At 37.1% G+C, this 72,089-nt stretch overlaps 14 non-coding genes across 14 annotated transcripts; all 14 read left to right on the top strand.

The window, feature by feature from the left end:
* The first annotated feature begins 23,443 nt into the window (after positions 1-23,443).
* On the top strand, positions 23,444-23,515 carry trnaa-cgc. The gene has a single exon. It is a non-coding gene; the product is annotated as a tRNA-Ala (tRNA).
* An 11,024-nt stretch (positions 23,516-34,539) lies between these two features.
* On the top strand, positions 34,540-34,611 carry trnaa-ugc. Its single transcript has one exon. It is a non-coding gene; the product is annotated as a tRNA-Ala (tRNA).
* Positions 34,612-35,365: 754 nt separating this feature from the next.
* On the top strand, positions 35,366-35,437 carry trnaa-cgc. Its single transcript has one exon. It is a non-coding gene; the product is annotated as a tRNA-Ala (tRNA).
* Positions 35,438-35,764: 327 nt separating this feature from the next.
* On the top strand, positions 35,765-35,836 carry trnaa-ugc. The gene has a single exon. It is a non-coding gene; the product is annotated as a tRNA-Ala (tRNA).
* A 753-nt stretch (positions 35,837-36,589) lies between these two features.
* trnaa-cgc lies at positions 36,590-36,661 on the top strand. Its single transcript has one exon. It is a non-coding gene; the product is annotated as a tRNA-Ala (tRNA).
* A 326-nt stretch (positions 36,662-36,987) lies between these two features.
* On the top strand, positions 36,988-37,059 carry trnaa-ugc. Its single transcript has one exon. It is a non-coding gene; the product is annotated as a tRNA-Ala (tRNA).
* Positions 37,060-38,209: 1,150 nt separating this feature from the next.
* Positions 38,210-38,281, top strand: trnaa-ugc. Its single transcript has one exon. It is a non-coding gene; the product is annotated as a tRNA-Ala (tRNA).
* A 1,150-nt stretch (positions 38,282-39,431) lies between these two features.
* Positions 39,432-39,503, top strand: trnaa-ugc. Its single transcript has one exon. It is a non-coding gene; the product is annotated as a tRNA-Ala (tRNA).
* A 755-nt stretch (positions 39,504-40,258) lies between these two features.
* On the top strand, positions 40,259-40,330 carry trnaa-cgc. Its single transcript has one exon. It is a non-coding gene; the product is annotated as a tRNA-Ala (tRNA).
* Positions 40,331-41,170: 840 nt separating this feature from the next.
* trnaa-ugc lies at positions 41,171-41,242 on the top strand. Its single transcript has one exon. It is a non-coding gene; the product is annotated as a tRNA-Ala (tRNA).
* Positions 41,243-42,390: 1,148 nt separating this feature from the next.
* Positions 42,391-42,462, top strand: trnaa-cgc. Its single transcript has one exon. It is a non-coding gene; the product is annotated as a tRNA-Ala (tRNA).
* Positions 42,463-42,791: 329 nt separating this feature from the next.
* trnaa-ugc lies at positions 42,792-42,863 on the top strand. The gene has a single exon. It is a non-coding gene; the product is annotated as a tRNA-Ala (tRNA).
* Positions 42,864-43,100: 237 nt separating this feature from the next.
* Positions 43,101-43,172, top strand: trnaa-ugc. The gene has a single exon. It is a non-coding gene; the product is annotated as a tRNA-Ala (tRNA).
* Positions 43,173-43,928: 756 nt separating this feature from the next.
* Positions 43,929-43,999, top strand: trnaa-ugc. Its single transcript has one exon. It is a non-coding gene; the product is annotated as a tRNA-Ala (tRNA).
* Positions 44,000-72,089: the final 28,090 nt, after the last annotated feature.

The following is a 72,089-nucleotide window of genomic DNA, read 5'->3' on the forward strand; positions in this document are numbered from 1 at the left end:
TGAATTGAAAACAAGCAAACTGGGGCCCACTATCGGTGATTACTCTGTCAGGTTGACCATACTGGGAAAACTGTGCCTTACAATATTTGATCAGGTAAGAGCTCTATCTCCCAAAAGTCTGAATAGTGGTCAACCAGCATCAGAAAATCTTTACCATCGTGCTGGAAGAAATCAATGCTGATGATTTGCCAGGGTCTGGTAGGAAGTTCCTGAGACATCATTGTCTCTTTTTGCTGCTCTATAGTGTACTCATTGCAGACTGTACATTTGCTCACAAAGTCTTCAATCTCGCTCTGCATGCTGGGACAGTATAAGGTGTCATGTGCCTGTCTGTAACAGGCTTCTCCACCAATGTGACTTGCATGTATCAATCTTAACATTTCTGGGTGCATTGATTTGGGATAATCACTCTCTGACCTTTATAAAGCATGCTGTTTTGCACTGAGAACAAATGCGCACGCCGGTGTGGTTCCCTATTTACCTGATTAAGTAAGAAGGAGGTATCAGGGCAGCAGAGCCGGTGCTAAGATAAAAGCCAAGCGTCTAGCAAGAAAGTGGCACTACAAACCTTCTGTGCCTTCTGTGATCCTGGGAAATGTGAACTCACTACCAAGTAAGATCGACGAACTGGCTGCACTGGTGAAAAATGTCCGGATCTACAGAGAATGCAGTTTGCTGTGTTTTAGTGAAACATGGTTAACAACTAACATCCCAGACGCTAACGTTGAGGTACCCGGGTTTAGTACGTTTAGAGCGGACAGAGACGCAAGTACCTGCAGCAAGCAGAAAGGAGGGGGTGTCGCTCTATACGTCAATACAAGATGGTGCAATTCTGGACATGTAAACGTTAAAATCTCCACTTGCTGCAGGGACATAGAACTGTTGGCCATAAATTTGCATCCCTATTACTTGCCCAGAGAGTTTGGACACGTGATTGTTGTTATTGTTTACATTCCCCCTCGAGCGAACGTGGAGATAGCGAGTGACGTCAGCCATTCCACAGTTGCTAAGTTACAAACACAGCACCCTGAGGCGCTTGTGCTAATCACTGGAAACTTTAACCATGTAACGCTGGACAAAACATTACCTACCTTCTCTCAGTATGTGGATTGTAACACCTGGGGAAATAGGACTATCGACCTGCAAACGTTAAAGGCGCATACAGTACCACCTCGCTGCCTGCGCTTAGGAAAGCAGATCATAACCTGGTTCTGCTTCAGCCTCACTACAAACCAAGAGTGAGGGAGCTACCTACAACCACATTCAAGAAGTGGTCCCCTGAGGCAGAGCAGGCTCTGAGAGACTGCTTTGGAACTACGGACTGGGATATCTTGTAGGGATCACATATTGAAAACATTGAGGAGGTTGTTGACTGTACTACTGATTACATCAACTTCTGTATGGACATTGTAGTTCCAGTAACAACAGTACACTGCTATGCTAATAACAAGCCATGAATTACAAGTGACATCAAGGGCCTTTTGAACCAGAAGAAAAGGGCTTTTAAAGGTGGTGATCAGCATGAGCTCAAGCACATGCAGAAGGAACTCTGAGTCCAGCTCAGGGCTGTGAAGGAGCAGTACAGGAGAAAGCTGGAGCAGAAGTTGCAGAAAAAACAGCATGAAGGAAGTGTGGGATGGGATGAAGATCATCACTGGCTGCAGCTTGAACCGGGGTGCCACCATCGAGAGAGACGTAGAGAGAGCAAACCAAATGAACAACTTCTTTAACAGGTTTGACCACCCTAACCCACTCTCACTTCGAAGTACTGCATCCTCCAACCATCCTTCTGCGATACCAGCATAGGAGAGACATCCCCACTCACAATTACAGCAGCGCAGGTGAGCAGAGAGCTGAGGAGACTTCGTGCCAGCAAAGCAGCGGTTTCAGATGGAGTATCGCCACGACTGCTGAAGGCCTGTGCGCTGGAACTGGGGAGTCCTCTACAGCGCATCTTCAACCTGAGCCTGGAACACGGGAGAGTCTCAAGGCTTTGGAAAACATCTTGTATCACCCCACTCCCAAAGGTATCACGTCCTAGTGAGCTGAATGACTTCCGGCCTGTCACTCTGACGTTGCATGTGATGAAGACCATGGAGCGGCTGCTGCTTCACCACCTGAGGCCACAGGTCCGCCGCGCCCTCTACCCTCTGCAGTTCGCATATCAGGAGAAGGTGGGAGCAGAGGATGCCATCATCTATATGCTACACTGATCCCTCTCCCACTTGGACAGAGGCAGTGGTGCTGTAAGAATTATGTTTTTGGACTTCTCTAGTGCCTTTAACACCATCCAACCTCTGCTCTTTCGGGACAAGCTGACAGAGATGGGAGTAGATTCATACCTGGTAGCATGGATTGTAGACTATCTTACAGATAGACTTCAGTATGTGCGTCTCGGGAACTGCAGGTCTAACATTGTGGTCAGCAACACAGAAGCGCCGCAGGGGACTGTACTTTCTTTGGTCCTGTTCAGCTTATATACACCAGACTTACAATACAATTTGGAGTCCTGCCAAGTGCAAAAGTTCACTGACAACACTGCTATTGTGGGCTGAATCAGAAGTGGGCAGGAGGAGGAGTATAGGAAGCTAATCAAGGACTTTGTTAAATGGTGCGACTCAAACCACTTACACCTGAACACCATCAAGTGGATTTTAGGAGGCCAAGGACCCTCATGGACCCCGTGATCATTAGAGGAGACTGTATGCAGAGGGTACAGACTTTTAAATACATGGGAGTGCAGCTGGATGATAAATTGGACTGGACTGCAAATACTGATGCTCTGTGTAAGAAAAGTCAGAGCCGACTATACTTCCTTCAAAGGTTGGTGTCCTTCAACATCTGCAATAAGATGCTGCAGATGTTTTACCAGACAGTTGTGGTGAGTGCCCTCTTCTACACGGTGGTGTGCTGGGGAGGCAGTATAAAGAAGGACGTCTCATGCCTGGACAAACTGGTGAGGAAGGCAGGCTCTATTGTAGGCACGGAGCTGGACAGGTTGATATCCGTGGCAGAGCGATGGGCGCTGAGCAGGCTCCTGTCAATTATGGAGAATCCACTGCATCCACTGAACAGTGTCATCCCCAGGCAGAGGAGCAGCTTCAGCGACAGACTGCTGTCACTTTCCTGCTCCACTGACAGACTGAGGAGATCGTTCCTCCCCCACACTATGCGACTCTTCAATTCTACCCAGGGAGGTAAACGTTAACATCATTCAAAGTTATTGTCTGTTTTTTAATATTGGTTTTTGTATCAGTATGCTGCTGCTGGATTATGTAAATTTCCCCTTGGGATTAATAAAGTTATCTATCTATCTATCTATCTATCTATCTATCTATCTATCTATCTATCTATCTATCTATCTATCTATCTATCTATCTATCAATCATCTGGCAAATATCATCCCATTATATAAAAAAGGTGACAGTGCTGATCCAAGGAACTATAGGCTAGTAAGCTTAACATGTATCACAGGAAAATTAATGGAAGGAATTATTAAGGATAAGATTGACAACATTTGTCACACTTGACAAGAACAGGAGTTTCTTAGAACAGTCAGCATGGGTTCAGAAAAGGGAGGTTGTGTTTTACTAACATGGTGGAATTCTATAAGGAGGCAACAAAAGGATATGATCACAGTAGAGCATATATTATTTATTTTGACTTTCAGAAAACATTTGATAAGGTGTCTCATAAGAGGTTGGGCATCAAGCTAAAAGAAGTGGGAGTTTAGGGTGATGTTTTTAAATGGATGCAGAATTGGCTCAGACACAGGAAGCAGAGGGTGATGATGTGAGGAACCTTATCAGAATAGGCCGATGTTAAGAGTGGTGTTCCACAGGGGTCAGTGCTAAGGCTGCTGCTATTTTTAATATATATAAATGATTTAGATATGAATATAAGTAACAAGCTGGTGTGAATGCTAGGGGTTGCTGTTGCCCGTTTAACCCCAAAAGTCAGACACTCAGGACAAAAAGTAAAACACCAAGAATATATTTAATTATTTTCTTCTCAAAAATAGTGCTCAAAGTATCACAGCAATAATATCACAGGCAAGTGAAATATCAAGCACCAAATAAACACAAATCCCTATCTAACTTTTCCTCCACACCTACCAGCAAGCTTTTTCCTCCTCCACCTAACTCTGGCTTGCATGCTGGGTCTTCAGCAGTCCTTTAAATAGTCCTTGACCCAGAAATGCTTCTGCTCTTCCATCCATGTGACTTGTCAGCACTTCTGGTTCAGACATCGAATTAAAATTCTTTAATCAGCCCGGAAGTACTTTGGGGCTCCCGTCCTCATGACATCCAGGCTATATGTGAAGCACGACTCCCCCGGTCCTTCCACAGCACCCTCTGGCGGCACCCACGGTACCATACAGGGCTGAGATAGCAAACTCCAAGTCCCAGGATGCCCTCTGGGAATCCGGGGCACCACTATACTCCAGGGGAGCTTTGATCTAGCATCTTGGGGGAGGCACTGTCCTACAAAAGCTGCCTTCCCCCGGTCCTTTCATCTCAGGAGCATCCCGGCTGGGTTGAGCTGCTGGCTGTCTCTTACATTGCCCCTCCCTCAGCTGAGTACCGTAGGGTGTAGTGGCCAGTCCTGCGAGGATTGTCCTTCTCTGGGGCTCTCTGCAGTAACTGGACCGTGGTTTGACCTGAAGAACAAGAACAGGAGAACTGCAGGGAGATATTGTGCCACTGCTTGCTTTTAACAATCTCCTTGGTTCTCCATGGACATTTTCTCTACACATCGCCTGGCTGGCAGCATTCATAGTACAGTCGCCTCATTCCTGACGTTTCTTCTCAGCGGGTTTAGAAGAAGGCTGGGAACACTTTCTCCGCCACTCGGCTTGCTGAGGATGGACCGTCTCCCTGTCCCCGTGGAAAGTGTCCTTCCAACACACATGAGCTCACAGCTCTACGCGCTGTAATATCAGGAGATCCCTACTTTTCTCCAGGGTCCTCCTTTTTTATCTGGGGTGTATTGCCAGTCTGGGTCTCTCTATGAGAAACAGAGAGACTCTTTATTGTTTGCACCCCCTTTGATTTGTTTGTGACTGTCACTGATGTCATAAGGGTCGCAACAATCCACGCAACTGCTTTTCCGACCCTTCTACAGGGCATACGGTCATCATTCCCCTCTCAACTGTAGAGCTCAAGGTTACTTGGCACCTGCTACTGAGTAATCGCGGGGTCAAATGCATTTTTTGGGGAAGCTCCTCCCCCAGTTGCTTCAGATGCTCTTCCACCTGTCTTATCAGCACCTCGGCCATCGCTTCCAGCTCCTCCATTATTTTCTTCATGGAAGACACCACCTGTATAAACTTCTGTACTGGCTGGATCAACCTCTCCAGCTCCTACACATCAACAACATTATATTGATTGACTGGAGATAGGCTTGTGCAAACATCAGCCTCACCTCCTTGCCGTGAACCGACGAACATGCCCATCTCAGGTGCATGCGCCGTTGGGTCTTGCATTGACACCTGGGAATTGGGGTTCCGGGAATTGGCTACTAGCCAACTGTAATCCACCTGTTTCAGTTTGTCAGCGGATCGTTCAGTCACGTCCTGGACATCTTTACCTTTGTGTGTGGTGGGTAGGGCCTCACTCACCTCCCCCTTTCCCTTCTGGGAGATCAAATCCATCGGGTTATTGACGACCTCACAGATGGGACTACGTTGACTTTCTCTGTCCCACAATCCTTCGGGGTAGGTCATATGTCCCTCCTCGGCAAGCCACTGTTAGAGTAACCACCATCATCTTCAGGATTTTTCAGATCTTCTTGCCAGACCTCCAGACAATCTTCCTCTATGAGGTGCGAGCACGGGACAAAGTTTATTAACTCATAAAATCGGCCGGGTCCCTCCCTGTCACGTACCTCATCTTGGACATTAGTATCTGGAGTGTTTTTATCCCAATGTCGGTGGTCAGATTATCTCAAGGCATAATGTGAGCTACCACAGCTATGCTGATGACCCTAACTGTATTTATCAAGAACGCCTGATGACACTGACTCTCTTGGTTCACTGACCCAATGTCTTACTTGTGTTTCTGAGTGGATGATTAGGAAATTTTTCAAACTAAATAAGGAGAAAACAGAAATCTTAGTGATTAGCAAAAATTGATATAATGAGGATATTAGAAATAAACTTGGTCTATTTGACTCTGACCTAAATAATAAATTACATACTTATCAGATCACTAGGACAGCCTTTTTCACTTAAGAAATATAGCAAAAATTAGATCCCTTGTAGTTTTGCAAGATGCTGAAAAATTAATTCATGCTTTTGTTTTCAGTCAACTAGATTACTGTAATGCACTCCTCTCAGAACTACCCAAAAAATACCTCAATCAATTGCAACTAGTGCAGAATACAGCTGCCAGAATCTCTCCATTTTTGATGTTAGTACACTGGTTACCTGTGCAATTTAGAATTGACTTTACTCCTTATGGTTTTCAAAACCTTAAATAATCTCGCTTCATCCTATATTTCAGAATGCCTCTCACCTTACACTCCAAATCATACCCTTAGATCTTCAAATGAGCGTCTGCTTATAATTCTAATAGCTAAATTTAAAAGAAGTGGAGAGGAATCCTTCTGCTATCATGCACATACAATTTGGAATAGTTTACCAATAGAAATTCACCAGGCTAATACAGTGAAGCACTTTAAAAAACTGCTAAAAATCCATTATTTTACTATGGCTTTCCTATAGCTTCATTTTATTGTAATCCTGAAAGTCTGTATATGCATTTAATTATCATATTTATCATGGTTCCACAATCTGTACTAACCCCTACTTTCTCAGCTTTCCTTTTTTCAGTTTTCTGTCCTGGCGATCCACCACAGAATGAAGGCACCATGCACTCCCTACATTAATGGATTGGAGATCAGATGTCCACATGACCATCATCATCTAATTCTTCCATGTGAATCCTGAAAACCATGAGGACTGATGTAGATCATTTATGTTAGGAAGAATGCCCAGTGGGGGCTGGGCAGTCTGGTGGCCTCGGTACTCCTGCAGATTTTGTTTGTTTTTTTTTCTCCTGTCCTCTGGAGTTTTTTTTTTTGTTGTTGTTTATTCTGTCCTTCTGGCCACTGGAACTTACTTTATTTTTTGTTATTTAGTATTGCCTAATCTTATTTTTATATTTTTCTTTTTTTCTTCATCCTGTAAAGCACTTTGAGCTACATCAATTGTATGAAAATCTGCTATACAGTATAAATAAATGTTGTTTTTTCTGTTGTTGAAGGGCATTTATAAAAATGTGAGTGAATTTGAGAATATGTTTGGTTAAGACAACATGTGAAAATAAGTGGTGTTGTTTAAAATAATACAGCAATTAATAAAGGTGTACATAAATGGATATGTTTTAAATTTAAACTCAAGTAAATATTAGATCCAATAAAAGTTTTCTGATTTAGAATAAAACTGTATGTCATTTCACTTTGAGTACTGTCCATACTCACATGGAAGGAAGTTCATTTAGTAAGTTTAAAGTAAATTTAAAGTAAAAGCAGACAATCTGGTGATGAGCTCTGGCTCCAGTTTAGGTAGTGTCCATACTAAGATATGCTGTACACAAGGTGGAGTTAACTAACAAAAAGGTAAGACTGTGCTTTCCTCAACAGAATCAACACTCTGGAAAACATGCAAGAAGCATCTCAGAGGATATCAACAAAAAAGTGTGCATGAACAACTAACCTTAACAGGAAGCTTGTGTAAAAGAAATCAGTGTTACTAAGCATAGCCAGATTTTATATATCACAATATTTTATTTAAAAATACAAATAGATTTTCAATTATAAGGCAACTGATACAATGTTTGTTAATTAATTTATTTTTTTAATTTTTTTTAACAAACAAATTTCTTTTTTAGAATAATCATCTGAAATTTTCTTAATTTCTACAGAAAGCTCCACAGAACATGGCTCTTTAACTAATGACCTCCACACAACTCTGCTTTGTCTTTTCCTTTGTTACTGCCTTTTCATCTTTAGATGTATTTGTATAATCTGTATAATTATAACATTTGGCTGTTACCAAGTTGTCATATTAATGTGGTCAGTTTCAAGGTTCTTACTGACCGATACCATCTTGCTCCACATTTTCTCTAAACATAAAATAACAGAAAAATTGACACAAGTGTTAATAAGGGAGGGAGTTTATGATGTTTTATAGTAAATTAATTTTAGTTTTCAAAGTCATATTTAATAACAGCAAAGGTTATGTGCCAACAATTTGAATATTGTGAGACAAATTGAATGCCTTTTTCACTTGGTATATATATATATTAAAATTGACTTTATTTTATATAGTGATGATTTACTTTTTATGATGAAAATGCTTTTAATTCAGTGGTGTTCATCACAATAGTCAAACTAGATAAACTATAGAGGAAAAAGTTTTTATCGAGGGATCTATTTTTAACATAATTGATACAATGAATGGAAAGTTGTGCTTAACACCTGTATAATTTATTTTTGGCTAATAAAAAACAATTGATCAAGATACAAGCAGAGACTGGATAAAATGACAATCTGTTTTACTGCAAGTGTTATTACAATAAGGGTTACTCTCAACGAAACAGGCCTAACACCTCATGAAACACTATTTTAGGGATCAATAAGTGAAATTCACAAAATTACAAATTAAGTATTGCAATACTGACAAATCTAAATCTCTTAAGTCTGTACATATATAGGTAAAAGCTGCTTTTCCTAGCATAATGGAAATAACAGCACTTGAATTTGAACCTGGAGATCGAGCTGCATCAATGGTCTATAAATGAAACTCACTTGACTCCAAGGAGAAACAAGCCATGCCAGAAAGGGGATCAAGCCGTGGACCAGGCCATCTGGGCAACGTACTCAAATTCCAGTCCAAGGGAGCACAGGTTCCTACTGCTAGAAACTCAAATGTGCTGGTGACAGTTGATGCATTTTGTATTCCTCTTGTCAATAATTTAGATTATTTTCAGGCCACCACAGGAAACAAAGAAGATCAGTATCTTCATCTGGAAATTTTACATTGATTTAATATTTGTCATTATTGCAGCTGGCTGCTCTCTGAATCTTGTAAGAACTTCAATGAGGGTATTAGAGACAGTTGATGACGAAACATTGTCATTACTCCAGAATCCTAGAGGACAGTCTGCAGGGCATCCAGACCAGACCCTCATTTATCAGATTAAGAGTTCCAAAAATTGATAACCTTTGCTTTGGGGTAATGGACCCTAAGACTTGATTCATACCTTTACTCTGCAGGGTTCTTTACCAGACCCCACTTTAACTGTCCTTGATTTGTTTTAGAATTCATTCACTGGTTTGCAATTTTATGACAGTTGTTGACCAAATACTTGAATTCTTCTTGCCTCCGGAATCAGAACCACACCCTATGATTTCTTTTTTCTCCAGCAAGATCTTTCAAGGAAGATTTGAACCATGGTGTTATGAAAGGTATAGGAGGAAAAGTTAATTATCTTCAAGCACAGCAAGGCAAATGATCTCTTTTCATAAACAATATGGACTTACTGAATATTTGTAACCATTGTTTTTATTGATGAAAATAATGCATGATTATTCTGAGTTTAGTTTGATTTGGGATTAACCTGTATAGCAATTATGATAATATAATTGAACAGTTAGAAAACTGAGATTAGCATAACAAGGTCAGCACTTAAAAGCAAAGCAAAGTAAAAGCAATGTATTGGAATAGATATTTTTGGATAGATGTTTTTAATAAGCTTAGTCACTTTTATGGGTTAATGTTTATGTGTAATTTTGACTATTAATCAGAATTTAACATGTGACTCCTAGCACTTATGAAATTATAAGTGTAAGAGTAATTATCATATTAGCATTTGCAGCATTACCAGTTAAAAATCAGTCAAATTTAAGCTTTCTTGGTTATTGATTTTAATAATAGATTGAATAATATAGAGTTTAACATAAAGGGAAACCTGTTAACTGAAAAGATTGGTTGTACATTTAAGGGATGGTAAATACCAAGTGTTTTGGGAATAGTGGAATTAAGGACAAAATGTTTAAATCAATTAATATAAAGTGAAAATATAGCTTCAATTAGAAGACTCTGGCATCAAGCAAAACATACCATTTGTTTGATGACTTTTGTCGTTCATGATGAATGTGAATTTTATGTGTGTAACAATAACTGATACAAAACGATGGTACAAATGTCAAAATTAATGTATTAGGAACTTTCCACTAGGATTAGACACAATTTTAGGATGCAAGTTGTTTTATACTGGGTGGTAGAATTAAATGTGCTAAATTAAGACACAGGGTATAGTACAAACCTTTTAATGTGTAAATACTATATGTTCTATATTTGTCATGCCCTTTCCCTTTAGGTTTATTTCTTGCAAGATTGTGGCCAATTAGAAAAACTCACACATTAAACCTACATGGGATATGTGTAACAAATCTAAAAGTAAACCTTAAAGAATACTCACCATATAACTATAATATATACTCTTTGTAAGATATTTATATGATTTTTAGTACGTAATTAACATCTCCATATTAGCATTAAAGTATGTAAACTATGTTGTAAGAACATGATTAATTCATGTCATATTGTGTATGCAAGGTGTTAAAGCACTTCTAATTATCTCCTATGAACCTGAAATCCCAGTGTACCAGTTCCAGACTTTTTACCAGGTCCCTTCCTTCAACCAATTACAGCCTATGTTTTTTTCTAAATTAACATCAACAAGACTGGATCTCCAAGAACAGATGTCTGAAATACCTTAAAAGTCTGAAATCCTTTAAAAAGTACAGCTCAAAAATATCAATGAAAAAATAAATTTCCCATATTTATTTTCTTCATACAGTAAAGTGTAGCCACAACTGCCTTAAATACATACACAAGCAGAAAGAAACTGGAAGGTATTTATTGTTTAACAGATGCATCAGACAAAAGTGAAGAACACCACTGTACCCTAAGCACTGCTACAAAACAATGGTGAAACAAAGTCTCCAAAAAGCATCAGGGTGTTCTCTTTTCTGTGATCTTGGAGACTTTTTTTTCTCTCTGAGTGCTAGAAACTTGCCATTTATTGTTGTTTCAATCACGGATGGCATAACATGAGGTAATTTTTCCAGTGATGCATCTGAAAAAAGTTAAAGGATGGAATACAGAAGAATTATGTCTAATTTAATTTGTTTTACTGTACATGGTCACAGTAATGATATCACTAGAAATTGGCACATAAGAAAAAGGGATCAGTAATCACCTGCCAGAACACCTGAACTGCTTCTTAAATATATAACTCCACAGTACTTTAAGAGGTTTTAAATTTTATCAAGCAATCAAATAATAATAAAAAAACCTAATTTCGTATAGTACAGTACAGGTTGAGAAACATGACAAATTAGTCGTTAACACTTCTTGACTTTGCGGCTGATTTTGCCGACAGTTGTAAGAGAGCAGACATATCCAAATGGTTTTTATCTTGTGTAATAATTAGTTTAACGCGACACAACACTACTCTGTTCAGCAGAATGGTTAATATTTATTACTATTATATTAATCAATACAGAAGTTTTAATTAACCACAGGTGAACATACCTGCTTTTCAGCATATTGTTAGCAGAAAATTCCAAGATGAAGCTTCAAACTTTCTGGACAAAGAACTTCTGGTCACTGTGCGGCTTCTTTTTGTAAACTTCTGCACCACCGTTAACATCGACCACTTGTGCACCACTTCAGAATGCAGTTCACAATCATCAGGAAGTCAGTGTTGTATTGTTTTGCTAGGTTTGTAGCAGCTAGCTTCTGTTTAAATTAAGTAATATGAAAGATTTATTGTTTGTGCCAAAACAGAGTTACAGAAACAAAAGAAAATCCCACCTCGTACATAACATGATCAAAGAAATGGTAAAAAGTTAGTTTGTGAACTAATCATGTGCTTGTGTGTGTGTGTGTGAAAACATACAAAAGGAAAATATACAAAACTAGGGGGTTCACCCCCTGCTCGCTTCGCTCGCCAATCCTCCCGGCCTGCACTACATGCCAGCCACTTTGCGTCTCTGCCGCTCGCGTTGTGAAGCGGGGGGCTGAACGCACCCCAAGGAGACATGGTCATGGTCATGGAAACCCCCTCTTAAACGGTGATACAATGGGAAATAAATACAAGCTGCTGGCTTGCTACTGCAGCCATGCCTCGTGATCTGCATCTCATGCGGCGCTTCAAACATTTAAAAGCCTGTACAGCAGCTGTCCTACTCTTTGTCTTTTATTTCTGGCTCCGAGCGTGGTTAAGTCTCTTGCCACAAAGTCTCCTCTCACAGGAAGTGAGTTCTTGATATTTTTTACTTTATAATTTAAAAATGGAATAAGTATCTGAAAATCTAACAACAACACATTGAAATTTGATAAATTCTGAAAATAATGATATCAAACATATATATGTAGGTTTTAAAATAAGCCAAATTAAAGCATGACAAAAATGTGACATAAAAAGTCACATAAAATCGTTGCACATTTTAAGCTTAGGATTTTATGTATATTGAGTAGATGACAGTCTTGTGTTAAAATGAAATTTTTGTTGAATAATAGTAATTTTAGGCAGAAGATGACACCCACAGGGTTTAATGAGGAGTATTCCAAAAATCGTTTTTTTTTCTTGCTAACTGGTGCTTTTGCAGTTACTGAATATTTAAACTTCAGCGTTGTTTTCCCATAAAGAGCAAATACTGTATTGTTTTATATTCATGAAGTATTGTACTTCTTGCCATAAACCCAGATATAACACAGATGTATTGCAATGGGAAAGTGAATTTTAAATGACCTGCATAAACTTATATTATGTATTTTACAAAAGTAAATTGTAGCCTCTCAAACTTATTAACTTTTATTTTTTCACTTTTAAGTGCACATTTAGTTCATGTATAAGTAATAGTAAAATGATTATACACTTCACTTGTTAAGAATATTTAAATGTTCACTTATTTTTAGCTATTGAAAAAATGACTTGATGGTAAATTAAGCTACTGTAAATGTTAAGCTGTGTCACATATATCTCCCACTTGTATTTTCCTCATATTATCTATTACTTTATATCAATATATGTATCACTTGCACAATGCAGGTATGTTTAATACCATATGTATTTAGTAAGTATTGTGTATGAAAATGAATGGCCATATACTGAACTTTTATGATTTATATAAATATAATAGAATTGTACTTTATTTTTATAGAGTTTTTTAATTTCTGTGACAATTGAATTGGATTTAACATCTTCAAGAATGGTTGGTGCAGTGCTAGCGGTACAGATTTGCAACAAGAAGGCTAGGATTCACATCTTGGCCCATGTGTGGAGTTTGCATTTAACTCAATGTTCGTGTCGGTTTTCCTTAAGTGCTCCATTTTCCTACCACAATCCAAAAACAATCAAGCTAAGTGGATCAGTCATACAAAATTGGTCTTAAGTGTCTCTATGTTCACCTTGTGATGGACTGGTGCCCTGTTCAGAGATTATTCCTTCCTTGTGTCCTATGCCTGCTGAGATAGGCTCCAGGTTCCCCGCAACAGAGGAAAGAGTGGGTTTAGTAAAAGGATGGATGATTGCTCAGGAATACTCTTAAAATGGGTCAAGAAATGGCTGAATGGGTAGGAATATGCATAGCTTTCACATCTAAAAACATCACCCTGAACTCCCACTTCTTTTAACTTGATGCCCAACCTCTCATGCACCACCTTATCAAATGCTTTCTGAAAGTCAAAATAAATTATATTATATGCTCCACTTTGATCATACCCATTTGTTGCCTCCTCATAGAATTCTAGCATGTTGGTAACACATGACCTCCCCCTTCTGAGCACATGCTGACTGTTCCTAAAAATTCCTGTTCTTGCCAAGTGTTGCTCAATCTTATCCTTAATAATTCCTTCTATTAATTTTCCTGTGATGCTTGCTAAGCTTACCGGCCTATAGTTGCTTGGATCTGCCCTGTCACCCTTTTTATAAAAAGAGATATTTGCCATTTTCCAGTCCTTCAGAATCACTCCAGTGTGCAGTGACTTCCTAAAAATATGTGTCAGGGGTTTATATATGTACTCGCTAACCTCCTTAAAAACTTGAGTGTAAATATTATCTGGTCCTGATGATTTATTTGATTTCAGCCTATTTAATCTAAGCAACACTTCTCCCTCTACAATTTTCAAATCCCTCAGTACCTCCTTAGTAGTCCTGTTTACGTCTGGGAGGTTATCTACTTCCTCACTTCTGAAGACCTCAGAAAAATGCAAGTTTAGGGCATCCACTATTTCACTATTTTGTATCTTTTAATTCCCCTTTACTATTTCTTATACACTTCATCTCTTCCCCGACTGTTATTTTACTACTAAAATACTGAAAGAATCTCTTAGGGTCTTCTTTTGCCTTATCTGCTATATTCCTCTCCAACTGTCTTTTAGCCTCCCTGATATCCTTCTTAATTGTTGCCCTTATGCTCTTATAGGCTCTACAATTCACTTTGCAGTCATTAGTCTTATATGCTTTATAAAGCAGTTATTTTTCCTTTGAATCTTCTTTTTTAATTCACTGTGGAGTTTTTTTTAATTTCCTATTAATTCCAAATTTAGGTATGTATCTGTCCTGCACTACATGTAAAACATTTTTCAACCTCTTCCACTGCTCCTTGACTGTCTCCACACTTAAAAGCTTATCCTAGTCTATCCTTCTTAGACTTTGAGGCATCTGCTCAAAATACAAAATACTGAGAATTCGGAGAATGCTTCACACTGTGTTGGTGCTTTAACATACTGTGTCAAAAAACAGTCATTGATTACTTCTAAAAACTCCTGCTTAAGTGCTCCTCCATCTGCAAGCTTTTTCCAGTTAATATTTGGATAATTAAAGTCCCCAATTACTATAATAGCTCCTTCAAAAACTTGCCTTTTTTATTTTACTAAGAAGATGTATGTTGAAATTACTGTCTGAATTGGGTCGTCTATAACACACTCCTGAAATAAAGCCTCTTTCCCTAATGCTTTCCAGACAAAGCCACATGTCCTCACTAAGATCGGGCTCATCGTCCAACTGAAGCAGCAACCCCACCTCCTTTTCTGTTCTGTCTATCCTTCTTAAAAAAAAGTGTATCCCTCTATGTTACACTCATCCCCATCTTTGTTATTTAGCCAGGTTTCTGTTATTGCTATAATATCATAACTATGCTCTGCTACATAAGGCAAGCTATTTTTAATGTGTTACTCCTTGTATATTTAAATGTTGGGTTAGAATTTACATTACTACGCATTGTTTTACTTCTACATCCATTGTTTGTTCTTCCATATATAGATCTAAACCTGGCCTGCCCTAAACTCCCTGTCCTCCCCTCCCCTTTCCTAGTTTAAGCAATCTTCGACTAGCCTACTACAATACATTGGTGCTCCTCTGGTTCAGATATACCCCATCACAGCGGAACAGGTCCCATCTGTTCCAAAAGGAGTTCCAATGACCCATTAACGCATACCCTTCTACCCTGCACCATGATTTCAGCCACATGTTAAGCCTTCTAATCTCCTCAGTCTTACCTGGAATGGTGCATGGCACAGGCAGAACTTCAGAGAAGACTATCTTGTCAGTTGTTTTCCTCAGCCTGTGAATTTGGATCACAGAACTGACAAATTACCCTTATGTATGTCATTTGTTCCAACATGGACAATGACAACTGGGTCCACCCCCGCTCTGTCTAAGAGCCTATCCACCCTTCCAGGGAGGTTACCCACCTGTGTCCCCAGAAGGCAACACATTGTGGAAGACTCTCTATCTCTGGAACACACCTGCGCTTCAATCCCCCTAATGATTGAGTCCCCAACTATCACTATCTCTCTCTTTCTGGGAACTGGTTCTGAGGTGGACCGTTGGGGCTTCTCATCCCTGCCTACCACCTCAGAATCATCAGTGACACTGATAATGTTTTGACACTTCTAATTCTGATGGGTCTATGCCCCCAGACAGTGTGCACCCTTTACTTTATGCCTTGTGACCGTGACCCGCCTACTGAAAAGTCCAGCGTCCAACAAGACTTGCATTGCACTGGCCTCAATATTAAAATTTGATTTAGGATTAGTAAACTGATTACACTTTTTTTTCTTAAAATTAAATGATTTAATTTAAATGGTAACACTAAGATCTGCTACAGCTGTTTTACACCTTCTATCCCCTTAAGTTCCTGTACTTTTCTCCCTCTAACCTGCCTGCTATTTGTCCATCTATGAGGTTAACTTTACTTTTCTCTGTCTGTTCTCCTAACCTTGTATAAGCTCTCCACTCGCACTGTTTCTATTTACCCTTATTAATGAACCCTCACCCACTTAACTATTCTACCTCAGGACTGCTAAGAACTGTTTAATCTAAAATAAACAAATAAATAAAACATTACTATCTTATCTGCTCCTACAGCCCCTTGTGCCTGATCTGGGGTCTTAATGCTTTCCGCTCACCTGTGCACCACTGAGGATTACCCTTTATTGCTTTATTGGCCTTTTCTTCTTTAAAACTAAGGAATCTCTGTTACTATGTGGTTATTTACTTTCAAGTTCCATTATCAGTTACTGCTGCTTTTTACACTGCCTCCTCGATGCTAGTTCAAATACAAATAACAAGAACAAGTACAAGTAACTTTTCCAAGTGCACCTCGAAACACCCATCTAACTTTTGCCCTTGTGTGGGAGGAAAAAAAACTTCCAAAGGGAAAAAAGCTTTAAACATCCCGCACGGTTTCTTAGCAGCAACCAAAACCCAAGTTTTTAAGGGCAAAATGTATTTTTTTATTAACTCTTAGACCTCAGATAACACCAAAAAGGTCACGTCAGCCTCTGAGCCTCAGTTCTTACTAGTGCATGTATTAAAAAGTATAAAGCCTTACATAAAATGTTAAAGAAAAGGATGGAATTTGGTTGTGTATGTTTTCATAGAATATTTATGTACAGTGTTGGTATAATATAATTATACCAAGACACACATAAAATGTACTATCATGATTATTTGCATTTTCCATATAAGAAATCGGGTGGCATGGTGGCACAGTGGGTAGCGCTGCTGCCTCATAGTTAGGAGACCTGCGTTTGCTTCCCGGGTCCTCCCTGCGTGGAGTTTGCATGTTCTCCCCGTGTCTGCGTGGGTTTCCTCCGGGTACTCTGGTTTCCTCCCACAGTTCAAACACATGCAGGTTAGGTGCATTGGTGATTCTAAATTGTTCCATGTGTATGTGCACCCTGCGGTGGGCTGGCGCCCTGCCCGGGGTTTGTTTCCTGCCTTGTTGGCTGGGATTGGCTCCAGCAGACCCCTGTGACCCTGTAGTTAGGATATAGCAGGTTGGATAATGGATGGCTATAAGAAATTTGCTTTGAATTTTCTTTCTGAGGATATACAGTACAGTATGTCTGAAAAGCATGCATTACATTCATACACAACAACATAATAACAATTTAAAACCAAAGAGTCTAAATGGTGTTCATCTTAAATTCTGTAATTTAGGAAAGGATTCTGAATCACTGAGCCTAGACCTGGATTTAGACCTTTCACTGCTCCACCCGCTGGATTTTCACTGGTAAGACTTCCATTTAAGCCTTTAACTGCAGTCACAATACTGAAAATGTCTAAAAAGGTACATTTGTTTGCAGTGCAGTACAGGCAGTATAGCACAAGAAGATGCAGTATTCCTCACTCATTCTGTGTGGCCGTATCTGTATCATTTGTATTTATCATTTTGATTGACTACAATATTTCTTTTACTTATTAGGCTGTGCATGACTCCCATACTTAAGGAGTTACAAAGCTATTGCGTTTTTAGTTTGGACTGCTTTGTTTTATTTTTGTTGTTTTTAAGAAACTTCTAGTTTGTTTGCTTACAGTTATGGTAGTAGATCTGTGTTGCATTCAAACTAATGCTTTTGTTCCATGCAAGCAATTATGGTGGTTCTGGAAATGCCAGTTGTATGAGGAATACTCAACACTTCTCAATTACTATTGAAATATTTTAATTAGAGCACATATATATTTAATATTGTTTGAAATCTGTGAAGCTTTGGATTTATTTATTTATTTATGACCTGTTGCATTGATTAATGGTAAAAAAGGCAAGATAACCAAAAGCAACTACAGAGAGCTTAAAGCATCACCTAATATTTGGGCATAAAAAATTACAATCCAGCCTTCACACAAGGTAATATTTGGATATTCTGTGAAAGCCAAGGATCTGAACATTGTTTTTTTTTGTCTCCTTGATTGATAAAAATTGAAACAGTCCAACTAGTAATAAGAGCAGGAGGTTCCACTCTGCAAGTTGTGCATCCACATGCATTTACTTTTTGTTATAAAATCATGGAATGCCAGAGATAGTAACAAATCACTAGAGATATGGAAAAGTGGGAAATAAAGCATTTTCTATTATCTCTCTCTCTCTCTTTGTGTGTATACACAAATATACAGTAGACACAGCGATTACACTTTGAGATGCTCTTCAGCATGTTGTCCCATTGGGGGTGGGGTGCCCCAAAAGAGTTTAGAAACCTTACATCTCCCTAAACCTTACATCCAAGCCGAGCTCAGCCAGACGGGAGAGAACGTCCGCAATGGTGTGTACAACCCTGGGATGGTGGCAAACATCAAAAGCAAATTGCTGCAAACTAATAGACCACTGAATGAGCCAGGCGTCCATTTCCTTCTGTTTCTACAGCCATTGTAACGGGCCATGGTCAGTCATCAGGGTAAACCGTTGTCCCCAGAGATAGTAAAGAAGAGCTTCCCCTGCCCACTTAATCACCTGACACTCCTTTTCAATAATCAAGTAATTACGCTCCCTGGGTAGTAGCTTTCTGCTGAGAAACTTGATGGGGTGTTCTTCCTCCTCAAAATATTGTGAGAGTATCGTTCCTAAACCAAAAGCGCTAGAAACTGTTTGCAGAATAAATTCCCTTGAAAAGGCAGGATTGAGCAGAACCAGGAAAGATAATAAACCGGCTTTTAATTCCACGAATGCTCTCTCACAGGTGTCGGTCCATACAACTCTACAATTCTTTCTGCTCTTGATCAAGTCCTTATGGGGTGTGGCCCGAAGTGCAAAATTGGGAATGAACTACCTCTAACATCACGTGAGCCTGAGGAAGGCACGAACCTGCCTCTAGGTTTTGGGACAGGGATATGCAAGCACCTCCCACACCTTGTCCATTTGAGGCCTCAGCAAACCCTTCCCCATGGAATATCCCAGATAGTGGGTTTTGGACATACCCAGCTTGCACTTTTTAGGGTTGGGCGTCGTCAAGATAGGCACCTGCATACATGGAATGGGGACGCAGGATCTGGTCCATCATACTTGAAGGTCAGAGGTGCGCCATGGAGACCAAAAGGGAGTGCCGTAATTTAAAACAACCCGTCCAGGATGGTTGTTCTAGACTAGACTCCTCCAAGGAGACCTGCCAGTAACCCTTTGTGAGATCAAGGATGGAGATGTATGAAGCTTGCCAAGCTTTACCAACAGCTCGTCCACATGTGCAATTGGGCATGTATCAAACTTGATAATCGGATTCAAAAGCCTAAAATCTATACTGAACCAAACCATGTGACTTTGAGACAAGTACGATTGGAGTTTACCATTTGCTGTTGCTTGGCTGAATAATGGCTAATCGGAGCATCTGTTGAACTTCCTTGTGTATCACTTTCCTTGTTGCCTCTGGTAGGTGAAATGGGGGCACCTGTATAGTTACTCTTGGTGGAGTGACAATCTTGTGTTCATTGATTGGCACCCAGCCAGGTGTTGCCAAAAAAAGTCAGAGTTCCTATCGATCAGCGATAGCAATTCTACTTTCTAGGTGTTAGTTAAATCATCCCCAATGGTGACCTCAGTCAAGAGGACTGCTACGGCCATGACCAGGACATCATGATGGTCATGCCACTCCTTTAAAAGATTAATATGCAAAATCTGTATGGCTTTCCGCCACCCACAAATTCTGAATTTAAAATTCATTGAGAATATACATGCTTCTATCATTGCCGGCCCTTGCCATTCGGCACGAAATTTATGTGGATCAGATGGGATCAAAACCAGATTGTGATAACCCTTCTTAAAGTCACGGAGTTTACTTGTCTTGTCATAATTACGTTTTTGCGCCTCCTGCTCACTCTGCTGATGTTCCACTGCAGTAGAACACAATCTTGGCAATCTATTTTTGCAGCGAAACGACTCGGTTGACAAACCTCCACCAAAGGTGTTGCCTTGTGAGCCCACATCAATTCATGCCGAAAAATGTCCAATACCCCACACTGTCACTGGCCAAATAATAGTTCAAAAGGACTCATTCCAATGGAAGATTGCGGGGCCTCCTGGACAGCTAACAGGAGGAAAGGTACTACAGTGTCTGCAGAATCATCTGTTTTAGGGTTTTATTAAATAGTTCAGTGAGGCCATTTCTCTGTGGGTGATAAACGGTGGAGTGTAACTGCTTAATTCAGAAACTTTCGCATAGCTGCTTCATGATGCAACACATAAAGGGTGTGCCCTGATCAGTGGATCTCACGAGGGATACCAATATGTGTGAACATATCCGAGAGTGCTTTTGCAATAGTCCAGGTGTCCACCTGTTGCAGCACTGCTACTTCTGGGCATCTTGTTGCATAATCGATTAACACGAGCATATACTGAAAGCCACTTTTACTCTTGGTAAGCAGGTCAACAATATTTAATCCCACTCTCTCAAAGGGGACATCCAAACTAGCCATAAGTAAAATGCGTGCCCTGGTGGATCTGTGAGTGGAAACAATTTGACAGTTGGGTCAAGCTTTACAAAATCGTTCCACACCCAGTATTCACCCAATAAAATCGTTTTCGAAATGCCCTCGTGTTTTCTGCACTGAAGTGACTCCCCAAAATGTGACTGTGAGAAATTTTTTAAACCTTCTCCTTAGGCTCACTGCTCACTTGGTACTACCAACTACATCCATCACACATGCAATTAGAAATCACCCAATACAGAAAACCATCCATCCATCCATTTTCTAACCCGCTGAATCCGAATAGGGTCATGGGGGTCTGCTGGAGCCAATCCCAGCCAACACAGGGCACAAGGCAGGAACCAATCCTGGGCAGGGTGCCAACCCACCACAGGACACACACAAACACACCCACACACCAAGCACACACTAGGGCCAATTTAGAATCGCCAAACCACCTAACCTGCATGTCTTTGGATTGTGGGAGGAAACCGGAGCGCCCGGAGGAAACCCACGCAGACACGGGGAGAACATGCAAACTCCACGCAGGGAGGACCCGGGAAGCGAACCCAGGTCTCCTAACTGCGAGGCAGCAGCGCTACCACTGCGCCACCGTGCCGCCCCAGAAAACCATCTTTAAGCAAAATATGTGGTGTTTTAAAATGTGGGTCCTTCAACTCCAGATAGTAAGAGTAATTTGTGACATGGGCTTGTCTGAATTAGAACAATTAGAACAATTAGAACAATCTAGACGAGAACAGGCCATTCAGCCCAACAAAGCTCGCCAGTCCTATCCACTTGCTTCCTCCAAGAAAACATCAAGTCGAGTTTTGAAAGTCCCTAACGTCTTACTGTCTACCACACTACTTGGTAACTTATTCCAAGTGTCTATCGTTCTTTGTGTAAAGAAAAACTTCCTAATGTTTGTGCGAAATTTACCCTTAACAAGTTTCCAACTGTGTCCCCGTGTTCTTGATGAGCTCATTTTAAAATACAAGTCTCGATCCACTGTACTAATTCCCTTCATAATTTTAAACACTTCAATCATGTCACCTCTTAATCTTCTTTTGCTTAAACTGTAAAGGCCCAGCTCTTTTAATCTTTCCTCATAATTCAACCCCTGTAGACCTGGAATCAGCCTAGTCGCTCTTCTCTGGACCTTTTCTAGTGCTGCTATGTCCTTTTTGTAGCCTGGAGACCAAAACTGCACACAGTACTCAAGATGAGGCCTCACCAGTGCATTATAAAGGTTGAGCATAACCTCCTTGGACTTGTACTCCACAGATCGTGCTATATAACCTAACATTCTGTTAGCCTTCTTAATGGCTTCTGAACACTGTTTGGAAGTTGATAGCTTGGACTATGACTATGAATGCAAAACCCAAGTTGTTATCGGCTTGTTTTTAGCATGAAAATTCCGTCTGGATGCCAGTCTCTGCTTCCTCCATGTTTGATGCAGAGTCGCCCTCGCCTCCCACTGCTATCGTGTATGATGCAGCATCACACTCACCCACCACTGTTATTTTGTTTTTGTCTGTGTACATATCGAGTCTTCGGTCTGTGGATGCTGTTGGTGCATGTGATGGTGCAGTGCAGTTTGCCAGCTGTCCTAGGACATCACTTGAGGATTCGTCGCCCATCTCACTGGACAACTCCGGTTCAATTTCAAACCCATTTCCTTGACTGACATTTTCTGCAGCAAGCCCCTCTCTATCCACTATGGGGATAGGCGCTCTGTAGGTGGCCAAGACCTGTGGGAATAGAACACTCCTTTTTTCAACTAGGAGGGGCCAGGGTGAGGTGTTCTGATATGGCAGTCCAAACCTTAAAGTTCTTCCCTTTAAAGTTCAGAGGGAATAGTATAGTCTTGTATATTTTAACATCCCAGTGTACGCAGCAGATGTTCACTTTGCCTGTGTCTGCCTTAGCAAGTCACGGCGTACTACACAGAGGTAGCTACCAGAATCCAACAGCGATGAAAATTCCTCTGCAGTCAACGTAAAAGAGACCTTAAAATGGTCCTCTTTTACATGGAAACTTGAGAGCAACATACCTGGGCCAGATTGAAAGTAATTGTTTGTCCAAGTAGACAATGACACTCCCAAGCCAGATGTCCCAATTGATCGCAATGAAATTAGCTGCATTTAGTCTACACTATGGTGTTCACACACCAGCATCTTCTACTCGTGGCGCTGACAACCCTGAAGATATCTGCCGGCTGTGTCAAAATTAGGGTGACGCCTGGGAAACCCAGATATTTCCAGTTGGCTTGTGCACCCTCTAGTCTCTTGGTCAGAATGGTGGAAAATTTCCTTCTGCTATGACCAGATGTCAGTATGACAATGTTTGAAATAGCAAAGTATACAACGTAATCACCTCCTCCTTCTTTGGAAAGAACTTTTTCAATGAGTGTTAATATTTCTGGAAAACTTTCTGTTAAAATCCACTTTACGTCTTTCATTGAAGAATTAAGGGAAACTTTACAAGAAATGTTTTCTAAAACCTTGTTTCTTCTACTGACCTTTTATTAATCTCCAATCGGAGTTTTCTGTATTTTCCATTTTCTTTTGTCATTTCCTATCTTTATTCATGTAAAAATACTTAGTAATCTTAATTGAAGAGTAAAAAAAAGAGGACAGTTTGTTCATGAGGCCGAGTAGGGAGCACCAGAAACACACAGCAAAACAGGGGAGGTAGCTGAGTGGTAGAGCGCACGCTTCGCATGTGTGAGGTCTTGGGTTCGATCCCCAGCTTCTCCAATGCTTATTTAAGCAGAATGGTTAACAATTTACATTTTCTGTCAGTATGACAATGTCTGAAATAGCAAAGTGTACAACGTAATCACCTCCTCCTTCTTGGGAAAGAACTCTTTCCATGAGCATTAATATTTCTGGAACACCTTCTGAATAGAACGAGCTGTTGTTTAAGCCATATTGGTTTGGACCCACTGAAGCTGTAGGAACATATCAAGATCCTCATTTCCACTGTTGTTTCTCTGAGTAATGTTTCAACAAGTGTTTTTGATGATTCGTCTGTTTTCTTGTAATTGCTATTGTTGTTCGGGGCACATTTTTTTTCTCAATCAGCAGGGGAAGTAGCTCAGTGGTGCCCGTTGGGTGAAAAATTTTCCCTTTTTTCTGTTTTTTCCCCCTTTGGGTTTTTTACCCTTGTTTTTTGTAGATTTGGGATTTTTTTGCCTGCCCCCTTTGGGGGAAAAGAAAAACCCCCCCTTTTTAAAAATTTTTTAAAAAAGGTAATTTTTTTTTAATTTGAAAACCCTTTAGCTTTTTTAGTTAAATTTTTTACAAAAAGGGTTTCTAAAATTTTCCCCTTTGTTTTTTATTAAAAGGGGCTTTAAAAAAATTTTCTCCTTTTTTTCATGATTTATTAACCCCAATGGGGGGCCCTTTTTTTTTGATTTTTATTCAGAAAAAACAAAGATTTGAGGGAAGGGGAAAAATTTGTTTTTGGGGGGTGGGGCCCCAGCCCCCCAAAACGGGGGGAAATAATTCCTAGGGAAAGTTTAAATCCTTTTCCCCCCCTTTTTTAAAAAAGGAAACTTTACATTTTTTCAAAATTTGTGAAATAAAAGTGTAAGCCTTGTCCCCTTTTTTAAAAAACTTTTAGCTTAATATTTCGGGAAACTTTAAAAGGGTTTGTTTTTTTCCCCTTGGGTTTTTGGCCCAAAAATTGGCAATCAGACCCATATTGTTTTTGGTAAGTTTCATTTGTGTTTTTTTCCTTTTTTTTTGTTGGGACAATTTTTCAAATACCAGAGTATTAGGTAGCCTTTTGGAACTTTAGTTATCCCTCTCTTTTTTAAAAACCTATTTTTCTTTTAATTTCCAAAGGATGTTGTTAACTTTTTTCCAATCAACCCTTCCTTTGTTTTTTCCCTTTTTTTTAATTTTGGAATACTTTCAAAAATGTGGTTTAAGGTTTTAAAGTTTAAAAAACCCGTGGGACAACAACAACACTCATTTCCAGGGTGTTTTTGTGAATTTTACCATTTTTTTTCATCTTCCTTTTATGTTATTTTTAATTACTTCGGATTGAAAAAAGACGTTTCACCTCTTGATTTCAAAGAATCAAAGATTAATTTCATGTAAGGCCTTTGTTTGGGTTTTTTTTCCTTATTTTTAAATTGGGAAATGAAGGGGAAATTAAATCCATTTCTTTTTTTTGAAAATTTTGGAAATTTAAGAAATTTTTTAAACTTTTTTTTTTGGAATTTTTTATAATTAAATTTTTTTTTTCCATTTTTTTGTCTTTTTTTTTTCCCAACTTGAATCTTGTTAAAAAAAAAAAATTTTTTTTTTCCATAGGAGACAGACAAAGTATTGGTGGAAATTTTCGCCTGGTTTGGAAAAACCTGCCCAATTTGTTTTATTTGGTATATTTGTTGTTGCAAATAACAAAGTGGCGGAATCTCTTTTGGGAAAATATTTCCCAATTAATTTCAATTCCAATTTTAAACATTTTTTCCATTTTTTAACGTTAGGAAATTGAAATCTCTTTTCCCACTTTTTTCTCATAGTTTCAAAAGTTTTTTTTGTAGTTTTTTCTTATGTATTTTGGGTTCTTTGGTTACAACAAGGTTGGGCCAGTTCACGCAGGGGAGGTCTGGGTGATCCTTCAAGTTTTTGAGTTTGAAAATTCCCTCTATTTAAAGGAAATTTTTAATTCCATGACATTCAAATGTTCCAATGAAAACTCTCCCTTGGTGTTAAATTTTTTAATTTAAAATTTTGGTTTTTAAGGCTTTTGGGAAATTAATGTTGGCCAATTTTTTAAACGGGAATTTTTTAGCTTTTTTAATTTTGGAGGTTGATTTTTCCATCTTTTTTAAAAGTTTTGGTTCGGTTATTTTTCTTAATTTCAAGGGATGTTTTGGAAATTTACATGTTCAACAAGTCCTTCCCAGGGAAAACCTTCCCAGTAATTAATTTCTCCAATCATTTTTTATATTTTTTAAATTTCTCTTTTTCAATTAACCTTGGCTAAAATACCCATTTAATTTTTCTAAAATTTTAAATGTTTTATTCCTTTTTTAATTTGTGTTGATTTTTTTAAGGGGTTTTAAAAAAAAAGGGAAAATTTAACTTTTGATTTTTTTAAGTAAAAAATTTTGGAAATAAATTTAAACTTTTGATTCTTAATGAATTTTTCCACAATAAATTTTTAAGATTTAAAAATTTTAAATCCTTTTTGAAAATTAGGAACTTTCAAAAAAGTTTTCACCTTGTTTCTTTTAACCATAATTATTAATGGTTTTTTTTTCCATTTTCTTTTGTTTTCCCCTTTTTTTCTTAAAATTGAATTTAAATTGAATAAAGGGCTTGTTGTTTTGAGAGTTTGGGCTTCTTGAAACTTAAAATTTAAGTTTCTTTATTAGAGGTTTTTGGGTTTCAATCCCCTTCTCTCTATTAACAATGGTTAAAATTTTTTTTCCCTTTTGACTTTGGAATAAGGTTTAACACTTCTGGGAAAATTTTTTTAAAAATTAATTCAGGGAAAATCCTTAATGCGAGTTTGTTTACCTATTTTTTATCCACTGAAGCTAAAAAAAATCCCATTTTTTTGTTTCGTAGGAATGTTAAATTTAATGAAATCTTTTCTTGTAAATTTTGTTGGGGATTTTTTTAATCAGCCAGGAGTATTTAAGGGGGTTTGCATTTGGGTCTATCGTCCCATTTTGCTGTTTAAAAACGGGAATTCCTCCTTCTTTTTAATTTGTGGATTTTTTGGGAAAATTCAATGTCCACAATAACCTTCTTGAAAATTTCTAGGATTAAATATTTCGTATTTCCGGAAAATGGAGGTTTGGTTCGTGGTTTTCTATCTAATTGCTAAATAATTTTCTATTTTTCCATAGGTTCTTAAGGGATTTATATTGTTTTCTTGATACTTTGTTTTATGTTTTTTTCCCTGACTTTTTTAATTTCAGTTTTTTTTTATTTTTAAATGAAGAATTAAATTTTTTTAAAATTGAGGGTTTCATTTTCCCTACAAAATTTTTTTTCCGGGGTTGCGGGAAAGGGAAAAATGCTAACCTTTCTTAAATTTAAAGGGAAATTTAAAAATTTTTTAACTTGTTTCTTTAATTTTAAAATTTTATATTTCTCTTAAAATTTTTTTTTTTCCCTATCTTTTTTTAAAATCAGGTTTATTGAATAAAAATGGAATTGTTTTGGGGAAACCAGTCCCACCAAAAACCAAATAGTTGTGGGATACCCTTTTGTGTTGAGTTATAGCTTTCCAATTTTTAAAGGGGGGTGAGTAAAATTTCTTTTCTTCATTTGGGTTTGTAATCATTCCATTCTACTTTCGGGGAAAGAAACTTTCAGGTTAATGGAATTTTTAAAAGAACGAAAAGTTTTTAAAACCCCGAGCTAATTGGGGAAACCTCAATTTACTGTTTTTCTCTTGCCAATGTTTAACAATTTTTAAACTTTTTTTCTGTTTTTTTTTGTTGGGGTTTTTCTAATGGGGTATGTGAATTCTTTTGTTGATTTGGTTTCGACCCCTTTAATTTAAAGAAAAGAAATTCTCTTTTTTTTTTTCCCAGGGAGGAATTAATTATTCCTTACAGATATTTCCTTTGGGGAAAATTTTTTCCCTATTGTAATGTTTCGGAAATTTCAACCATACGGTTTTAAATTTTAATTGGAATTTTAAGGGGTTTTTACTTTTTTTCAACGAATTTAGATTGCCGCTTTCTTTTTTATTTGGTTTTTGTTAATGCTATTTAACAAAAAATTTTAAAAAATTTCCCCTTTTTGAATTTGGGGAATTTAAAAGGGATTAACCTTCCCTAAGGGGTTCTCAAAAATTTTTTTTAATAAAAGGGAATGAAAAGGGTTTCTGGGTTGAATTCAAGCCTTGGCTAAGCAATCCTACCACGTTGAGAATCTTTCCACATGTTTTTTGAATTTTTTTTTCTTGTAAAACTTTTTTTGTTTTTGGGCCGACTTAAGAGGAAAAAACTTTCCACTTTTTTCTTAATGTTAAAAGGGTTTTTTTTGTTTCTTCTAATCTAAAAGTCTGATCCCTTTTATTTCTTGAAATATTTTTCAATTTGGGTTTTGGGAAAATTAAAATTCTTTCGTCTTTCATTATTAAAGGAAACTTTAAAAAAAAATTTCTAAACCTTTTTTCAAATTTTATAATTTTTAATTTTGTATTTTTCCTTTTTTCATTTCCATTTTTATTTATTTTTATTTTTTAATTGAAAGAGTAGGGCATTTTTCCCATCAACAACCAGAAATTAAAAAAAGGGGAAGAGTGGTAAAACCTTCTGTGTGAGGTCTTGGGTTAACCCAATTCCAACTTATTTAAGCAATTTTAAATTTCCTTTTTTTGTAAAAATTTGAAATAAAAAATTAAAATCCTCCTCCCCTGGGAAGAATTTAATAAATATTTTGGAAACCTTCTGAATAGAAACTTTGTTTGGGTTTTGGTTCAACAACCTAAGCTTAAAATGTAATTTTTTTTTTTTTAAGCTTTGGTTTTAAAAGTGTTTTTGTTTTCCTTTTCTTAAAATTTTTTTTGGGACAATTTTTTTTAATCATAGAAGAAGGTCATGGTTTACTTTTTGAGGGAGGTTTGGTTCCCCCTATTCCAATTTTTTAAAAAGGGGAAAATTATCTTATTTTTTAATTGATTTGTTGGAAATTTCACACTCCAAATCCTTCTTCTAAGGAAGTTTCTTTAATTTTTTTTCAATTCAATTTGGGTGTTTTTTGAAATCTAACTAGTTTAAAAAACCATTTTTTGGGTTTTAAAATCCCCTTTTTAGAATTTTTTCTTGGTAATTTTTGTTTTTGATTGCTTTTGCGGGGTAAAAAAAAAATTTCTAACCAATCTTTTTTTTTAATGAAGAATCATTTTCTTCAATATTTTGTGATATTTTTTTTAAATTTCATTTTTTTTACTTAATGGTTTGGAAGAATTAAAACCCAAATTTTCTCTTTCATTGAGGGGGAAATTTAAATTTTTAAAAAATTCTCTTGACTTTTATTTATTTGTTTTTTCTCTTTTTTTTTATTTATTATTTAAAATCTTGAAATTGGGAGTAAAAAAATTTTTATTTGGCCCAGCACCAAAAAATCACCATTTATTATTTGCTTTGCTTACCTTTGGTTTAAAACTTCCAATTTTTATTTAAAAATGGAAAATTTATTTTTTGGTTTCCTTTCAAAAAAATGCTCCCTTTTGGGGGAAAACTTTTAATGGTTAATTTTCTCCCTCTTAAGGATGTTGTTTAGCCATTTGGTTTGTTCCCGGGTTGTAAAATATAAACCTATTCCACTTTTTTTTTGGAAGAATTTTAATGTTTTTATTTTAGACTTTTTTTTTGGTATGTTTGTTGTTGGGTTTTTTTCTCAGCCGGGGGGAATTATTCCCGTTTCTGGGGTTAGGTTGATATTCAATTTTTTTTACATGGACTTTCTTTTTTGTCTTAATTTTTGGTGTTTGAATTGCTTTGACAAAAGGTCCTTTTGGAAGACTTTCTTTTTAACATTAGGAAAATTTCCAAAATGGTAGATTTAAAGGGCCCGGTTGCACCAATCCTTAGCTTTGGGTCAAATTTTTCAACAGGAGTTTATGTTGGCTTTAAAAATGGGGGTTTGGGCCTTTTCCACCCTCTTGTTTTTAAACAATTGGAACTTCTATGTTAATTTTGTGGTTGGTTGACCTACCTACAGCTCTTTCAAAGAACTTTTTTTAATATTTCAGGAAATTTTTGGAAAAAATACTGTAATTAAAAGGGTCTCGGGAATTCAAGCGGGGGAAAACAAAACCTCTTTCCACTGTTTTTGAGTTTTTCCTTGTGATTATTCTTTTTTAATTCCTTTTTTTTTTTTCTCTGTGGATTTAAAATTTAAACAAGATTCACTTTTTTCTTAATGAATCTTTTTGTTATTTTCATTTTAAATAAAGGACTGTGGTTTTTTCTTATTGCAAATTTTTTTAAATTGTTTAAGAAATTAAAATCCCCTCCTTTCATTGTAAAATTAAATTTAAAAATTCTAAAACTTTTTCACTTTTTAATTAATTCAGGTTTTTTATTTATTTTTTATTTCTTTTCAAATATTTTTTCAAAATTTAAAAAGGGAATTTTGTTTGCCAGGGCAAAAAATTTTTAAAAGGGGAACTAGAGGAAAAATTTTGCTGTGTGATTTGGGTTACCATTAAAATTTGGGTTTAACAGGGTTACAATTTCATTTTTGGTTTTGTCTAAAAAGAAAGCTTCAATCTTCTTTTAAAATTTTAAATGAGTTAAATTTTGGGAAACCTTAAATAAACGAGCTTTTTTGATTTTTACCCAAAAATTAGGAAATTAAAAAATTTCACTTTGTTTTAAATTTTTAAAATTTTTGAATTCTCTTTTCTTTTTTTTTGGGCATTTTTTAATCACAGGGGTTATTTCGGTGTCCGGTATTTTGTTGTGGTACTTTTTCCAAGTTTTAAATTTTTGGGGGTTTGGGCATTTCTTCTTAAATTTCAGTGGATTGTTGAATTGGACTGTTCCCCCTTAATTTCCCTTGGAAGAATGTTAATTAATTTTTACTTTCACAAAACGGGGTTAAGGTTTTGGGGTTTCCCAATAAGGGTTTAAAAAACCTCTTTCACTTTTTTCCCTTTTCCCAAACATTTTTTTTTTCACTGTTTTCTTGAATTCTAGTTTTATTTTTTTATTGCTTTTTGTTAAGAAAAAGTGTTCCATCTTTCTTAAATGGGAAGGTCTAATTTTGTTTTTTTAAATGGGGGAAAGGCTGTTGTGCCTTTACTTTACTATAATTTTTCTTTGAATGTTTTAAAAAAATCCAATTTCGTTTTTTGAATTAATTACTTAGTTTTCTTAAAATTTTTCCACAGCCTTTTTAAACTCTTTTTTTATTTTTCCTTTTTTCTGATTTCCCTTTTTTTTAAATCTTTTTTTTTTGAAGAAAAATTTCATGTTTTAGAGTAAAAAAATTTTAAGGGGAGATGTTAAACCCTTTAGGTGGGTCTTGGGTAACCCACTTCTAAATTCATTTTGGGAATTTAAAAGTTTACATTTTTTAAAAATTTTAAATAAAAGGGTAACATACTTCTTTTAAAAATTTTTCCAATTAAATTTTTTAAACATTTTCTTAAAGATTGTTTAAGCATTTGCCAAAAAGGGTTGGGTCCTTTTTAACTGGTTTTGAATTTCCAAATTTTTTTTTTCGGGTTTTTTTTAAATTGTTTTAGGGGTTTTTTTTTAATCATGAGGGGGCCATTGGGCACCCGGGAGGAGTCTTGGGTTTCGACCCAGCTTCCAATGCTTTTTAGCAACTTTACAAATCCTTTTTAAATTCTTGGAATTTTCCATGTTGTTGATAAAAGTTACCAAAATCATCCTCCAATTGGGAAAATTTCCCTGTGAAAATTTTTTCCCCGGAATATTTCGAAACCAATGGATTAGTTTAAGGGCTTGGTTTCCCCAAACAAGCTTTGGGACAATTTTTTTTAAAGGGGGAAAGTGTTGGGGGGCGGTTTGCATTTAGGTCTTGCCCATTTCCAATGCTTATTTAAAGCACAACAGTTGGAATTCCCCTTTTTGTTTAAATTTTCCCTTAGGTTGTTGAATTAACATTACCACACAACACTCCTTCCCCGGGGAATTTCCAATGTTAAATTTTTACTTAACACAATGTTTTTCCCTTGGGGCCTTCAATTGAAATTAAACCTTTTACTTTTTCCTTTTTTTCCCCTTTTTTTTTTTAATTTTGTTTTTTAATTTTTTTTTTGTTTTTTTTTTCACTTGGATAAAAAAGCCCTTTTTTTTTTTTTAAATAAATTAAAAATGTTTGTTTTTTAAAAAAAATTTGGGTTCCCTTTTTTTTTTTTAAATTTTTTTAAATTGGGGTTTTAAAAAAAAACCCCTTTCGTTTTTATTGAAAATTAAAACAAAAAAAAAATTTTAAAAAAAATTTTTTTAAATTTTTTTTTTTTTTTTATTTTCTTTTTTTTCACCTTTTTTTTAAAAACTTTAATTAATTAAGAGGGGATTTTAAAATTTTTAACCCAAAAATAAAAAAAAAAAGGGGAATGGGGGAAAAATTTGAGGGTTCCCCTTTTAAACCCCCCAAAAAAATTTTTTTCGGGGTTAAAAATTTTTTTTTTAAATTTAAACCCCTTTTGGAAAAATTTTTTTTTTTAAAAATTTTAAATTTTAAAATAGGGAAACCCTTTTTTAAAAAAACCCTTTTTTAAAAATTTTTCCCGGGCCCTTAAAAAAAAGGGTTTTTTAAAATTTGTTTTTTTTTGAAATTTTTTTTTTTTTTTTTTTTTATTTTTCCGGGGTTTTTTTTATTTTTTGCTTTTTTGGGGGCCCCTTTTTTTTTTACCCTCCCAAATTTCAGCCCAGGGATTTTTTCCCTTGTTTTTTTTTTTTGGGGGAAAAATTCCCTTTTCCAATTTAATTTTTTTTTGGGAAAAATTTCCCAATTTTCCTCGTTTTTAAAAATCCCATTTGGTTTTTTAAATTTAACGGGGGTTTAGTAATCCCCTGTTTTTTTTAACTTTTTTTTTATTCCTTTTTTTTTTTGTTTTTTTTGGTTTTAGAACTTTTCCCTTTAAAAAAAGAAAATTTTATTTTTATTTAAAAAATTTTAAATTTTTTATTTCCTAAAAAAACCCAAAATTGTTTTTTAAAAAAAAACCCTTTTACTTTATTTGGTTAAATTTTAAAAAAAATTTTTTTCTAAAATTTTTAACCTTTAAAAAAAGGTTTTTAAAATTTTTCCCTTTTTTTTCCTTTTTTTATTAAATTTTTTTATTTTTTTTTTTTAAAAAAAAATTTTATTTTTTTAAAGAAAAAAAGAAAAAAAGGGGGGAAAAGGGAAAACCCCGGGGGGGCCCCAGAACCAAAACCCCGAGGTAAATTTCTTTGAACCCCAGTTTGGGGCGGTTCAACACTAAATCTTTTTGAGTTTTAAATTTTAAATTTTTTGGAAAACAAAAAAATTTGGGAAAACCTTTTTGGAAAAGGGGAAAAATCCCCTTTTTAAATTTTAACAAGTTTTTTAAAATTTATTTTTTTACGGGTTTTGGGTTTTTTTTTCCCTTTTTTTTTGGGGTTTTTTTTTTTCCATTTGTTTTTGGGGTTTTTTTTCAGAAATTTTTGGGGGAAACCCCCCCAAAGTTTTTTCCCCGGGTTTAATTTGTTTTGCCCGTAAAAAATCCCCCCCCCTTTTTTTTTAAAAAAAAGGGGGAAAATTTCCCCTTTTTAAAAATGGGGTTTTTTTAAAACCCCCCCCAAAAATTCTAAAAACCAAATTTTTAAAAAGGTTTTTTTGCCCCTTTATTTTTTGGCCGGGTTTTTCCCAAACCCCAAAGTATTTAAAGGGGTTTTCTTTTATTTTCCCCGTTTTTGGTTAAAAATTGAGAAATACTAAGTGTTCTAATCTTTATGTAGATTTTACAATCTCATACTAGTTATCTTGTTTCCTCTTAGATGGTTAAAATTCTTCTGGTAATTCTGAAATAACAAATGGAGTTTAGTCTCTTGACTATCAAGGGACACCATAACCTATCACAACAAGTGTTGATACTTCAGCATAGTACCTATCGTTACTATGTGTGAGGTCTTGGGTTCAATCCCCAGCTTCTCAATGCTTATTTAAGCAGAATGGTTAACAATTTACATTTTTTAATTTCAGTAGGATGTTGTTGGAAATTGCACACTGTACCACACAATCAGCTCCTTCCCTCTAGGGAAGAACTCTTCCCATGAGTGTTAATATTTCTGGAATACTTTCCGAACACAATGGACTGTAGTTTAAGGTCTCTGTGGTTTGCACCAATCTAAGCCGTTGGAGCTAAGCAATAACCTCATTTCCACTGTTGTTTCTGCATGTAATTCTTCCACATGTGTTTTTGATGATTCATCTGTTTTCTTGTAATTGCTATTGTTGTTGATGTTGTTATTGCTGCTGCTGGCACTTGTAAAGAATAAAGAACAAGCTTCTCACCATCTTTTGATTTCTTAATGATAGGAAGGTCTAAATGATATTGTTTACTTCATAATATAGAAGAGGTCTCTGTCGTGACCGTTTATCTTATTTGCCTATAATTTTTTCTACAATTGAAATGGTGTTCTGGAAGAAATTAAAATCCACTTTACGTCTTTCATTGAAGAATTAAGGGAAACTTTACAAGAAAAGTTTTCTAAAACCTTGTTTCTTCTACTGACCTTTTATTAATCTCCAATCGGAGTTTTCTGTATTTTCCATTTTCTTTTGTCATTTCCTATCTTTATTCATGTAAAAATACTTAGTAATCTTAATTGAAGAGTAAAAAAAGAGGACAGTTTGTTCATGAGGCCGAGTAGGGAGCACCAGAAAATCACAGCAAAACAGGGAGGTAGCTCAGTGGTAGAGCGCTTCGCATGTGTGAGGTCTTGGGTTCAATCCCCAGCTTCTCCAATGCTTATTTAAGCAGAATGGTTAACAATTTACATTTTCTGTCAGTATGACAATGTCTGAAATAGCAAAGTGTACAACGTAATCACCTCCTCCTTCTTGGGAAAGAACTTTTTAAATGAGCATTAATATTTCTGGAACACCTTCTGAATAGAACGAGCTGTTGTTTAAGCCATATTGGTTTGATCCCACTGAAGCTGTAGGAACATATCAAGATCCTCATTTCCACTGTTGTTTCTCTGAGTAATGTTTCTACAAGTGTTTTTGATGATTCGTCTGTTTTCTTGTAATTGCTATTGTTGTTCGGGGCACAATTTTTTCAATCAGCAGGGGAAGTAGCTCAGTGGTAGAGCGCACGCTTTGCATGTGTGAGGTCTTGGGTTCGATCCCCAGCTTCTCCAATGCTTATTTAAGCACAACAGTGGACAAATTCCTCCTTCTATGTCTTAATTTCAGTAGGATGTTGTTGGAAATTGCACACTGTACCACACAATCAGCTCCTTCCCTCTAGGGAAGAACTCTTCCCATGAGTGTTAATATTTCTGGAATACTTTCCGAACACAATGGACTGTAGTTTAAGGTCTCTGTGGTTTGCACCAATCTAAGCCGTTGGAGCTAAGCAATAACCTCATTTCCACTGTTGTTTCTGCATGTAATTCTTCCACATGTGTTTTGATGATTCATCTGTTTTCTTGTAATTGCTATTGTTGTTGATGTTGTTATTGCTGCTGCTGGCACTTGTAAAGAATAAAGAACAAGCTTCTCACCATCTTTTGATTTCTTAATGATAGGAAGGTCTAAATGATATTGTTTACTTCATAATATAGAAGAGGTCTCTGTCGTGACCGTTTATCTTATTTGCCTATAATTTTTTTTCTACAATTGAAATGGTGTTCTGGAAGAAATTAAAATCCACTTTACGTCTTTCATTGAAGAATTAAGGGAAACTTTACAAGAAAAGTTTTCTAAAACCTTGTTTCTTCTACTGACCTTTTATTAATCTCCAATCGGAGTTTTCTGTATTTTCCATTTTCTTTTGTCATTTCCTATCTTTATTCATGTAAAAATACTTAGTAATCTTAATTGAAGAGTAAAAAAAGAGGACAGTTTGTTCATGAGGCCGAGTACGGAGCACCAGAAAATCACAGCAAAACAGGGGAGGTAGCTCAGTGGTAGAGCGCACGCTTCGCATGTGTGAGGTCTTGGGTTCAATCCCCAGCTTCTCCAATGCTTATTTAAGCAGAATGGTTAACAATTTACATTTTCTGTCAGTATGACAATGTCTGAAATAGCAAAGTGTACAACGTAATCACCTCCTCCTTCTTGGGAAAGAACTTTTAAATGAGCATTAATATTTCTGGAACACCTTCTGAATAGAACGAGCTGTTGTTTAAGCCATATTGGTTTGAACCCACTGAAGCTGTAGGAACATATCAAGATCCTCATTTCCACTGTTGTTTCTCTGAGTAATGTTTCTACAAGTGTTTTTGATGATTCGTCTGTTTTCTTGTAATTGCTATTGTTGTTCGGGGCACAATTTTTTTTCAATCAGCAGGGGAAGTAGCTCAGTGGTAGAGCGCACGCTTTGCATGTGTGAGGTCTTGGGTTCGATCCCCAGCTTCTCCAATGCTTATTTAAGCACAACAGTGGACAAATTCCTCCTTCTATGTCTTAATTTCAGTAGGATGTTGTTGGAAATTGCACACTGTACCACACAATCAGCTCCTTCCCTCTAGGGAAGAACTCTTCCCATGAGTGTTAATATTTCTGGAATACTTTCCGAACACAATGGACTGTAGTTTAAGGTCTCTGTGGTTTGCACCAATCTAAGCCGTTGGAGCTAAGCAATAACCTCATTTCCACTGTTGTTTCTGCATGTAATTCTTCCACATGTGTTTTTGATGATTCATCTGTTTTCTTGTAATTGCTATTGTTGTTGATGTTGTTATTGCTGCTGCTGGCACTTGTAAAGAATAAAGAACAAGCTTCTCACCATCTTTTGATTTCTTAATGATAGGAAGGTCTAAATGATATTGTTTACTTCATAATATAGAAGAGGTCTCTGTCGTGACCGTTTATCTTATTTGCCTATAATTTTTTCTACAATTGAAATGGTGTTCTGGAAGAAATTAAAATCCACTTTACGTCTTTCATTGAAGAATTAAGGGAAACTTTACAAGAAAAGTTTTCTAAAACCTTGTTTCTTCTACTGACCTTTTATTAATCTCCAATCGGAGTTTTCTGTATTTTCCATTTTCTTTTGTCATTTCCTATCTTTATTCATGTAAAAATACTTAGTAATCTTAATTGAAGAGTAAAAAAAGAGGACAGTTTGTTCATGAGGCCGAGTACGGAGCACCAGAAAATCACAGCAAAACAGGGGAGGTAGCTCAGTGGTAGAGCGCACGCTTCGCATGTGTGAGGTCTTGGGTTCAATCCCCAGCTTCTCCAATGCTTATTTAAGCAGAATGGTTAACAATTTACATTTTCTGTCAGTATGACAATGTCTGAAATAGCAAAGTGTACAACGTAATCACCTCCTCCTTCTTGGGAAAGAACTTTTTAAATGAGCATTAATATTTCTGGAACACCTTCTGAATAGAACGAGCTGTTGTTTAAGCCATATTGGTTTGAACCCACTGAAGCTGTAGGAACATATCAAGATCCTCATTTCCACTGTTGTTTCTCTGAGTAATGTTTCTACAAGTGTTTTTGATGATTCGTCTGTTTTCTTGTAATTGCTATTGTTGTTCGGGGCACATTTTTTTCAATCAGCAGGGGAAGTAGCTCAGTGGTAGAGCGCACGCTTTGCATGTGTGAGGTCTTGGGTTCGATCCCCAGCTTCTCCAATGCTTATTTAAGCACAACAGTGGACAAATTCCTCCTTCTATGTCTTAATTTCAGTAGGATGTTGTTGGAAATTGCACACTGTACCACACAATCAGCTCCTTCCCTCTAGGGAAGAACTCTTCCCATGAGTGTTAATATTTCTGGAATACTTTCCGAACACAATGGACTGTAGTTTAAGGTCTCTGTGGTTTGCACCAATCTAAGCCGTTGGAGCTAAGCAATAACCTCATTTCCACTGTTGTTTCTGCATGTAATTCTTCCACATGTGTTTTGATGATTCATCTGTTTTCTTGTAATTGCTATTGTTGTTGATGTTGTTATTGCTGCTGCTGGCACTTGTAAAGAATAAAGAACAAGCTTCTCACCATCTTTTGATTTCTTAATGATAGGAAGGTCTAAATGATATTGTTTACTTCATAATATAGAAGAGGTCTCTGTCGTGACCGTTTATCTTATTTGCCTATAATTTTTTCTACAATTGAAATGGTGTTCTGGAAGAAATTAAAATCCACTTTACGTCTTTCATTGAAGAATTAAGGGAAACTTTACAAGAAAAGTTTTCTAAAACCTTGTTTCTTCTACTGACCTTTTATTAATCTCCAATCGGAGTTTTCTGTATTTTCCATTTTCTTTTGTCATTTCCTATCTTTATTCATGTAAAAATACTTAGTAATCTTAATTGAAGAGTAAAAAAAGAGGACAGTTTGTTCATGAGGCCGAGTACGGAGCACCAGAAAATCACAGCAAAACAGGGGAGGTAGCTCAGTGGTAGAGCGCACGCTTGCATGTGTGAGGTCTTGGGTTCAATCCCCAGCTTCTCCAATGCTTATTTAAGCAGAATGGTTAACAATTTACATTTTCTGTCAGTATGACAATGTCTGAAATAGCAAAGTGTACAACGTAATCACCTCCTCCTTCTTGGGAAAGAACTTTTTAAATGAGCATTAATATTTCTGGAACACCTTCTGAATAGAACGAGCTGTTGTTTAAGCCATATTGGTTTGATCCCACTGAAGCTGTAGGAACATATCAAGATCCTCATTTCCACTGTTGTTTCTCTGAGTAATGTTTCTACAAGTGTTTTTGATGATTCGTCTGTTTTCTTGTAATTGCTATTGTTGTTCGGGGCACAATTTTTTCAATCAATCAGGGGAAGTAGCTCAGTGGTAGAGCGCACGCTTTGCATGTGTGAGGTCTTGGGTTCGATCCCCAGCTTCTCCAATGCTTATTTAAGCACAACAGTGGACAAATTCCTCCTTCTATGTCTTAATTTCAGTAGGATGTTGTTGGAAATTGCACACTGTACCACACAATCAGCTCCTTCCCTCTAGGGAAGAACTCTTCCCATGAGTGTTAATATTTCTGGAATACTTTCCGAACACAATGGACTGTAGTTTAAGGTCTCTGTGGTTTGCACCAATCTAAGCCGTTGGAGCTAAGCAATAACCTCATTTCCACTGTTGTTTCTGCATGTAATTCTTCCACATGTGTTTTGATGATTCATCTGTTTTCTTGTAATTGCTATTGTTGTTGATGTTGTTATTGCTGCTGCTGGCACTTGTAAAGAATAAAGAACAAGCTTCTCACCATCTTTTGATTTCTTAATGATAGGAAGGTCTAAATGATATTGTTTACTTCATAATATAGAAGAGGTCTCTGTCGTGACCGTTTATCTTATTTGCCTATAATTTTTTTTCTACAATTGAAATGGTGTTCTGGAAGAAATTAAAATCCACTTTACGTCTTTCATTGAAGAATTAAGGGAAACTTTACAAGAAAAGTTTTCTAAAACCTTGTTTCTTCTACTGACCTTTTATTAATCTCCAATCGGAGTTTTCTGTATTTTCCATTTTCTTTTGTCATTTCCTATCTTTATTCATGTAAAAATACTTAGTAATCTTAATTGAAGAGTAAAAAAAGAGGACAGTTTGTTCATGAGGCCGAGTACGGAGCACCAGAAAATCACAGCAAAACAGGGGAGGTAGCTCAGTGGTAGAGCGCGCTTCGCATGTGTGAGGTCTTGGGTTCAATCCCCAGCTTCTCCAATGCTTATTTAAGCAGAATGGTTAACAATTTACATTTTCTGTCAGTATGACAATGTCTGAAATAGCAAAGTGTACAACGTAATCACCTCCTCCTTCTTGGGAAAGAACTTTTAAATGAGCATTAATATTTCTGGAACACCTTCTGAATAGAACGAGCTGTTGTTTAAGCCATATTGGTTTGAACCCACTGAAGCTGTAGGAACATATCAAGATCCTCATTTCCACTGTTGTTTCTCTGAGTAATGTTTCTACAAGTGTTTTTGATGATTCGTCTGTTTTCTTGTAATTGCTATTGTTGTTCGGGGCACAATTTTTTTCAATCAGCAGGGGAAGTAGCTCAGTGGTAGAGCGCACGCTTTGCATGTGTGAGGTCTTGGGTTCGATCCCCAGCTTCTCCAATGCTTATTTAAGCACAACAGTGGACAAATTCCTCCTTCTATGTCTTAATTTCAGTAGGATGTTGTTGGAAATTGCACACTGTACCACACAATCAGCTCCTTCCCTCTAGGGAAGAACTCTTCCCATGAGTGTTAATATTTCTGGAATACTTTCCGAACACAATGGACTGTAGTTTAAGGTCTCTGTGGTTTGCACCAATCTAAGCCGTTGGAGCTAAGCAATAACCTCATTTCCACTGTTGTTTCTGCATGTAATTCTTCCACATGTGTTTTTGATGATTCATCTGTTTTCTTGTAATTGCTATTGTTGTTGATGTTGTTATTGCTGCTGCTGGCACTTGTAAAGAATAAAGAACAAGCTTCTCACCATCTTTTGATTTCTTAATGATAGGAAGGTCTAAATGATATTGTTTACTTCATAATATAGAAGAGGTCTCTGTCGTGACCGTTTATCTTATTTGCCTATAATTTTTTTTCTACAATTGAAATGGTGTTCTGGAAGAAATTAAAATCCACTTTACGTCTTTCATTGAAGAATTAAGGGAAACTTTACAAGAAAAGTTTTCTAAAACCTTGTTTCTTCTACTGACCTTTTATTAATCTCCAATCGGAGTTTTCTGTATTTTCCATTTTCTTTTGTCATTTCCTATCTTTATTCATGTAAAAATACTTAGTAATCTTAATTGAAGAGTAAAAAAAGAGGACAGTTTGTTCATGAGGCCGAGTACGGAGCACCAGAAAATCACAGCAAAACAGGGGAGGTAGCTCAGTGGTAGAGCGCGCGCTTCGCATGTGTGAGGTCTTGGGTTCAATCCCCAGCTTCTCCAATGCTTATTTAAGCAGAATGGTTAACAATTTACATTTTCTGTGCTTTGCATGTGTGAGGTCTTGGGTTCGATCCCCAGCTTCTCCAATGCTTATTTAAGCACAACAGTGGACAAATTCCTCCTTCTATGTCTTAATTTCAGTAGGATGTTGTTGGAAATTGCACACTGTACCACACAATCAGCTCCTTCCCTCTAGGGAAGAACTCTTCCCATGAGTGTTAATATTTCTGGAATACTTTCCGAACACAATGGACTGTAGTTTAAGGTCTCTGTGGTTTGCACCAATCTAAGCCGTTGGAGCTAAGCAATAACCTCATTTCCACTGTTGTTTCTGCATGTAATTCTTCCACATGTGTTTTTGATGATTCATCTGTTTTCTTGTAATTGCTATTGTTGTTGATGTTGTTATTGCTGCTGCTGGCACTTGTAAAGAATAAAGAACAAGCTTCTCACCATCTTTTGATTTCTTAATGATAGGAAGGTCTAAATGATATTGTTTACTTCATAATATAGAAGAGGTCTCTGTCGTGACCGTTTATCTTATTTGCCTATAATTTTTTTTCTACAATTGAAATGGTGTTCTGGAAGAAATTAAAATCCACTTTACGTCTTTCATTGAAGAATTAAGGGAAACTTTACAAGAAAAGTTTTCTAAAACCTTGTTTTTCTACTGACCTTTTATTAATCTCCAATCGGAGTTTTCTGTATTTTCCATTTTCTTTTGTCATTTCCTATCTTTATTCATGTAAAAATACTTAGTAATCTTAATTGAAGAGTAAAAAAAGAGGACAGTTTGTTCTTGAGGCCGAGTAGGGAGCACCAGAACCCCACAACAAAACAGGGGAGGTAGCTCAGTGGTAGAGCGCACGCTTTGCATGTGTGAGGTCTTGGGTTCAATCCCCAGCTTCTCCAATGCTTATTTAAGCAGAATGGTTAACAATTTACATTTTCTGTCAGTATGACAATGTCTGAAATAGCAAAGTGTACAACGTAATCACCTCCTCCTTCTTGGGAAAGAACTTTTAAATGAGCATTAATATTTCTGGAACACCTTCTGAATAGAACGAGCTGTTGTTTAAGCCATATTGGTTTGAACCCACTGAAGCTGTAGGAACATATCAAGATCCTCATTTCCACTGTTGTTTCTCTGAGTAATGTTTCTACAAGTGTTTTTGATGATTCGTCTGTTTTCTTGTAATTGCTATTGTTGTTCGGGGCACATTTTTTTTCAATCAGCAGGGAAGTAGCTCAGTGGTAGAGCGCGCTTTGCATGTGTGAGGTCTTGGGTTCGATCCCCAGCTTCTCCAATGCTTATTTAAGCACAACAGTGGACAAATTCCTCCTTCTATGTCTTAATTTCAGTAGGATGTTGTTGGAAATTGCACACTGTACCACACAATCAGCTCCTTCCCTCTAGGGAAGAACTCTTCCCATGAGTGTTAATATTTCTGGAATACTTTCCGAACACAATGGACTGTAGTTTAAGGTCTCTGTGGTTTGCACCAATCTAAGCCGTTGGAGCTAAGCAATAACCTCATTTCCACTGTTGTTTCTGCATGTAATTCTTCCACATGTGTTTTTGATGATTCATCTGTTTTCTTGTAATTGCTATTGTTGTTGATGTTGTTATTGCTGCTGCTGGCACTTGTAAAGAATAAAGAACAAGCTTCTCACCATCTTTTGATTTCTTAATGATAGGAAGGTCTAAATGATATTGTTTACTTCATAATATAGAAGAGGTCTCTGTCGTGACCGTTTATCTTATTTGCCTATAATTTTTTCTACAATTGAAATGGTGTTCTGGAAGAAATTAAAATCCACTTTACGTCTTTCATTGAAGAATTAAGGGAAACTTTACAAGAAATGTTTTCTAAAACCTTGTTTCTTCTACTGACCTTTTATTAATCTCCAATCGGAGTTTTCTGTATTTTCCATTTTCTTTTGTCATTTCCTATCTTTATTCATGTAAAAATACTTAGTAATCTTAATTGAAGAGTAAAAAAAGAGGACAGTTTGTTCTTGAGGCCGAGTAGGGAGCACCAGAACCCCACAACAAAACAAGGGAGGTAGCTCAGTGGTAGAGCGCACGCTTCGCATGTGTGAGGTCTTGGGTTCAATCCCCAGCTTCTCCAATGCTTATTTAAGCAGAATGGTTAACAATTTACATTTTCTGTCAGTATGACAATGTCTGAAATAGCAAAGTGTACAACGTAATCACCTCCTCCTTCTTGGGAAAGAACTCTTTAAATGAGCATTAATATTTCTGGAACACCTTCTGAATAGAACGAGCTGTTGTTTAAGCCATATTGGTTTGAACCCACTGAAGCTGTAGGAACATATCAAGATCCTCATTTCCACTGTTGTTTCTCTGAGTAATGTTTCAACAAGTGTTTTTGATGATTCGTCTGTTTTCTTGTAATTGCTATTGTTGTTCGGGGCACATTTTTTTTCTCAATCAGCAGGGGAAGTAGCTCAGTGGTAGAGCGCACGCTTTGCATGTGTGAGGTCTTGGGTTCGATCCCCAGCTTCTCCAATGCTTATTTAAGCACAACAGTGGACAAATTCCTCCTTCTATGTCTTAATTTCAGTAGGATGTTGTTGGAAATTGCACACTGTACCACACAATCATCTCCTTCCCTCTTGGGAAGAACTCTTCCCATGAGTGTTAATGTTTCTGGAATACTTTCCGAACACAATGGACTGTAGTTTAAGGTCTTTGTGGTTTGCACCAATCTAAGCTGTTCGGGGCACAATTTTTTTTCAAACGGCAGGGGAAGTAGTTCAGTGGTAGAGCGCACGCTTTGCATGTGTGAGGTCTTGGGTTCGATCCCCAGCTTCTCCAATGCTTATTTAAGCACAACAGTGGACAAATTCCTCCTTCTATGTCTTAATTTCAGTAGGATGTTGTTGGAAATTGCACACTGTACCACACAATCAGCTCCTTCCCTCTAGGGAAGAACTCTTCCCATGAGTGTTAATATTTCTGGAATACTTTCCGAACACAATGGACTGTAGTTTAAGGTCTCTGTGGTTTGCACCAATCTAAGCCGTTGGAGCTAAGCAATAACCTCATTTCCACTGTTGTTTCTGCATGTAATTCTTCCACATGTGTTTTTGATGATTCATCTGTTTTCTTGTAATTGCTATTGTTGTTGATGTTGTTATTGCTGCTGCTGGCACTTGTAAAGAATAAAGAACAAGCTTCTCACCATCTTTTGATTTCTTAATGATAGGAAGGTCTAAATGATATTGTTTACTTCATAATATAGAAGAGGTCTCTGTCGTGACCGTTTATCTTATTTGCCTATAATTTTTTTTCTACAATTGAAATGGTGTTCTGGAAGAAATTAAAATCCACTTTACGTCTTTCATTGAAGAATTAAGGGAAACTTTACAAGAAATGTTTTCTAAAACCTTGTTTCTTCTACTGACCTTTTATTAATCTCCAATCGGAGTTTTCTGTATTTTCCATTTTCTTTTGTCATTTCCTATCTTTATTCATGTAAAAATACTTAGTAATCTTAATTGAAGAGTAAAAAAAAGAGGACAGTTTGTTCTTGAGGCCGAGTAGGGAGCACCAGAACCCCACAACAAAACAGGGGAGGTAGCTCAGTGGTAGAGCGCACGCTTTGCATGTGTGAGGTCTTGGGTTCAATCCCAGCTTCTCCAATGCTTATTTAAGCAGAATGGTTAACAATTTACATTTTCTGTCAGTATGACAATGTCTGAAATAGCAAAGTGTACAACGTAATCACCTCCTCCTTCTTGGGAAAGAACTCTTTAAATGAGCATTAATATTTCTGGAACACCTTCTGAATAGAACGAGCTGTTGTTTAAGCCATATTGGTTTGAACCCACTGAAGCTGTAGGAACATATCAAGATCCTCATTTCCACTGTTGTTTCTCTGAGTAATGTTTCAACAAGTGTTTTTGATGATTCGTCTGTTTTCTTGTAATTGCTATTGTTGTTTCATTTCCACTGTTGTTTCTGCATGTAATTCTTCCACATGTGTTTTTGATGATTCATCTGTTTTCTTGTAATTGCTATTGTTGTTGATGTTGTTATCCCATTTAAATTAAACAGTAGAATTTGTTTCATGATAGAGGCAGAGGTGATTTTAAAGTGTTTACTCCTTTTTTTTAATAAAAGGGTTCTCTTCAAACCAGTCTATAGTTTGAATTTCTTATTTCATTAATTTTTCTCAAGAAATGGTTGTTTCTTGGACAGAAATTAACCAACTTATAGTCTTAGGGCTAAGAGTGCAACAGTTCAAACCTTGCTTCTCTATTTTGATAAGTCGATTTTTATTATATTTATCTTTCTTTGGCCCTTCCATGAAAAATTTTTTAGGAAAAAAAGGAATTTTTGGGTGGGGGGGAAAACCCCAAAAAAAAGGGGGGGTTTGGGGAAAAGTTTGGGGGTTTTTTTGGGGGCCCCCTTTAATGCTTTTTTTGGGGAAAATTTCTCTCGTTCCCTTTTTTGGGGTTTTTTGGGTGAAATCCCCCCCAAAAATTTTTTCCCCCAAAACCCCATTTTAAAGGTGTTTTTTAAATTTGTTTAACCTGGGGGAAAAAAAATTTTCCCCCCCAAAAAATTTTTTTGGTTTTTAAATTTTTTAATGTTTGTTTTTTTTTTTTTTTTTTGTTGGGGTTTTTTTTTTTAAACCGGGGGAAATAATGGTACCCCTTTTTTTTTTCTTTGTTTTTAACAAAAAACCCAAAATTTTTATTTTAAAAAAGGGTTTTTAAATTTAAACCTTTTTCCCCTATTTTTTTTGGGGGCTGGTTTCCCCTTTAAAATCTTTATTTAAAAAGGAAAATTTAAAAAAGGTTTTTTTTTCTCGGGGGAAAAATTGGGGCCCGATTTTTTTCCCCCTTTTTTTCCCAAATTTCCCCCCCTTTTTTTAAAATTTTAAAAATTAAAATTTTAAATTTAAAAAATTTTTTGGTTTTTTTTTTTGAAAACCCGTTTTTTTAAAAAAAAAATCCCTTTTAATTTTTTTTCAAAAGGGGATTTTGGGAACCTTTTTTTGCCTTTTTTTTGGGGGGAAAAAAAAAACCCCCAAAAATGCCCAAAATTTTTTTAAATTTTTTTTTCCCGTTTTCTTTATGTTTTTTTTATTTTTTTTTTCCCGGGCAAAAAACTTTCCCCCTTTTTTTTAAAAAATTTTTTAAAAAAGGGTTTTTTTAAAGGGAAAAAACCCCCCCCAAAAAAAACTATTTTTGGTTTGGGTTTTTTCAATGTTTTTTTTAAAAAATTCCCCAAAAATTTTTTTTAAAATTTTTTTTTCTTTTTTTAAAAAAAGGGGGTTGAAATTTTTTTTTTTTTAAAAAATTTTTTAAACGGGGTTTTTTTAAAAAAAAAGGAGGGTTTTTTTTGTAAAGGGGAAAAAAAGGGGGGTGTCTTTTTGGGGTTTTTTTAAAAATTTTCCCAATTTTAAAAAAACCCTTTAAAAGGGGAAAAATTTTTTTCCCCTTTTTTCTTATTTAAGCACAACAGTGGACAATTTCCTCCTTCTATGTCTTAATTTCAGTAGGACATTTTTGGAAATTACACACTGTACCACACAATCACTTCCTCCTGTTTATGTTTCTGGAACACTTTCCGAACACAACAGACTGTATTTTAAGGCTGTTTGGTTTGCTCCAATCTAAGCTGTAGGAGCAGAGCAATAGCCTCATTTCTACTGTTGTTTCTGTGTGTAATTCTTTCACATATGTTTTAGATGATTCACCTGTTTTCTTGTAATTGCTATTGTTGTTGATGTTGTTGCTGCTGCTGCTATTACTTGTAAAGAGTAAAGAAGATGCTTCTTACCATTTGTTGTCGTTTGCTTTGTTAATGATTGGAAGTTCTATATGATGTTGTTTACTACATGATATAGATGATGTCACTGTTGTGAACGTTTATCTTATTTGGTTTTAATTTTTATTCTGAAATTGATCTGGTTTTGTGGATGAAATTAAAATCCCCTTTACGTCGTTAATGAAGAATTACGGAAACCTTTTCAAGAAATGTTTGCTAAAATCTTGTTTCTTCTTCTGACCTTATTTCTCTCCAATGTGACTGGTCTGTATTTTCCATTTTCCTTTCTCATTTCAAGTATTTTTTCAACCAAAAATGCTTTGTAGTCTTTATTGAAGAGTAAAAATAGGACAGTTTGTTCATGGTTCGAATAGGGAGCTCCAGGTTCATTATATGTAGGATTTTTGAGAAAAAAAGCTTTTGTTTTATTTTTTGTTGTCTAAATTTTTGCCCAAGTAAATGTAGTTAGATTTCTTTTTGTTAATGATCTATACAAGTTTGCACACCATGGCAAATTAACAGAAATTATATGACTAAAAATAATTAATCTTCCTTCTTATTGTAAATGGCGTGGAGTCTCCATTAGGGATCTGTTCCGGCAATAGGAAGGTTACCAGTTCAAATCCTTCAGTACCTCTACTCTATTGGGCCCTTGAGCAATGCCCTTAACCAGTAATTGTTTTGTCCTGGGTATGATGTTAATCTGCTTCCGGCAAGCAGGTTCTCCAACTATAGGGAACACTTAAGGGAAGTTGGCAGGTCCAAGCTTACACACAAATGCACACACACTGCATTTTAGAATATTTTCCTTCCCCCTGTAAAAACCTCACCCTTCTTCTGGCAATATTCCATTCTTCCTCCTCATCTCATTCAATATGGCAGAAGTCCCTCCTCCTTCTACCCTCAATAAAATTCCATATACATTCTGCCCTCCAGAAAAATTGAATTTTTCTTCTTACCTCAATATTCCATCAAAATCTCTCCTCCATTATTCGTCAGACATGCACAAAACAAAATGGAAGCTGATGGTTATCAATCATTCACAAATAATTTATTTGTTCTGAACATCTCTTTTAAGTGAGTCATGGGAATCAATTCACAAACAAAAGCTAATCGATTAAGTGCTATAGCACATGCCTGATGGTGTCAGCATCTTTCATTTTGTACGGTGATATTCAAAGTGCATGTATAAGTGGTGCCTGTCTGATTCATGATTCTCATCATTTATGATGCAGTTTGAACTGAATCATTCTTGGCAAACAGCATGCCTGTTACTGGTGATGCGCTTATTCACCATGCTAGTGCATACAGTAACAACATATTTATATTAGAATGCATTATTCTTTTATACAGTTCATCATTTGAATTGTGTTAAACGTAATATTAAGCTACTACTGTAATACCTGTAATATTATTCTAATTTCTAACAATTATTTGTTTTCAGCTTTACATAATTGCACACTTTTCACAGCTCATTAACAGCAAAGGTCATAACATTATTCCCTGATTCTCAAGTCAGCGATTCTCATTCATTCTCAAACTATATCATCATCACAGAACAAGTTGCAGTGTTGTCGTTCATTTAATTTGCAAACTGAACCAGCAGCCTTTGTATTATGTACTATGCACTAGTAGTACACCATTGGCCAGCTTTGACTGTTTATGTAGGGGCTTCTGAGAAACAAGCAGGAAGTGAGCCATTGGAAGCTGAGCGGAGGATTGTCTTGTGTGTGTTTTTTATGGTCACCACTTTCATGGCTGCAGCATTCAGTTGGATTGCAATTACGATACCCATCAGGTTACAGTTTTCTCTGGATTTATGTTCTTGTCCTGTGTCTGCTTGTTTTTGTGATTATGTCTGGCTTGGAAAATGGGATCTCTTTCATAATTCAACATCATTTTCATTCAATGATTTGTTTGGACTTTGTTTATTATTGACCGTTTTGTGGCTAATGTTTTGTTGTGTTTAATAGTTATGTCTTGGTTAATTAATTATTGTCTTGGACTTATTCAGGTGGGTTTATACGTGTATGGTATTTGTTAAGAGTGTTTTGTCTTCATTATTAATTCTATATATTCCTTATCAATAATTTATTTGCTGCATTATGTGTCTCTGTTAATGTATTAGTGTATGAGTGTACAGGCAAAGTTAAAATTGGGTGGGTTTCTTGGATCCCTTAACCCCTTATCAAGCGGGGTCATTTTTGCTAAATCGCTTGTAATTCGACCTCTCCAAATTAGAATCATTGCTGTTATTGAACTATCTGGAGTATAAACATGTTTGGTCTCTTTGTAAAGGTAACATTCTCTAGTTTCACCCTTAGTAGTCAGAATCACTGTAGGTGTGACTGATCAAAAGTTATGCACATTAGAACTCACAAAAAAAACGAATTTTTTTGTTCTCGCCTAAGTTTTTTTATGAAAATAAAGGAAAAAAAAGCTGCAGTAGGTAGGTGGGGACAGAAACACACTATGTACCAACAGAATAACTTGTTGACTACTCACATTTCAAATTTGAAAAGAATACCTGTAAAAATGACATTTTTTACACCAGTTTTTATGTGGCCATGCCCAGGGGCTTTTTAGAGGGACCATTATCCACATTTTGGAACGTATGGAAAAAGTGTAATAACTTTTGAATGCTTCAACCCACATATATCAATGAGGGCTCTACTGAAAGCTTACACCTAAAGGAATCTATATCTACATACAGTGTCACTCTATTAGTTATAAAAATAATAAAACAATAAAAATACACATTTCTATGTAAAATAGTCAATACAAGTCTTATGGGCCAAAAATATATTTATACTTTTTATTTTTTACTTTTTTTATAAAATGCACACAAACTATATATATTTCTTTTACAAACTGTTACAACACAGCTCAGCATTTTTCCATGTGCCACTTGATGGCAGCAATCACTAGCAAGCAGAAAGCACAAGGGCGTGGCACATGTCGCTCTCTGCCATTAGACGTCACCTGGGCCGGTTGAATACTTTCACAACGCGTACATGCATCTATTATTTAATCGAGCATTTATTTACGTTTATCGGTACGTTTATTCATATTTAAAATGCGAAAAACTTGGCGAAATCACAATAAACAACCACGCACCAACTCTGCAGACTGGCACAAATGCCACCTTCAGCAGCTCCGATCGTTTGTTTACAAGTTAGTATGGCAAGTTACATATCAAAATGCTCGGCTGCTCATTGGCTGTAAGTTTTGAGTGTCAGTCACAGTGTCCAATCAAACTGGTAGATTCTACCAGGGTTTGGAGTTTTACGTCATCCTTCAGCTGTCTGTGACACTCGTTGGCTATACGAGGTGCCAGTCAACCCCAGACCCGTCGCAATTGGCCAACTTAGGTGTCGAGCAGAAGCTAACACTTCCGTGTTTCATGCGGTAGCATGGTTATCGCCGACAGAAACAAATTACGTCTGATATGATCAATATAAATGAAAAAAAATTACGTAGGTGGTCTCAAGTTATGAAACGTTTTCTGGAGTTTTTGTCCCTTTGAGGATATATCGTGTGTTTTGGACCTAAATCGTTTTACTGGATTATATTCGCTGGAGCCTTACGGACAGAATGGGATCAATACTGCTCGGAAATATTGATGTTTGACTTGCAGGGGGTCTTCAAAGGTAGGGAAAGTCAACTCTTAAAAGTATGTACTTCTCTGTAAAAAAGGCTTTAGTGTCAGTGCTGTGGTTGTTGTGTGTCAAAATGGTTTATATCATCGGTAAGACGAGACTTTGAAGTTTCATTTGATGGGTAGTATGTCGAGATGCATGGCAGATGAGCATGCACACATTACTGTAACGTTTTTAAAACACTGTTATGTCCCGGGACCGGTACGTGTGCGCGTTATAACAAAAAATAAATCATTGTTTTAAAATAATGAGAATGTGAGTGCCTTGTGACTACTATAAGGCAAACACCTGATTTACATACATTTGATTCTGAAATCAAATCATTAGCCAAGAATGAGCCACAAGATTATTGCTTAGTTATAATTCGCAAATACTGTACATTGTACTATTTTATGTATTCATTTTCAATATTTTGTTATGGTTCTTGCTGTCAAAGAGAATAATGTTATACTATACGAATTATCAGCATGTATTATACAAGTTTAATTAATATATACAGTTGTGCTAACAAGTTTACATACCCTAGCACAATTTGTAACATGTGTACCATATTTTAAAGAAAAGATGACTAATCAGCAAAAAGACATTTATTTTTAATGGAAATTAAAGTTAAACTATAAGGCATCACAGAGCAGCACAACCATTAACTAAAAATAGTAATAAGGAAAATGATGGGATGGTCACTGTTCAAAAGTTTGCATACCCTTAGTTTTTGCAACAACAACAATAACATTTATTTATAAAGCACATTTTCATACAAATGATGTAGCTCAAAGAGCTTTACATGACAAAGAAAGAGAAAAAAGACAAAATAAATAAAATAAAATTAGGGAACAATAATTAACATAGAATAAAAGTAAGGTCCGATGGCCAGGGAAGACAGAAAAAAACAAACAAAAAAAAAAACTCCAGACTGCTAGAGAAAAAAAATAAAATCTGCAGGGGTTCTGAGGCCACGATACCGCCCAACCCCCTCTAGGCATTCTACTCAACATAAATGATCTCAATCAGTCCTCATTGTATTCAGGGTTCACATGGAAGAACTTGATGATGATGGTCAACGGGACTTCTGGCCTTTAATCCATCAATGTAGGAACATCACAGTGATTTGATCAAGTGGTGTTGGCGCAGATAGCCACCACAGAAAACTGGAAAAATAACAAAAGAGAAAGTAGGTGTTAGTATGTAATTCGGAGCCACCATGATTGATAATGATAATACAGAGCATCAGGATTAAACAAAAATGAAGCCATGAGAAAGCCATGTTAAAGGAATGTGATTTTAGCAGTTTTTTTTTTAAATGCTCCACTGTATTTGCCTAGCGAATTTCTATTGATAAACTATTCCAGATTTTAGGTGCATAACAGCAGAAGGCTGCCTCACCACTTCATTTAAGTTTAGTTCTTGGAATAATAACCAGACACTCATTTGAAGATCTAAGGTTACGATCTGGAATGTAAGGTGAAAGGCATTTTGAAATATAGGATGAAGCAATATTATTTAAGGCTTTGAAAACCATTAGCAGTATTTTAAACAATTCTAAATAATACAGGTAACCAATGTAGTGACATCAAAACTGGAGAGATGTGTTCGGATTTTCTTTTCCTAGTTAAGAGTCTATCATCTGCATTCTGCACTAGTTGCAATCGATTGATGTCTTTTTTGGGTAGTCCTGAGAAGAGTGTGTTACAGTAATCTAGCTGACTGAAAACAAAACCGTGAACTAATATCTCAGCATCTTGCATTGTTATAAGAGGTCTAACTTTTGCTATATTTCTGAAGTGAAAAAAATGCTGTCCTAGTAATCTGATTAATATGTGATTTGAAATTCAGTCAATAGTTACCCCTAAATTCTTTACCTCTGTCTTGACTTTTAACCCTAATGCATCAAGTTTATTTCTAATACCCTCATTATATCCATTTTTGCCAATCACTAAAATTAAATGTTTTCTCTTTATTTAGTTTAAGAAAATTATTACACATCCATTCAAAAACACAAGTAAGACATTGTGTCAGTGAATCAAGAGTGTTGGAATCGTCAGGCGCTATTGATAAATACAGTTGTGTGTCATCAGCATACCTCACATTATGCCCAGAGATATCTGGCCTAATGGAAGCATGTAAATCTAAAAGAGCAGCAGAGCCAGGATGGAGCCTTGTGGAAAACCATATAGAATATCATGTGTCTTTGAAGTATAATTACCACAACTAACTAAAGAATTTTACTACTGTTTATTGTCCCCTTTAGCATCAATGATGGCTTGCAGCCTTTTGTGATAGTTGTGTTTGAGGCCCTTGATTTTTTCAGGTGGTAGAGCTGCTCATTCATCTTGGCAAAAAGGCCAGGGGCCTCATGTATAAACGGTGCGTACGCACAGAAATGTTGCGTAAGAACTTTTCCACGTTCAAATCGCGATGTATAAAACGTACACTTGGTGTAAAGCCACGCACTTTTCCACGGTACCTCATGCCTTGTCGTGACGCATAAGTTCTCCACTCGGTTTTGCAAACTGGCGCACCCAGCGCCAAAGCAATGGTACTGTTCTTGTGTGATTACTCATTATTTTCATGACGCGGCTTTATAAATACACAGAAACTAACCGCATATTGTTTATTAGTGTAATGCATCTGATTGTAATTAACTCGTAACAATATAATGGTTCAGGGAACAGCCATAGTATTCCAAATACCATTACTGCTTTAGCATTGTTACTCTCACTTGTCCTTCTTCTCCTTCTTCATCTTCTTTCAGCTCCTCCCGTTAGGAGTTGCCACAGCGGATAATCTTTTTCCATATTACTCTCACTGCACGACTCGGAGTATTTATATCACTGTATCTGAGTGTGAATCACAGCAGCAGCTGATCGGAAAGAGAATTATCGGTATACAGCTTCAAGGACACGCTGTCTCAGCCACTGCAAAACGTTTTAAAGCCTTTCCTGTACGGACCTCGCGGTTCAGAAACAGTTTAATCCCAAGAACTTTAAATGCACTCAATCAATTGCTCCTTGTAGAACGGTTTGTACTTATAAGTACAATCACCCCACTGTAAACTTGCACTACAGTTATAATATCTCACAACCTGAGCCACTTTATAAAGCGCGTATTTACATATGATGACGATACAATTTTTAAGGTGAAATGCAGCAAAATATGTTTGTTAAATTATACACATAAAACTTTAACTTCATTTAAATAATCTATATTCTTCACTGGGAGTGTCGTGAAGGATAGAATAATTAAACATGTACTACGAAGATATTTCAATGTTCTTTAAACGTTTTGAAGAATTGGCACTAAGCTTACAGATGGCTTAACGTCTATTACAGAGCTGATTGTATGGCGATCGGTTACTTGGGGAAAGAAAAGCACTGACTGCAGTGACGGCTACGCCAATATATATTGAATATAAAACAGAAAGAGAAAATAACAACACAGCTAAAAACGCAGCGACAAATTTCGACAAAAGATAATGCTTGTCATGAGCACGAGGCTCATGAAACACATGTTTAATAATGTGCTTTAGCTCCTATCATCATGAAAATGACATCATGTATACATCTCAGTATTTTAGTTATTCAGAGAGCTGTAATATCATAAATGTAATGGACTCTGTGTCCAGTTGGAGGAAGACAGCCAGTTTAAGAAGCAAGTAGTGATTCACACACATAGATCACATACAAGTAGAAGATCAAATACAAAACAAAGCATTTAACGTGCTACTTTAATTATGATGTGATTTGAGAAACTGGTTAATTAAACGATTTTAAGATGAAGTTTATAATGTTCTACTAAATGACAAAATAAACTACGTGATTAAAGTGGAAATGTCGAGATTGAAGTTGACATTTCGCGCTTTTTCCCCACCGTGTGCCTTTTTTCTCTGTACCCTAATAAACTTTCATATGACACTCAGACAGTGGGCTTACAACTCTTCTTTTCACGGCGACTTTGATATGTGACTTCTTTTTTATTTCCGGCACTGTGCGATTTTGTGAATGTGAGCTTTCAAGTTTCTCCAACACGCTATGTCACTCGATCAACTTCCTTTTGTTGATTATACCACGGTTTATTTGAACAAATAGTATGTTTTTCCTTCGCCTCCACTTGGTATTCGCTGAAATTCTTATATTTTCCCCATGCTTTTCCCATTGTCTTTTCACAGAAGGCTGCGCTTAAGGGCGATTTATATTGATTTGCATATTCAAATAGGCGTAATTCTGGGAGGATTTGGGGCGTTACATAATGCGCGTGCACGAGCGTTAGTTTTCACGCTGATCGGGATTTATGTAACAGAAGAACGTGGAAGTTGGAGTACGCACAGATTCCTGCATCTGGATTTTTCTGTGCGTAAGCACATTTCGGCTTTTGCTTACGCCATGTTATAGTGCGAGTTCTACGCACGCCGTTATACATGAGGCCCCAGGTCTTGTAAATTCTTGGGTTGCCTTGCATGAACTGCATGTTTGAGATCTCCCCAAAGTGACTCAATGAATTTGACATTGGGAGACTGTGATTGCCACCGAGAGGTGAACTTGGCCTTGTGTTTTGGATCTTTGTCAAGTTGGAACATCCAAGGGTGTTTTCATACACAGCTTCCAGACTGATGAATGCATGTTGTCCTCCAATATTTTCCAGTATCATGCTGTATTTATCTTGCCATCAATTTTCATCAAGTTACCTGTAGCACTCACGCCCCAGAACAACAGAGATCCACCTCCATGCTTCACAGTGGGGATGGTGTAGTTTTCATCATGGGCCTTAAGTCCTCTCCAAGCATAGTGTTTATGGTTGTGACTGTAAAGTTAAATTTAGGTCTCATCACTCCAAATTACTTTGTTCCAGAAGTTTTGAGGCTTGTCTAGATGTTGTTTGGTATGTTGTAAGTGGGCTGTTTTGTGGCGTTGGCACAGTAAAGACTTTTTTTCTTGCAACTTGACCATCCAGCCTATTTTTGCTCAAATACCTCCTTATTGTGCATCTTGAAGCAGCAAAATCACTTGTTTATAGAGAAGCCTGCTTCTCTGCTGGAGAAGCTTGTGGGTTTTTATGTGACGGAAATCTATGTTGGTATACCTGACCGTGACCTGGTAACAACACAAGGCCAAACTGTCCACTTTTTTAAATAGAGTAGAGTCTGAACACTACTGACAGGCATTTTTGGATCACCAGATATCTTTTTAAATCCTTTTACTGATTTATACAAATCAACAATCTTTTCTTGCAGGCCCTTTGACCATTCTTTTTCTTTCCCCATGGCTTGGTCCTTGCAGATTTGCATTAATTTAAATTGACTAAATAAATAAATAAATAAATAATACTTGCTTAGTGAATATGTTCTTATAGTTAATTTCTTACTGTCTTATCTACTCCTGGGTGGTGCAGTGGTAGCACTGCTGCCTCGCAGTTAGGAGACCCTGGGTCCTCCCTGTGTGGAGTTTGCATGTTCTTCCTGTGTCTGTGTGGGTTTCCTCTGGGTGTTCCGGTTTCCTCCCACAATCCAAAGACATGCAGGCTAGGTGGATTGGCGATTCTAAATTGGCCTGTGTGTGTCCTGTGGTGGGTTGGCACCCTGCCTGGGATTGGTTCCTGCCCTGGGATTGGCTCCAGCTGACCCCCATGACCCTGTGTTTGGATTCAGCGGGTCGGAAGATGGATTATCTACTCCCAGAACTTCTTGTGTCTGATTGGGTGTATAAATGCTCACTTACCTGAGCACCCCTGAACCATCCCTTTACTGTTTTGAAGTCATCCACTGACTTTTTTTTTTTGTTAAACTAAGGAATCACTGTTTTGGTTATTTATTAACTATTTATCTGTACAACCACTCCTGATATCTGTTTCTGCTGCTTTCTAACCATCTCCTCAAAGCTAGTTCAAATACAGATAACAAGAACAAGTACACATACAAGTACAAGTAACTTTTCCAAGCACACCTTCAAACACCCAGCTACTTTTGCTCCTGTGTGGATGATTAAAAAGCAAAAAACACTTCTAAATGAAAAAAAAGCTTGCGTCAACCAGAAGCTAAGTTTATAGGATCAAAATATATATTTTTAATTATTAATCTCACCACAGAAAGCACAAAAATTTTCAGGAACTCTCAGCTGCCTCTCTCATTTGCAAAGTTGACATTAGCACCTCAGTATGTCCTCTGAGCACATCCACATCTATTGATGAATCCAACAAAACAAATAAAAAAATCAAATAACTTAAATGGGTAGTTTTAAATAATTGAATCAGTAATGTGAATTTAAATGCCCATCACTCCAAGCTAGATGCTTTGTAAGAGGACATGCTAGGCATTAATCATTGTTACAGTGCTGAAAGTTAACCCACCCAACTTTACACAATTGGCATACAAGAGGAGGTACACATCTGAAAATCTTTATTTCTATACTATTACTTGGTTTAGGCGGCACAGTGGCGCAGTTGTAGCATTGCTGCCTCACAGTAAGGAGACCTGGTTTCGCTTTCTGGGTCCTGTCTGCATGGAGTTTGCATGTTCTCCCTGTGTCTGCATGGGTTTCCTCTGGGTGATTCGGTTTCCTCCCACGGTCCAAAGACATGCAGGTTAGGTGCATTGGTGATCCTAAATTGTCCCTAGTGTGTGCTTGGTGTGTGTGTGCGTGTGTGTGTGTGTGTGTCCTGTGGTGGGCTGGCGCCCTGCCCAGGGTTTGTTCCTGCCTTGTGCCCTGTGCTAGCTGAGATTGGCTACAGCAGACCCCCGTGACCCTGTGTTAGGATATAGCGGGTTGGACACTGACTGACTGTTACAGGGGTGGGAATACAAAAACAAACACAGCACACTGGGAAAATAATGAATCATCAATCAATCTAACCAAGCAGAGAGAATTCAAACTTCATGTAGACTGTAACTAGGTGCAGGATTTGAACCCAATACACTGAGTCTATTAGGCTGCAGCCTCCATACTCCCTTAAGTAAAACATATTACTTACAAATAATGAATCAAAATCCCAGGATAGGCAAAATCCCAGGTGAGGCATATGCATATCATACATCCCTAAAACTATTGACCTCAGTTAATTAAAGCCACCTCTATATACCATGCAAAATTTTTCTTGTCATCATTAATTTACTACAAGGAGTAACTTTAATCTCACAAAACTGAAAACAAAAATAACAATACAAAAATATTAAGTTATATATCTTTTGCTTATATTGTTTATAGATCTTGCTTAAGAGAGATAGACTACAAAGAGCACACTACATAAGGCAAAATTGACTGCAATGCTCAATACTCTGTTTTTCTTGTGTCTTCTGTTACACATGTATTGTAGAAGGAAAATTTTTTATTAGCATAAGAGAATAGCAAATTAGCATATAGAGCCATAGAAAGTAATTAAAAGCTTCTAAAACATTAGATTAAGCATAAATTAGAATATAAAAGCAAATTACAATAGGTCTAGCAAATGGTTAACTAAAAAATCAGTTATATTGCATTATTTTATAGGCTTACAGCAAATTTTCCAAAGTAATGAAAAGAATAGCTAAAAGATGCAGCAAAATCAGTTTTGGACAGGATAAGAGTGGAAGACACCTGTGAGTCAAGGCTAGAAAGAGATAACATGGAAAAGAGGCCTCTAAGAGCAGCTGGATTGATGAATCAACATAAGGCCTTTTACTACAAACAAGGTCACACTATAATGCATCTTAGCAAATGCAGGCATTAGTAAAAATATTATAAGAATATATTAGCAATTAACTTTAGTGTAGAATTTAAGACAAATTAAGCATGGCAAGCAATGATCAAATGAAAGCACATACTATACTTCTTTTTAATTAAAGCTTAAGCTTCAGGTCACTATAGTAAAAAGTTTGGAAAGCCTAAGAGAGGAAACCCCATATATGGATTTGAAGCCTTGGCCAGTTAGAGAAAATGGGAACAGAATAGAAGGATAACACATTCCATAAGAGGTTCCCATAGAAACTCGAGATTTGGTCGGATGGGAGTAAGAGGGAGTCAGTCAAGGTAAGCAAACCAGTTCATTAGAGCAAGGTCAGAAAAGATAGGAAATTACATCAGGAAAGTCCAAAGATGGAAAGAGGAAGCCATCCACCCAGTCTAAGACCAATCAGAATAAGCCAACCAGACACCAAGAGGAACAATAGACAGTAAGACAAGGTGTAGAATTAATTAAATAAATGAGCTAAAATGATAAGAAATTGTTATAAAAACCCTGATGGCTGTAATGTTCTTTTGCTCAATCTAATTTGGCCGTATTGGGTTGAGTCCTTGTTATTTTTTGTGTTGATTTATTGCAATAAATCCTTAAAATTCTGTCTGTCTATCTTAAGTTCTAATAGCCTTCATTTTTAGGTAAAAAGTCTTCTGATGATGAATTTTTCGCCACGACAGTATCAATAATCATTTTAACATTTGTACATAGTAAGCTGTACTTTCACTTTAAATGATCCCTTGTCCATTCCACCCTTAAAAATCTCATCATATTAACGGTGTTATGCAAAATATATCATCTTTTATTCAGCCACCTGTGGACTGTGGTCAATAGTCAAACACAATCAATTAAAGGGCCAAATATAGGAGCAATCCACAGTCTGCCTTTTTATTTAGCCAGCATTGGCACATCTGCTGTGAAGTTATAGTGAACTATCATTCCTTTGCAGTGAAAAATGTATGTTGTTTGTGAAATTTTGCCATTTTAGCTACATGGCCAGCTTCACTAAACAATCACAGTCTAAAAGAATCATCAATGGCCACTAATGGCAGACTGTACTAGGTAAAGAATCTTTAATAACTTTCTATATGTATACAGATTAAGAGTTAATGCCATGTGTAATACATGCAGAACTGCTTAAAGAACACGCTCTTGGTAACTGAATTAATACTTCTGGCAACATTGACCCTGATTTGTTTATTGTATTAATATTCCACATGGGATTTTTTTTAATATGGGTGGCTGATATACTTCAAAATTTTGAGTCAGCAATCTATGTGTAATAAGGGAGCTGTGATTTAGAATTGATATTTGTGGTTTCTTTGATCCCTGTGTTTGACATTTCTCAGATTAGATTTTTAATATCCCAAAATGTTAAGGGCAGTGTTACAGAAGTGACAGTACATCACATATAGAACAGAGAAAAGACACTAATAAACTGTACGGTGTTACATGGGGATTTATCATAGAACTTCATTTTAAAGCTGCTATGCCCAGAGCAGTTTGAAAAAATGTCTGCCTCATGAACATCTCAATCAAAAAAGCTTTTTTATTTTGAAACGGGAAAGGGATAAACAGTGCAAATTAACAAGATAGGCCTTTCGTATAGACAGTAAAAATGTATACTACAGGGTAAATTATTTCAGAAACTGAAAGGAAGGTTCATCATAACTTATAAAGATGACAGTAAAAAGTCAAGTTACTTCATGCTAATGTACTGTTAGAAAACAGCTTAATGACAGTTATTACTCTTCTGAGCGAAATTATCATTGTATGAAGTAGAAAGATCCAGTTGACCTGCTTCAGAATTTTATTTACTGAACTACTGTACACAGGATGGAGATGGTAATGATCATGAGACTGCTCAATTGTCAGATATTCAATATGCAGTAAATTATCCTAATTACTTCCACAAATTAAGAGGAATGCAGTTACAGTGATATATGGTAAAAGTTAGATGTCAGAATTTGAAGTAAAAAAAAATCTTAAGCTATTTAGAACCTTTCCCTTTAGGGGTCAAGGCTCTGCCTAGCTACTAGTTCCTTTGCAACCCAGGAAGGAGCTGGCTGAGATTGTGGGGAGACATCACTCTGCTCAATTACTCTGTTGATTGAGAAGCTGGCGGAGAATAGGAGTGCCCAAATGATCTGAGTGCCAAAAGCGGAGCCAGGCACAAATCACTCGGAGCCTTGTGGACGAAAACTCAGACCCGACAGCAGGTGCGGTTATAAAGCAGCTTTATTTTCAGAGTCACGGTGAGAAGAGTTTCAGAAAAGCAGACAATCAAATATACATGACAGCATCAGGGCTCTTCTGAACCCCGTCTTTTGGGTGGGGTCCAGTTTTATACCCCTAGAATGCGTGATTTAATATCATTATAAAATGCAACAGTCAACACATTTATTATACACAAACCTTGAGCCCCTTTAATGACCCTTGTAAAACTTGATTTCTTGGCTCCTTTTGTTATGGCGTTCAGATGTAAGCTAAGGGAAAACGTGATAAGGCAGACTCATGTGTGGAATGCTCAGACCTTGAGTCCTTTGCACAAACATTTTTCTGTTTGCTAAAACAAAGCATGCTGTTACTTGGTTTCGTAAAGCTTACTTCTCAGACATGAATTAGTACAAGGGAACGAAGAGAACATTCGTCTTCCACAGCCTCCACTCCAAAGAAGAACTCCAATTAGCTGCTACTGTTGCAGGGAACCAGGACATGTGATAACAAACTGCCCCAGGTCAAACAATTTAATGGATGGGCTGATGGAGACAGGTATTTTAACTCAGTGATGGCTAAACCCCTCTTGGCTCATTTTTCAACAGATGCAGCATTCTATCCTTGTATGACTCCAGGAGTAACACGACTATTATTGCCAGCCATTATGTTCTGCCATGACAATATAATAGAAAGCAGGCCAGTATTACCTGTATACAAATTTGAGGTGCAGCCCTACTCCACCACTGTCTGCTGGTTACACATCCAAAGGAACTTTTGTTTTTTGTGGGTGGTGGTAGCACCACAGCCTCCCTATGGCATGATACTGGGAAGGGACTGGCCAACAAGACAGACCACCCCATGGTGATAATCCACCATGCAAGTGAGCAGGTAATGGTGTGGTTACCCAGTATGACAGAGCTTACCTTTGACCCAATTATGAAAGAATGGCACTGGGTCTGATCCTAGAGCCTCCTTGCAACTTTAGTTTTACTCCCTGCCTGCCTCATTTAAACATGAGCAGTGGAATGATTATTCCTTTAAGTTTTCAAGAAATTATGTTGTTTCTGTAGACTCAGCCCACTAAAGACTCCATGCCACCCAAGGCCTACTTTGTGTTAAACAACAATCTGTTATATTGAGTAGTGGATTCCCAAGGCAAGGTTCAGACAAGGGATGAACAGGACCTATGGGGCACTGGTGACATTCCAGCATCTAGTGGACAGACTGCTACACCCGCACAACGCCTATAAGCGCTGTCTACTTCAAAAATATCATTGTCAGTTTATTCCCCACACAGGCATGGGACCCTTCACGCTAATGCCAGTGCCACAGCTTCACGGAGAGATCCACCCACCCCTCCAGGGCAGGGCTTAGATGGACACTTTTTTGTAAGGGCTTGGGGCACCTCCCTAGAGAGAGAGTTGAGTGACAGGAATCAGGGTTAATTAACATTGTGTGGAGGAAAAGAGGTAGGGGTGGTCGGAAGTGGTTGTTGTTGCTGGAGTGAAAAGGTTGAGAACAGAGCAAACAGTGAAAGACTAGGCAAGAGGTAGAAAGAATGAAAGCAGGTTATTTTTGGTATTTTGGAGGTGTCCCCATGACCCAGACAATGGGTGGCGGTATGGCACCGTTTATATCACAGCATATCCAATAAAAAGCCAGTCAGCCCACGTGAAGAAAGAGGGCAACTTACAGCCTCCTTTGGAGCAGTTTGCATTTATGAGGCTGAATGGCGTTGAATGTGCAGCACGACCCACCTTTATGGAAGACGCTCAATTTAATGCGAGACCAAATGGAGCGATAGGAACGAAAAAGTTGCAGAGCTTTCCGAGTGTGTTGGCATGGCAATTTAAACAGCACTTTCTTTATTTAGCAAATACATATGGATGGATGGAGAATTATGGAACAAGACAGTTGTTGGCACACGTAGATGGAGATGCAATAAATGTTTTGGCTGAATGATTGCAGCAGTAGGGCACCGTTTATATCATGGCATAGCCAATAAAAAGCCAGTTGGCATTTGGAAGACTCCCCTGGACAAGCGGCTGGGATGTCACAATATATTTAAAGATTTGTCATCTTAAAAGACCTGTGCAATTTATGTTTATTCATTTCTTGTTTAGTTCTTCTTATTATACTATTTTGCACAAATAAAAATGTTTCTGAATTACTTCATTGTAGGCATAGGTTTCAACTGTGCTACTGTGATCTGTGGAGTTTATTCCAAACACGTTATTTAGAGAGACACTAGAAGGGAGATAGACAAAAACACATGAAAAGGCAGGCTATTTACAATGTGCTAATGTGCCCTGTTTGGTGATCAATATATTTTGGGAGTGAGAGCTACATTTTAAAGCATGTTAAATACATATATCTCTTTGTACCATATTTCTCTTGACTGATTATTTCCCTTATGGATACTAAAGACATGTATATAAGGCTCCAGTATTTCATGTATTCAGTAAAGAGCAGAATCCCTGGAAGCAAGTGCTCCCTGTTGGAAACATTCAGTTAATTAGAATGGTCCTTATGAAAAGAAGCATGAAAAGAAATTAAACCAGAAACCATAGGCGGATGAAGCCATTCATGATCTACTAAAAACACACATCGTCTAGCCTGTCGGAATGATTAACTTCCAATTGCACTAACACCTGTAACAATGAAGCGTTTCATCACATAAGCTCTTCTCTGCCAAAAGAACTGGATTTATTACAGTTCTTGTATCACTTCATTAGATCCACAGAAGATATCATCTCCTTGATACTTTATACAGTATTAGACTACCTGGACAACCACAGAGGGAATTATGTATGAATGGTATTTATAGACTATAGTCCAGCAATTAACACAAAAAATCCCAAACATAGGGACCTGAGGCCTCATGCATAACGGCATGCGTTGAATTCGCACTTTAACATGGCGTAAGCACAAAAGCTGAAATGTGCTTACGCACAAAAAATTCCAGATGCAGGAATCTGTGCTTTCGCCAACTTCCACGTTCTTCCGCTACATAAATCACAGTCAGCATGAAAAGTAATGCTAGTGCACGCGCCTGCTATCCCGCCCCAACTCCTACCAGAATTAAACCTCTTTGAATATGCAAATAAATATAAATAGCCCTTAAGTTCTGCATTCTATGAAAAGACAATGGGAAAAGCATGGAAGAAAATATAAAAATTTCAGCGAATACCAAGTGGAGGCAAGGAAAAACGTACTATTTGTTGGTTTAAACAGTGGTATAATCAACAAAAGGAAGTTGATTGAGTGACAGAGTGTCAGAGAAACTCAAAAGTTCAAGTTCACAAAGTCACACAGTGCTTCTTCTAAAAAAGAAGTTGTCACATATCAAAGTTGCGGTGAAAAGGCAAGTCGTAGCCCACCGTCTGAGTGTCATATGAAAGCTTATTAGGGTACAGAGAAAAAAAAGGCACACAGTGGGAAAAAACACTAAATGTAGACTGTAATTTCGAAATTTCCACTTTAATCACGTAGTTTATTTTGTCATTAAAGTAGATCATCATAAACTTCATCTTAAAATTGTTTAATTTATTAGTTTTTCAAATCCCATCGTAACTAAAGTAACACGTTAAATGCTTTTTTATTTGATCTTCTATGTGCCCGTATGTGAATCATACATGTTTCTTAAACCGGCTTTCTCTTCCTCCGACAGGACACAGAATCCATTACATTTATGATATTACAGCTCAATGAATAATTAAAATACTGAGATGTATACGTGATATAATTTTCATGATGACAGGAAGTAAAGCATGTTATTAAACATGGGAACACGGTGGCACAGTTATTGTTCATGTCTTACACAAGATGCTTGCTGCGCCATGCGCAACCTTCAATGAAATGCTTTATTTCAGCAGTACTGTCTCTTTCAAACGTACTAACCTCCAATTCCTGTCCTTATGTTTCTTTCTCCAAATACCCAATTGCCATACAATCAGCTCTGTAATAGACGTTAAGCTATCTGTAAGCTTAGAACGCCGATTCTTCAAAAGTTTTAAGGAACGTTGAAATATCTTCATAGTACAAGTTTAATTATTTTATCCATCTATCCATCCAGTGTCACGCCAGCCCCAGCAAGAATACAGCGAGAGGCAGGAACAATCCATGAATGCAGCGACACTGTGTCCTCACATGTTTAATTATTAAAAATATAGATTATTTAAATGAAGTTAAAGCTTTATCTGTATAATATAATAAAAATATGTTGCTGCATTTCATCTTAAAAATTATATCGTCATCATATGTAAATACACGCTTTATAAAGTGGCTTAGGTTGTGCAATATTATAACTGTAGTGCAAGTTTACAGTGAGGTGATTGTACTTATAAGTACAAACAGTTCTACGAGGAGCACTTGATTGAGTGAGTTTATAGCTCTTGGGATAAAACTGTTTCTGAACCACGATGTCCGTACAGGAAAGGCTTTGAAATGTTTGCCATCTTAAAGCAGTTCAATAGACAGCATGGCTGAGGCAGCGTGTGCTTGATGCTGTATACTGATAATTCTCTCTCTCAGCTTCTGTAAATCTTTGATTCCTCACTCAGATACAGTGACATAAATACTCCGAGTGGTGCAGTGAGAGTAATATGGGAAAAAGATGATCCGCTGTAGCAACCCCTAATGGGAGCAGCTGTAAGAAGAAAAAGAAGGTGCAGTGAGAGTAACAATACTAAAGCAGCTATGGTATTTGGAATAGTTTGACCATTCTGTGGACCATTATATCGGTACAAGTTAATTACAATCAGATGCCTTAAACTAATAAACAATATGCGGTTAATTTCAGTGTATTTATAAAGCCGCGTCTGGGATGTGGATTTGAAAAAGAAAGATAAACCACACAGGAACAGTAGCACTGCTTTGATGCTTGGCACCGCCAGTCTGCAAAACCGAGCGGAGAACTTGCGTACGACAGGGTATGAGGTATCGTGGAAATGTGCGTGGCTTTACGCCAAGTTTAGGTTTTATACATCTCAATTTGAACATGGAAATGTTTTTACGCAACATTTCTGTGCGTATGCACCGTTTATACATGAGGCCCCTGAGCACTGGATTTTGCAGTTAGATTTTTAACTTCCTGACAGGCAGACCCCAGGTGGTTTGAGTGACTAGCCATACTTCAGCATTCATCACACTCAACACAAGGCCTCCACGGGGCTTTATTCAGTCCTCTGCTGTACTCCCTCAACAAATATAACTGGACACATGAATCTAACATCATTGTCAAGTTTGCAGATGACACAGCAATGTTTAGTTTGACATCTAACAACAATGAGAAGGCTTAACTGGATTAGACTGGCTCACTGTTGTCAGGATAAAAGTCTGCTCCTGAATATCATCCAGACAAAGGAGCTGATTGTGGACATTGGGAGAAAACAGCAGAGGCACTACCACTCCCTCAGTATTGATGACACTCAGGTGGAAAGGGTATCCAAATGACAGGGCACCTAACCTGGTCCAAACACACCAACAGCTGGGTGAAGAAGGCATAACAACAATAATACCATATCAGACACCTCTGGGATTTCAGGCTGCACTCTCATTTACTAAAAACTTTTACACATCCATCACTGAAAGTATCCTGACAGGAAGTATTTACTGCCTGGTTTAGAAACAGCACACAGCTGATTTCTAAACCAGGCAGTAAATTTGTAGAGAGTGGTGCAGTCAGCTGAACATATCGCTGGGTGTACAGTCCCTCACTTAGAAGACATCTATACCAACTGAAAAGAAAATTGTAAGAGATATCTTTCCCAACAGTGGCCTCTTTTGTGAGCTCTGGTTAAGTGAACGCTACTGATACCTAATATAAATTGACAGAAGCTTAGGAAGAGATTTTTTTCCATAATCCATCTGCATCTTTAATAATGAAATTGTCTAGATCTACATAATACACTACTGTTAACTCTCTTATAATCTTCTTCTTTCTTTGGCTGTTCATATTAGGAGTTGCCACCGCGGATCGTTTCCTTTAGAAGCAAAAGCTCCATTGTTGGAATAAGTTCTTTTAAATTGCGGCATTTTAAGTAACCAAAAATATAGAGATATGTTAATTAATGGCAATATCCCTCTCATAGTGATTACGGTGGTACAGAAAATCACATAAAGAGAATTATATTTAGCTTTCTTTAATGACGGTTTATGCAGTATAACAGATGAAGAAATCTTATAGCAGACAACACCAGGTCGGATCTTGATGTATAAAGTCTGCCATTTTTCATCACTACGCTGAAAGGATTTTCTAGGACGGATGAAGGCAACATCATACGGCCGTCAGCTTCAAAGGGTTTTTGCAGCAGTCCAAGCCTTACTGTATATACTGTCTTCTTCACGTGCTGGTCCTCTCTGGTCTCCAAACAAGGACAGTAAAGACTTAACCCACCTCCAATAAGAATAGCACAATGCTTACACTGCAGTTTGTTCAGTCTTCTAACTGCTAAAGTAATGGTTTTCTAAATGCAGGCAGACAAGCCCCTGTGTGCCGAACTTAGCTTGCACATGTGAATGAATCTTTTAAAAGTGTTTTACAGAGACAGTGACATTAACCTTAATATTATAGCAAATGTATTATAACAATCATCTTCTTCCAAATCTTTCTGTCCTCTACATCTTGTTCTGTTACACCCATCACCTGCATGTCCTTTCTCACCACATCCATAAACCTTCACTTAGGCAGTCCTCTTTTCCTCTTCCCTGGCAGCTCTTTCCTTAGCATCCTTCTGCCAATATACTCAGCATTTCTTCCCTGCACATGTCCAAACCAATGCAATCTCGCCTCTCTGACTTTGTCTCCCAACCATCCAACTTGAGCTGACCCTCTAATGTACTCATTTCTAATCCTATCCATCCTTATCACACTCAATGCAAATCTTAACATCTTTATCTCAGCCACCTCCAGCTCTGTCTCCTGCTTTCTGGTCAGTGCCACCGACTCCAACCCATATAACATAGCTGGTCTTACTACCGTCCTGTAGACCTTCCCTTTCACTCTTGCTGATACCCGTCTGCACAAATTACTCCTGACACTCTTCTTCACCAATTCCACCCTACCTGCACTCTCTTTTTCACCTCTCTTCCACAATCCCCATTACTCTGTACTGTTGATGCCAAGTATTTAAACTCATCCACCTTAGCCAACTCTACTCCATGCATCCTCACCATTCCACTGACCTCCCTCTCATTTACACACACGTATTCTGTCTTCTTCCCACTGACCCTCATTCCTCTCCTCTCTAGAGAATATCTCCACCTATCCAGGGTCTCCTCAATCTGCTCCCTACTATTGCTACAGATCACAATGTCATCAGCAAACATCATAGTCCACAGGGACTCCTGTCTAATCTAGTCTGTCAACCTGTCCATCACCATTGCAAATAAGAAAGGGCTCAGAGCCTATCCTTGATGTAATCACACCTCTACCTTGAATGCATTTATTACTTCTATCGCAGACCTCACCACTGTCACACTTCCTTCGTACATACCCTGTACATTTCTTACGTACTTCTCTGCCACTCTTGACTTCTTCATGCAATACCACAGCTCCTCTCAAGGAACCCTGTCATATGCTTTCTTCAGATCCACAAAGACGTAATGCAACTCCTTCTGGCCTTCTCTATACTTCTCCATCAACATCCTCAGAGCAAACTTTGCATCTGTGGTGCTCTTTCTTTGCATTAAACCATACTGCTGCTCGCTAATCATCACCTCACTTCTTAACTTAGCTTCCACTACTCTTTCCCATTACTTCATGCAGTGGCTCATCAATTTTACCTTCCTGTAGTTACTACAGTCCTGCACATTCTTAAATATCGGCAGCAGTACACTTCTTCTCCACTCTTCAGGTATTCTCTCACTTTCCAAGATTCCATTAAACAATCTGGTTAACAAACTACACTGCCATCTCTCCTAAACACATCCATGCTTCCACAGGTATGTCACCTGGACCATCGGCCTTCCCATTTTTCATCCTCTTCATAGTTGTCCTTTCTTCCTCCTTGCTAATCCGTTGCACTTCCTGATTCACTATCTCCACATCATGCAACCTTTTCTCTCTCTCATTTTCTTCATTCTTCAGCCCCTCAAAGTACTCATTCCATCTGCTCAACACACTCTTTTTTTTCTCAGTATGTTTCCATCTTTATCCTTTATTATCCTAACCTGCTGTACATCTTTCCCAGCTCGGTCCCTTTGTCTAGCCAATTGGTAGAGGTCCTTTTCTCCCTCCTTAGTGTCCAACCTGTCATACAACTCATCATACGCCTATCTCCTTGTACTCTTGTCTACTTTCTGCATCTCTCTGACTATCCCACTTCTTCTTTGCCGTCCTCTTCCTCTGTATACTCTCCTGTACTTCCCCATTTCACCACCAGGTTTCATTTTCCTCCTTCCTCTGTCCAGATGTCACACCAAGCACCCTTCTTGCTGTCACCCTTACTACATCTGCTGTAGTTACCCAACTGTCTGGTAACTCTTCACTAGCACCCAGTGCTTGCATCACCTTCTCCCTAAACTCAACCTTGCAGTCTTCCTTTTTCAACTGCCACCATTTGAGCCTTGACTCTACGCTCACTCTCTTCCTCTTCTTGATCTCCAACGTCATCCTACAGACCACCATCCAATGCTGCTTAACTACACTTTCCCCTGCCACCACTTTGCAGTATTCAAGCTCATTCAGATTGATTCTTCTGCATAGGATGTAATCTACCTGTGTGCATCTTCTTTCACTTTTGTACGTAACCCTATGTTCCCCCCTCTTCTTAAAATACATATTCACCACAGCCATTTCCATCCTTCAGGCAAACTCCACTATCATCTTACCTTCTTCATTCCTCTCCTTGACATCATACCTGCCCATCACCTCCTTGTCTCCTCTGTTCCCTTCACCAACATGCCCATTGAAATTCACTCCAATTACCACTTTCTGTCCCTTGGGTACACTGTTCATTATTTCATCCAGCTCACTCCAAAAATCTCTTGTACGCACAATATATCAACCTTTCTTCACTCTATCATATCTGCTAACTCTCTCCCCTTACCAGTCATACTGCCAACATTCAAAGTTCCTACTCTCATTTCCACTCTTTTTACCTTCCTCCTCTCCTCCTGCTTCCGGACACGTATCCTCTTTCTTCTTCTCCTTCTTCTTCTTTGGCCAGCAGTAGCCCGATTTCCACCAGCACCCTGTTGGCTAACAGTACGGGTGGCGGTTGTTGTTAACCCGAGGCTCAACCGGAGTGGAAAATTGTATTGTTGTCCGCATATTGATTTGGATAAAATTTTATACTGGATGCCCTTCCTGACGTAACCCTCCACATTTGTCTGTGCCTGGGACTGGCTTGTAGAAACACAATGGTTTGTGCATCTCCTTTGGCTGGGTTTGTTAACTCTCTTACAATAACGTAAGTTAATCATTCTTATTATTTATCACATATATACAATTATTTTAAAGATTTTTTGATATTTATCATCAGTCATATATTATGGTGATTGACCTTTTATATTCTTTTCGAAGGCACAGTATTCAAGTTGAGCAATTAAACATTTCACTACATATTGTACTGTATTTATAGTTTGCATTTGACAAGTAAAATGTGATTTGATTTGATTTGATTTAGAACTACCCACTGTTAACCTTTGAAACTGGACCTACACTAGATTCAGTCCGATAAGAATATAAACTTTCATTACAACCTGATATATACTACAACCATGATAATTTTAAATGTTGGACCATATTGGACCATACCCTGCACTTCTATGTAGTGCTATTAATTTAATATTACTTCAGCTGGTAATGATAAGAATAAGAGTTGTTATGAGTTAACAGTGTCTGAAACATAGTGTATATGTATTTTTCTACAGGTGTTTCACTTAAGAGTCCAGTGAGTTGAGGGAAAAATATCTAAGGTCTAAGGCAATATCAACACTGCTATGTTTTCATTTAAAAGCTGTTTCTTTTAAAAAAATTATATCTGTCTACAGCGGTATTTTCACATTGTTTACGAAAATATGAAAATATCATCTTCCACATTAAAATGACCAGAAATGCATAAATGTTCGCTTACATCGGATTATGTGTGCATCTACAAAAGAATACTTGAAGATACAGTAATGTTGCCAGTTATTGTTCAACTGCAAAGATCAGTAAATTTTGGCCTTTTATGCAACATTCATACTGTACAAAACAAAATTTAGAGATAAGAAACACAAATAATGCTATGGAATACAACTTACTTCCGTGAAGGCTAAACAATCAGGAAATGAGAAATTGTAATAAGCAGGATTTAATCAGGGAAGAGTAATGTAATTAACACAAACCAATCAGGGTAAATTTTGAGGCTGCATTTCGAAAATCTATTTTTTCACCCATCCATATTGCAAGGTGGTGTGTTCAGAAGTATATGACTCTGGACAGTATTTGGAAAGTCTCTGCTTTTGACAATTAAAATGCCAGGACAGTGTGGACAAATGCAGAAATGGAGACTTTAAATGAAAATCTAGTAGTGTGGACAAAGTTCTTAAATTACTGTGGGAACTGATAAAAAGATGAATTTTAATTTCTGATTATTGACAAAACCAATAAGTACGGGCCTGAATAATACTACTTGACAACTTCTTGACACAGTCTCTATGTTCTCAGATACATTTTTGCAGTTTCTCTCCTTTTGAAACAAACACTTCTCCTTATAAGATGGCAAAATAATGTATAAGCTTAGTCTCATTTTTTAAAATATAATCTTTTATTTTAAATAGGTTCAGATAAGGGTGAAGTGTCAGAATAAAAGTATCCACAATACTTTTACAGAACTAGAAATTATTTATTTCAAATTAAGAAAAGGATAAGTTCTACTCTTTTCAAATTTAGTTAAGGGTGTAATTTTCTTAGAGGGTCTAAACAGGAGTCCAGTTGGGAGCAGTTTTTGATGGCACAGTCATCACCAGGATGGCACAAGGTTAACAAGAGTCTTGCAGAAAGCTTCTAGGGAAAGAAGAGATAACCTACAGTATAGCAGTTTACAATCTGTATATAAAATTGTGGGCTCAAAGACCATGAGGAAGTGCTATGCCTTATATGTGCGCTGTGTGGCCCTGTATTATGTATTAATTATACATACCAAAGATTTTACATAATATTGTACACTACATATATTTAAGCATAGACAAGAAATATGGCAGGTCAAAAGTAAGGAAGAAAGGAAATATGATATGTATTGTAGTTCAAGTCCACTTTGTTTTCCTTTTTTTGAAAATTTAACTATATAAAAATGAAATAGCTAACTCAAGTGTTGCTGCTGGAGCAGTGTATTTCCCTTCAAGTGCACAATAAAACACAGCTACCTGTCTAAATCCCTTCCTAGTGGAATACCAAGAAATATAAAGAACATGAGATAATCTTCAGATAATAGAATTTTTTCAACTCATAAAAACAAATCTGTATACAGGTAAAATTCCATTACAATGAATTCCCAGGGACCTAAAAAGTATTTCGTTATACAAAATTTCGTTGTAATGAGATTCTGTATTTGTACTATAGTGCTTTCTTTAAATGATTGCATTTGCAATCATTTCAATAGCTTCTTTTGTGTTAATGTTAATCTTCTCCTGCCTAAAAGTTATGTTGACAAGAATTTTTCTCAGCATTTCCTTACTATAATACACTTTCCCGAAGCGCGATTGCAGCATCTGTGGAAGATTGTTTGTCCGTTGCTGGGGCAGGGTAAAAACAGGCTCATAGTGTTGCAGTGAAGTGACACAGAAGCAAATCATAAAATATTGGGGTAGCACTATAAGTCCATGTCTTGCACCCCAAAACACGAGGCTGAGTCTCAGTACTTTAGGAAAACCAACTTTATTCAGCTTGAAACAGGAATGGCACACTTATTTATTGTAGCGTGATCTGCCACTCTGCTATACACAGACACAGCAGTCAGGCTGCATCACCCATCGATATCTTTTCTGTTTGCTTTGGAGGAGAGAAGCAGCAAAGCTGAGAGATGCAGAATATCTTAGAGCCAGCTGTCGCCCCGGCAACAGATAAACAGTCTTCCAGAGATCGGATGTGTCGTCCAGTTAGGGGAGGTCCCAAGAGAGTTTACAAACCTCACATTTATAGGAATGTTTCTTGAATGAGCATCTTTGTAAAACGTTAAAAATGTATTTTTATATTTTCTTTTTGTTTAAAGTTTTCATGGTGCTCATGACAGTATAATGTTAATAAACAGATATAAAGTGTGAGAATTAAATAAATATAAATGCACCAGTCTGAGACTCTCTGCATTTTGATTCAAGAAAACCAGTGAAAACTCGACCGTGCATTAAAATTGTGCATCTGATAACCTGCACTCAGGCAGGTTCAGAGTTC

Source organism: Polypterus senegalus, chromosome 2, assembly GCF_016835505.1.
Source record: "Polypterus senegalus isolate Bchr_013 chromosome 2, ASM1683550v1, whole genome shotgun sequence".
Taxonomy (NCBI): domain Eukaryota; kingdom Metazoa; phylum Chordata; class Cladistia; order Polypteriformes; family Polypteridae; genus Polypterus; species Polypterus senegalus.